Source organism: Salvia miltiorrhiza, chromosome 3 (assembly GCF_028751815.1).
Source record: "Salvia miltiorrhiza cultivar Shanhuang (shh) chromosome 3, IMPLAD_Smil_shh, whole genome shotgun sequence".
In the NCBI taxonomy this organism is placed as follows: Eukaryota; Viridiplantae; Streptophyta; class Magnoliopsida; order Lamiales; family Lamiaceae; genus Salvia; species Salvia miltiorrhiza.
In genome coordinates this window covers 28,131,924-28,204,012 of record NC_080389.1, presented here as the reverse complement: position 1 = coordinate 28,204,012, position 72,089 = coordinate 28,131,924, and the positions used below count along the sequence as shown (strand labels likewise).

The 72,089-nt window shown below is 41.6% G+C and overlaps 1 protein-coding gene across 4 annotated transcripts; it reads left to right on the top strand.

Moving 5' to 3' along the window:
* Positions 1-51,353: 51,353 nt before the first annotated feature.
* Positions 51,354-55,704, top strand: LOC131014007 (monooxygenase 2-like). 4 transcript variants are annotated; one of them, XM_057941945.1, is made up of 9 exons: positions 51,695-52,327; positions 52,810-52,886; positions 52,973-53,227; positions 53,349-53,417; positions 53,551-53,716; positions 53,808-54,036; positions 54,119-54,197; positions 54,914-54,984; positions 55,395-55,704. In XM_057941945.1, the coding sequence occupies exons 3-8, from the start codon at positions 53,007-53,009 to the stop codon at positions 54,927-54,929; spliced, it is 780 nt and encodes a 259-aa protein (XP_057797928.1). In that variant the 5' UTR covers positions 51,695-52,327; positions 52,810-52,886; positions 52,973-53,006; the 3' UTR covers positions 54,930-54,984; positions 55,395-55,704. The 4 variants fall into 4 exon arrangements, with proteins under 4 accessions (XP_057797927.1, XP_057797925.1, XP_057797928.1 ...); XM_057941942.1 differs by having other exon boundaries at positions 51,685-52,327; positions 54,119-54,984; XM_057941943.1 differs by lacking the exon at positions 51,695-52,327 and adding an exon at positions 52,365-52,584 and having other exon boundaries at positions 54,119-54,984.
* Positions 55,705-72,089: the final 16,385 nt, after the last annotated feature.

Genomic DNA, 72,089 nt, shown 5'->3' with positions numbered 1-72,089 from the left:
TTCGTGAGATACGTTGTTTTGACGTTGTAATTGTTTTTCACCACGAGAAAATCCGTGGTTAGATTAGGATTTCAAATTATATTTGTTTTTCCGTTGTAATCTGTAAAATTTGAAAATCGAGACGAAGATGATGACGAATCAACATCGAATGAACGGAGGTTGGAGAGCCGGGAAGGCGGCGGGCGCCGTGGGCACGAAGGGCTGCGCACTGCGCAAGCCCCTTGCGCCACGGCGCGCGCGCATGCCTCCGGGCTGTGTGGCTGCTGCCGGGACTGAGGCAGACGGGAGACAGCAAGCGAAGGGCTGAGCCGGGGGCCGTGGGCCACTGCCGAGCGTGAAGCAGTGCAGGGCCGAGTGGGGTGGACGGACGTCGGGCGCCACTGTGCGTGTGGCTGCGCCATCGCGTGAGTCACAGCGCAGCTGCGCGCGCGCCCGCGCCCAGGCTGGTGTTGCTGCGCAAGGCGGTTGCTGGACCGAGCCGGGGGCGAGGTCAGGCGGACGGGAGGCGAGGCGTTCCAACCTCGACCGTGGCCTGCCGGGGCACAACACATTCGGCGCGAGCGCGCAGGCGGTGAGACAGGGAGGCGGCTGGCGGGGCATGGTCTGCCGGGAGCGAGCGCCGGGGTCTGCTAGAGACAGACGGGCGGCTGCCGAAGATGCAGATGGGCAGGGCGCTATGCGCCGCGAGCCACCGCCACCGTTGGCTGCTGCTGCCGAGGTATGTGCGGCGGCGGCGCCTAGGGGGTCCCAAACCCTAGGCGGCGTGGTTCGCAAGTTTCGAGAAACCCTAGGGGGCTCAAACCCTAATTTCAAAGACAGGCCTGATAGAGCTGTTTCGGGCCGAGTTTTTACGTTTTTGAGTATTTCTTTTCTGTTTTAAATGTAATAGATTAGAATTGGGATTCCACGAATGGGTCACGAAGAACTTTATTTCTTTTATTCTGTTATTTGCATGTCGTGGTGTTAATCCTTTATGCTCTTTACCTGCTGTTTTTGTCTTAGCTTGTTAATATGTGTTTATTAACTGCGCTTAGACAAGCATGCTAGGTTTATCGTTTTCTTAAGCATGTTTTAGAATTCTGCGAGCATGTTTTACGTGTTGCGTTCTAGATGAACATGTTTAGGATTATGTGTTGAGCATGATCAAACCTTTTGAAAGAAAAAGACTAAGCTGTATTAATAATTTTATACACGATTAAAAATTATTTAGATTTCCACAAGCGGTCTCTAGACAAAGTGATTGGCGATGTGAGTAAACGTCCACACAGCGTGGCTTACTTCATATTTGTTCTTTCATAAGTTTGTCAGATGAGGTTTCTATAAAAATATTTAAATCCATTAAAGTAGTGGGAGTTATGCAGTAAACGTCCACACAGCGTGACTTACTTGTATAATTTTCACGATTACTTTAGAGGATAGAATTAAATAAGATAACTAATAAATTAAATTGAATGCGGCATGGTCCGAGTGAGTATGTCAAATTCGAGAATTTAATTTCAAAGTTAAATTGTGGTTATTACTTAATAATGTTTATTTTTAAAATTATGTAGACCTCCACAAGCGGTCTCTAGACAAAGTGATTGGCGAAATGAGTAAACATCCACACAGCGTGGCTTACTTCATGTTTGTTCTTTCATAAGTTTGTCAGATGAGGTTTCTATAAAAAATATTTAAATCCATTAAAGTAGTGGGAGTTATGCAGTAAACGTCTACACAGCGTGGCTTACTTGTATAATTTTCACGAGTACTTTGGAGAATGGAATTAAATAAGATAAGCAAGAAAATTAAGTTGAAAGCGGCATGGTCCGAGTGAGTATGTCAATTTCGAGAATTTAATTATCAACGTTAAATTGTGGTCATTGCTTAGATATCATACCATGTACAATGTACAACTCCCCGAGGAGTCCCTTCTTGATAATGTTATGGTCTAGTTAAGGTCCAACTATTAATTTCTTTTGTCAAAAGGTTAAGTTGACATGGATGGAAATTAAATGACTATGTGAATAGTCTGGTTGAGGAGTTCGTGTGTAAACGTCCACACAGCGTGGCTTGCATATGAGATTCCTTGAGCGGTTGGAGGTTTCAATTAATATTGTTTTATCAAAAGGTTACAATATTATTGTTACGAATTATGTGCTTTATGTTCGTTACTTTTAGATATGTCTATGTCTCTTATTGTTTATTATTCTTGCACTAAGTTCTTTTTACCGGTCCACATATATAAAATGGAAACGCAGTTTTGGATTTTTATCTTTATCACAAACTAACACAATTTTTGTGTTGCTTACTACTCCACGTTCTTATGGTCCGAACAATAGTCAACTGATGAGAAAAAGGAATTACATAAAAGGTGGCATAAGACGAATAATGTGGCTATATGCTATATTATGAGTATAATGTCACAAACCTTGTAGCTCCAACATCAGGGCATGGACGATGCTATTAGCATCATGCTGAATCTCAAGAAAGTGTTCGGAGAGTCGGACTGAGCTGCTCATTTAAATTTGATGAGAGTAATCTTGTTATTTTTATCAGTGAGCACAGCTTAGTGCACGAGCATGTCATGCAAATTTGGACGGACTTGACTTGCTCAGTGGGAGTATCGACGGTGAGGCAAAAGTCGATATTATCCTGAACTCTCTTCCCAAGTCTTTTAATTAAGAACTTCCGCCTCAACGCTGTTATAAGCAAGAAAGATAATACTCTTTTTGAGTTGTTGAATGCTCTAGTTACAGCTAAGGAAGTTGTGGGAAAAAGATGTGCAAACACTTGTTATTGCCAAATGATGACCATCTTCTTCGTCAAAAGACGGGAAGAAGAAGGGTCCAAGGGGCAAGAAAGACAAGGGAAATAATGGGAGCAGTGGTGTGATAAGATTGAGTATTAGAGAATTTTTCTTTCAATACTCAAGGCAAAAGGTTAAGGTACTTCACTTGTTATAGTAACTGAGACATGTTAGCTCTTTTTCTACTCAATCGTGAGTAGTGGATAACGAAGAAACTGATCATGATTGTTGCACCTTGGATGGCTTTTTAAGCTGGCAAGGAAGCTAAGAAGTGATGAGATGGTTGCCTTCATAGGCAACGCGACAAGAGTTGCAGTTGTTGCAATCGGAGACTTGTCTTTATGTTCTAAAGATATAGTTTAGTTTTTGAGAGTTCCTTATCATGTTCCAAAATTTTGAATAGATGGATATTTTGTCAGTTTTGATAGTGGTGTTTCTATCATAAGAAATGACAAAGTTGTCTATTCTGGTATTTTTGAACATCTCTCTTTATACTATAACTTGTCTACATAATACCTTTATATTGCATGTACATCATTGAACAAAAGAAAGAGAAAAGTTAAGGTTGATTTCTCAAGATGATCTTACACATATTGGTACCTTAGTTTAGGTCACATCTATCTTAACAGGATCCAAAGGTTCGTGTATAAATAGTACGTTGGATTCAATCCAGGTTGTACTATTTGGAACCTGCGAATCCTGTATAGAGGAAGAGATGGAGACCGGGCCGTTCATGGGAAAGGGGATATAGGGCCAATAATGTGTTGGAAATGATCTTTTCTGATTTATTTTCGGTTTATGGGATTCCAACCCTGTTTACTACACTGTGTAATTCCCATACAAGACGGTGTAGTGGAGAGAAGAAATAGGTCACTCTTCGAAAAAAAAAATTGTTCAATGATGAGTTATGCATCTTTGCAATTAGTCCTAAAGAATCAGAAGGTGGTTATTAGCAATGACACACGATTCTTAGAAGTGGACTATGGGAATAATCATTAATCCAAGTCAGATAGTGTGCTTCAAGAAATTGAAGACATTAGACAGGCGATTCCATCACCCAAGCCAAGTGTGCAAGAGTTTTGTACCACAAGACACTGCACGCACTGTTGACACACATGTGCCACCATAGATCCATTGTAGTGGGAGGGCTGTGGGACAACCCGATCGATTTATGTTCTTGGGAGAATCTTTGGATTCAGTCCCTGGTAGTGAATATAAGAGAATCGACCCAGATATCTACTTGGAATTAGTGGAAGACGAGAATGTAGATTCCAGGCACGCCTCAATGGAGCAATCCATTAAGAATATGGGTGTATACTAGAAAATCTTGCTACCAGGAGGCAGTAAAGCCTTAGGTTGTAAGTGAGTATACAAGATAATGACAGGCCCGAATGAGCAAGGTCGTAGCTTTCGAAGCTAGACTGGTGGCGAAAGGTTATGCCCAGTGTAAGGGTATAGGTTATGATGATATTTTCGCCAGTGCCATGCTCAGAACATTCGGATCATTTTACCCATAGCAGCTCAATTAAACCATTGAGGTCTGGTAAATGGATGTCATATATATTACCTTGGAAAAGGTAAGGACATCAATGTGCAACAACCTGAAGGTTACCTGAGGGAGGGAGAGAAGCATCTGAAGGAATATTAAATTGAATTAACGTTCCGTTTGCCCGATGATCGTTTCTTGGATTATTATTAATCTATCATACAACGATTAATCCTAACATGCTCCTATGAATTAACAGCTGCACACAGGTGTTAGAGTTTACTTACTTGTGAATTGGATGCACAGATGATTGATGATCGTATCGAACAACTCCAGTTCTGATCTTCTGGACTGTATCCCGCTCTAGTCTCACCGTTGGATGGACAACGAACTGTGAGAAAACCCAAGCCAGAGAGTCACCCACGATTTCCTGCGCCTCCCTCAGTTCTCAAACCCTAGATAATTATCAGTGTGTATTTCCTGAGAGCTGACAGCTGTATTTAATAATACAGAGAAAGGGAAGAGGCGCCAGTTTAGGGTAGGGGACGATTTTCTGGTTCTTCTGGGCTGGGAGACTTTGGGCCAGTCCAGGGACCAAATACAAGGAATAAAGATGGGCCTCAAATAAATTAATTTATCTATGGTCAGCCCAGACCATAATTAATTTATAAATATTAGTTCATTCCACTAGAGAACCAATATTGACTTACCCCTTTATTACCGGTGATGAGTCGGGGCTTGTATTTAGACTTATTAAATCCTCGTATTTAAAATATCCGACATCCATTAATTAATTAGAGCTCTGACAGCTTAAATTAATTAATCTCTTTGTAATCCTCAAGCAGTACCACTCAAACCTTATTATTGCGCCTGAACTTAATCAACCTGCAGGGTTTAGCGCAATAAACATTATTGAGCTCCTTAAGGGGATGTCATTATCCTATACGGATACGAGTACTAATACAGATAATCAGATATCATATATTAACCGCTATCACCCAAGATACAGAGTACTCAAGTTACTATATAACTCTCGCTCATAGTAAGTCAAAGTGATAGACAAATCAACATATATATCTGACATCTTATTAGTATTAAGATTTTATAAGTCACCGAGATCTCTAATTCTTCACTTAAGTCAGATAGAAGAATATATCTCACTGTGGTCCTATCAATACGTATTACGTACCAGTATAGATAAGTAGTCAAGACAAACTACTTCCATCTATACCGCAACCTAAACCAATAACTTGTCCTAGAGTTATTTCGGTTGTGATCATATTATATCTCTTAAGGTTAATCCAATTATATGGTCTTCTGTGATCTACAACACACCATATAATCTACTTATATAGAGATAAAGAACATACATATGCAATCATGAACCCAATCAGATAGGAGATTAAATAGTGAAAACAGGAATCATTGTATACAGGCATAAAACGTTCTTGCTTTCAGTATACAAATCCAACAATCTCCCACTTATACTAATGCAAAACTTTTAGTATACAATGTGTCTAAATACTAGCTATTACAACATCCACTTCACTCTTTACTTCTTCTCCCACTTATACTGAAAGTTTTTCTCTAAGTGGGTGCATCAACCGCAGCCCCATCCCTCGAGCATGCTTCTCGTAGGCCTTTTGCGGTAAGCTCTTCGTGAAAGGATCAGCTAAGTTCTCCAAAGTGTTAATCTTCTCAACTAGCACATCTCCTCTGCTTACGATTTCTCGTATGATGTGGTACTTTCTTTCTATGTGTTTGGTCGCCTTGTGGCTCCTGGGTTCCTTAGAATTTGCCACTGCACCCGAGTTATCACAATAAATTATGATACTCTTAGGTAAATTAGGTACCACTCCTAGATCCAAGAGGTAGTTCCGGAACCATACAGCCTCTTTAGCAGCTTCGGAAGCAGCTACATACTCGGCTTCCATGGTGGAGTCTGCAATGCACTTCTGCTTTGCACTCCGCCATGATACGGCTCCACCTCCCAAGGTAAACACATAACCAGAGGTAGATCTCTTCTCATCCCGGTCAGCCTGGAAATCCGAATCGGTGTAACCCAAAGGAGATAGACTGTCTGACTGGTAAACTAGCCTATAATCTCGAGTCCTTTTCAGGTACTTGAGAATATGCTTTACCGCAGTCCAGTGTCCTGGTCTAGGGTTCGACTGATATCTTGCAACCATGCCAACGACATAGCAAATATCAGGTCTCGTGCAAAGCATTGCATACATGAGGCTACCTACGGCGGAAGCATAGGGAATCTTCCTCATCTCCTCAACCTCACTAGGCGTCTTAGGACATATGTCCTTAGACAGAGGAATGCCATGTCTAAAAGGTAGCAAGCCTTTCTTGGCATTTTGCATGCTAAAACGAGCAATCACAGTATCAATGTAGGTGGCTTGAGATAAGCTCAACATCCTTTTCTGGCGATCAGGGACAACCTTGATCCCCAGGATGTACGCTGCATCTCCTAAGTCCTTCATTTGAAACTATTCGGATAACCATTTCTTTATGTCAGATAATAGCTCAACATTGTTGCCAATGAAGAGGATATCATCTACATAAAGTGCAAGAAAAACCACGTCACCATCGGCATCTAAACGGTACACGCAACTTTCGTTTTCACAGCGAGTAAATCCATAGGATTTAATCACTTCGTCAAAACGCTTGTTCCATGACCTCGAAGCTTGCTTAAGTCCATAAATGGACTTCTTCAGCTTTCATACAAGATGCTCTTCGCCCTTTTTCACAAACCCTTCGGGTTGCTGCATATAGATGTCTCTTCCTTCTTCAAGGAAACTGTTTAGAAAAGCGGTTTTGACATCCATTTGCCAAACCTCAAGGTTCATGTGGGCTGCTATGGCAAGGAGTATTCGGATGGACTTAAGCATGGCAACCGGCGAAAAGGTTTCATCGTAATCTACACCCTCTTCCTGGGTATAACCTTTCGCCACCAGTCTAGCTTTAAAAGCTGCGACTTCGCCATCCGAATCTCGCTTTCTCTTGTATACCCACCTACTACCTATAGCCTCAAAGCCATCAGGTAGTTCAGTTTTCTCGTATACACCCATAGCAGTCATGGATTCTATTTCAGAAACCATGGCGTCGTACCAAGAATCCGCATCCTGATCTTTCATCGCTTGTCTATAGTTATCAGGGTCGATATCCTTTTGTTCATCAACAGGAAGAAGATCCGAAGATTCTCCCAAGAACATAAATCGATCGGGTTGAACTACAACCATCCCACTACGACGAAGCGGTGGTGGTACAGCTGTGACAATGGTTTGTGCAGTGTCCTGTGGTGCATTCACTTGCACACTTGGCTGGGGTGATGGAATCGCCTGCCCATTGCCTTCGATTTCTTGAAGAACAATCTCGGACTTTGACTTGTGCTCATTTATATAATCTTGTTCCAAGAATCGTGAGTTGGTGCTAACAACCACTTTCTGATCCTTAGGATTATAAAAATAAGCACCTTTCGTTTCCTTAGGATATCCTATAAACATCATTAATTCGCATCTAGGCTCCAATTTCTTCGCTTCCTTGTCTAGCACGTATGCAGGACAACCCCATACCTTTATATGGTTCAAACTGGGCTGACGCCCTGACCATAACTCGATAGGAGTTTTAGGAACCGATTTGGACGGTACCCTATTTAGCAAATAAACCGCTGTTTCCAAAGCATATCCCCAAAACGAAATAGGCAATGATGCATAACTCATCATTGATCGTACCATTTCCATAAGAGTTCTGTTTCTTCTCTCTGTTACACCATTCTGTTGGGGAGTACCCGGTGCAGTCAATTGGGATGTAATCCCACATTCTGACAAGTATTGCAAGAACTCGTTTCCGAGGTATTCGCCACCGCGATCAGACCGCAATGACTTGATAGATTTACCCCTTCTCTTCTCCACTTCTGCCTTGAATTCTATGAATTTCTCAAAGCATTCAGACTTGCGTTGAAGTAGGTAAATATATCCATATCTTGAGTAATCGTCAATGAAAGTGACGAAATACTCATACCCTCCACGAACCTTTGTGGACATCGGTCCACACAAGTCAGAGTGAATCAATTCTAACACATGCGAGGCCCTATTCCCCTTGGCCATAAAAGGCCTTGCCGTCATCTTTCCTTCTATACAGGATTCGCAGGTTCTAAATGGAACAGCTTGAAAATCTTTCAAGACTCCATTTGACACGAGCCTTTGGATCCTGTTTAGATTGATGTGGCCTAACCTTAGGTGCCACGCATGCGTATATTGTTCATGAGAATAATACTTCCTCTTATTCGGATTAGGACAGATTTGTGATGTAGATGCAACATGGACTGAATTTTTAATTGGACATGTAATAGTATAGTGAGAGTTGTTCAAAATTCCGGAGCAAATAGTCATGTTATTTTTCATGATAGACACACCACTATCAAAAGTAATAGAATATCCATCCAAAAATAACTTTGAAACAGAAATTATGTTCCGCCGAAAATCCGGCACATATAAAATATCTCTCAAAACTAAAATGTCATCACCAAAACATAAAGATAAATCTCCAATAGCAACAGCTGCGACCTTCGACGCATTGCCCATGGAGATGGTGATCTCATCACTTTCCAGCTCCCTTGTCGGCTTGAAGCCCTGCAAGGTGTAACAAACATGATCAGTTGGCCCCGTATCCACTACCCATGAATGAGTAGAAAATGAAGCTAAACATGTTTCAGTTACTAAAACTTGTGACGTACCTTGTACCTTTGCCTTGAGCATCGGACAATCTTTCTTCCAATGCCCAGTCTTGCCGCACTTGAAGCACTTTCCCTTTCCCGTCGGCTTCTTCACGCCGCCGCTAGGGCCATCCTTTTTGGCTTTGCCACTCCCACTAGCTTCGTTGTCATTCTTGCCCTTTGGACCTTGCCACTTCTTTTTCCCGCCTTTCGACGAAGAAGTAGATCCCTTGGCAGCGACAAGAACCTCTTTCCCTTTTCGCGAGCCCATGACTCCCTCCGCCGTAACTAGAGCATTCAACAACTCATTGAGAGTATAGTTGGCCTTGCTCATAACGACGTTGAGACGAAAATTCTCATAGGATTTGGGGAGAGTGTTGAGGATGATATCGACTTTGGCTTCGCCTTCGATACCCCCGCCTAGCAGATCAAGCCTGTCAAACAAATTTATCATATGCATGACATGATCGTGCACAGAACTGCCCTCGCTCATAACACATGCTAAGATTTCTCTCATGATGTTAAAGCGGGCAGATCTTTCGGACTCCCCATAAACCTCAGAGAGATTTAACATGATCGTAGTCGCATCGTCCATGCCCTGATGCTGGAGTTGCAAAGTTTGTGACATAGTCATCATAATATAGCACTTGGCCATATTATTTAACTTGTGCCACCTCCTATCCGCCTCACGTTCCGCATCAGTTGACTGATCAGTTAAGCCCGCGGGACGTGGAGGGGTAAGCACAAAACTGTGCTCATCAGCGTCAAGAATATACATTATGTGGCGTTTCCATTCGGTATAGTTAGGACCGGTGAAAGGATTGTTTGCTAGAATGTTAATTATCGGAGACATAGACATATCTGAAAGTAAACAATTTAAACATGTAAGAACATGAACGCATATAATTCGTAACAATAATATTGTAACCTTTTGATAAAACAATATTAGTGAAACCTCCAACGGCTCAAAGAATTCCATATGTAAGCCACGTGGGGTGGACAGTTACATACGAACTCCTCAACCAGACTATTCACCTAGTCATTTAATTCCCATGTCAACTTAACCTTTTGACAAAAGAAATTAATAGTTGGCACCTTGACTAGACCATATCATCATCAAGAAGGGACTCCGTGGGGGAGTTGTACATTGTACTTGATATGATATCTAAGCAATGACCACATTTTAACCTTGAAAATTAAATTCTCGAAATTAACATACTCACTCGGACCATGTCGCGTTCAATTTAATTTTCTTAATTATCTTATTTAATACCATTCTCCAAAGTACTTGTGAAAATTATACAAGTAAGCCACGTGGGGTGGACCGTTACTGCATAACTCCCACTACTTTAATGGTTTAAATATTTTTATAGAAACCTCTTCTGACAAACTTATGAGAAACAAATATGAAGTAAGCCACGTGGGGTGGACCGTTACTCATATTGCTAAACACTTTGTCTAGAGACCGCATGTGGAGGTCTAAAATAATTTTAATTGCTTAAAATTATTAAAAAACTGCTTAGTCTTTTTAACTTCAAAAGGTTTGTACATGCTCAAGCACATAATCCTAATCATGCTTTTCTAGAACGCAACATGTAAAACATGCTCACAGAATTCTAAAACATGCTTAAGAAAACGATAAACCTACTTATCATGCTTGTCTAAGCGCAGTTAATAAAGCATATTAACAAGCAGAGACGAATAAAAGCAAGTTAAGAGCATAAAGGATTAACACCACGGGTTGCAAAGAATCAATAATAAAAGAATTAAAAATTCTTCGTGACCCAATCGTGGAATCCCAAAACTATTCTATTTTTAAAGAAAAAATAAAATAAAAAACTAGCCCAAAACAGAATAAAACTCGGCCCGAACACATAGGCCCGTCATAGGAAAAACTAGGGTTTGGGCCCCCTAGGGTTTGAAACGCAGCTAGGGTTTGGAAACCCTAGCCGCCGCCGCCCTTGGCAGCCTCCACCGCCGCACAGCAGCCTCCAGCGCGGCCTCCAGCGCGGGCGCAGCAGACTCCCGGCGTGGACTGGACGGCAGCGGCATCAGCGGCAGTGCGCCGCCCGCTGGGCGCGCAGCGCGCAAAGCGCGCAGGCGCTGCCCCGGGCGTGCACAGCCCCGTCGCCCGCTTCCTTCCTGCCCGTCTGATCTGCACGAGCAGCAGCAGCAATCGGCCTCGGCGCATAGACAGCAGCTCGGCAGCAGCAGCCGCGCAACGCCCTCCGGGCGCGCAGCGCGCGAAACGCACACGCGCAGCCCTAGGCGCGCACCGCCCCCGCTCGCCCCAGCCCAGCCTCGCCTCGCCTCGCCTTGCCCAGCACGCAACAGCCCGTGCAGCAGCAGCGTGCACAACACCCTCGGCAGCAACGGCACCCGGCGCTGCTCGGCAGCCTGACCAGGCGCACGCGGCGCACGGCGCGCAAGCGCACGTGCGCGCGCTGCCCTCGGCCCCCGGCAGCCCGTGCCGTGTTGCCCTTACCTTACACCATTCGTTCGTTGTTGATTCGTCGTCGTCCCGTCTCGTTCCTCAGATTTTACAGATTACAACGAAAAAAAAAACAAAACAAAATTGAAATCCTAATCTAACCACGGATTTTCTTGTGGTGAAAAACGATTACAACGTCAAACGACGTATTCCACGAATCAACAGACCACGAAGAACAACAGCAGTTAAAACAACGCACATTATTAATCGTACATAAATTAATAATAGAGCCAAGAAATTAATCCTGGGCTCTGATACCAATTGAAGGAATATTAAATTGAATTAACGTTCCGTTTGCCCGATGATCGTTTCTTGGATTATTATTAATCTATCATACAACGATTAATCCTAACATGCTCCTATGAATTAACAGCTGCACACAGGTGTTAGAGTGTACTTACTTGTGAATTGGATGCACAGATGATTGATGATCGTATCGAACAACTCCAGTTCTGATCTTCTGGATCCCGCTCTAGTCTCACCGTTGGATGGACAACGAACTGTGAGAAAACCCAAGCCAGAGAGTCACCCACGATTTCCTGCGCCTCCCTCAGTTCTCAAACCCTAGATAATTATCAGTGTGTATTTCCTGAGAGCTGACAGCTGTATTTAATAATACAGAGAAAGGGAGGAGGCGCCAGTTTAGGGTAGGGGACGATTTTCTGGCTCTTCTGGGCTGGGAGACTTTGGGCCAGTCCAGGGACCAAATACAAGGAATAAAGATGGGCCTCAAATAAATTAATTTATCTATGGTCAGCCCAGACCATAATTAATTTATAAATATTAGTTCATTCCACTAGAGAACCAATATTGACTTACCCCTTTATTGCCGGTGATGAGTCGGGGCTTGTATTTAGACTTATTAAATCCTCGTATTTAAAATATCCGACATCCATTAATTAATTAGAGCTCTGACAGCTTAAATTAATTAATCTCTTTGTAATCCTTAAGCAGTACCACTCAAACCTTATTATTGCGCCTGAACTTAATCAACCTGCAGGGTTTAGCGCAATAAATATTATTGAGCTCCTTAAGGGGATGTCATTATCCTATACGGATACAAGTACTAATACAGATAATCAGATATCATATATTAATCGCTATCACCCAAGATACAGAGTACTCAAGTTACTATATAACTCTCGCTCATAGTAAGTCAAAGTGATAGACAAATCAACATATATATCTGACATCTTATTAGTATTAAGATTTTATAAGTCACCGAGATCTCTAATTCTTCACTTAAGTCAGATAGAAGAATATATCTCACTGTGGTCCTATCAATACGTATTACGTACCAGTATAGATAAGTAGTCAAGATAAACTACTTCCATCTATACCGCAACCTAAACCAATAACTTGTCCTAGAGTTATTTCGGTTGTGATCATATTATATCTCTTACGGTTAATCCAATTATATGGTTTTCTGTGATCTACAACACACCATATAATCTACTTATATAGAGATAAAGAACATACATATGCAATCATGAACCCAATCAGATAGGAGATTAAATAGTGAAAACAGGAATCATTGTATACAAGCATAAAACGTTCTTGCTTTCAGTATACAAATCCAACAGCATCTCGTGTCAATCGCTCTCGTGTCATCGGTGATGTGCTTTATCTTGCATTTTATGTCGATAATATCCTCCTAATTGGCGACAATATGGAGCTATTGTCAAGATATAAAGTAATGATTATCCGAACAGTCTCAGATGAAAGACTAAGGAGGTACAGTATACATCTTTGTGATCAAGGTTATAAGGGATCACTAGAAAAGGATGTTGGGCTTATCTCGAGTGTCTTACATTGATACTGTGAATGCTCGTTTTAGTATGAATACCGCCAAGAAAGGATTGCTACCTTTTAGATATGGCGTTTCTTTATCTAAAGACTATGACTTAAGATGCCTGTTGAGGTTGAAGAAATGAAGGTAATATCCTACGTTTCCGCAATGGATGGCCTCATGTATGGATTGCTATGTACGAGACCTGATATTTTCTATACAGTTAGTTAGCGTGAGAGCATCACCTTCGTGATAACTCAAGTGCAGTTGCAAACTTTAAGGAATCCAAGAACCACAAGGCCGGGTCAAACACATGGAGAGTAAGTACCAAGTAATACGATTATTCGTAAATCGAGGTTATGTGCTCATAGAATGAATTAACATGTATTGGAGAAACTAACTAATCCTTTCACAAAGGGCTTATCGCAAATGGTCATTGAAAGATGGGAATGCGATTAATGCCACCCACTTAGGAAACTTTAAGTATAAGTGGGAGAAGTGTTAGGTGATTGTTAAATAGACGCATTGTATACTAAAAGTTTGCTTTAGTATAAGTGGGAGATTGTTGGATTTGTATACTGAAAGCAAGAACGTTTTATGCTTGTATACAATATTTCCTAAGTTCACTATTTTAATCTCCTATCTGATTGTGTTCATGATTGCATATGTATGTCCTTTATCTCTATATAAGAAGATTATATGGTGTGTTGTAGATCACAGAAGACCATATAATTGGAATAACCTTTAAGAGATATAAAATGATCACAGCCGAAATGACTTTAGGACGAGTCATTGGTTTAGGCTGCGGTATAGATGGAAGTAGTTTGTCTTGACTACTTGTCTATACTGGTACGTCATAACGTATTGATAGGACCACAGTGAGATGTATTCTTCTGTCTGACTTAAGTGAAGAATCAAAGATCTCGGTGACTTAATAGAATCTTAATACTAATAAGACTTCAAATATGTATGTTGATTCGTATATCACTTTGACTTACTATGGGTGAAAGTTATATAGTAACTTGAGTACTCTGTATCTTGGGTGATAGCGGTCAATATATGATATTTGGTTATCTGTATTAGTACCCGTATCCGGTATAGGATAATGACATCCCCTTAAGGAGCTCAATAAGGTTTATTGCGTTAAACCCTGCAGGTTGATTAAGTTCAGGCGCAATAATAAGGTTTGAGTGGTATTGCTTAAGGATTACAAAGAGATTAATTAATTTAAGCTGTCAAGCTATAATTAATTAATGGATGTCGGATATTTTAAATACGGAGATTTAATAAGTCTAAATACAAGCTCCGACTCATCACCGACAATAAAGGGGTAAGTCAATATTAGTTCTCCAGTGGAATGAACTAATATTTATAAATTAATTATGGTCTGGGCTGACCATGGAGAATTAATTTATTTGAGGCCCATCTTTATTCCTTGTATCTGGTCCCTGGACTGGCCCAAAGTCTCCTTGCCCTAGCAGGAGAGAAATCGCCTATCACAGTAACTGGCGCCCTACAACTGTATTTTATATATTTATTTAAATACAGCTGTCTGCTCTCAGGAAATACACACTACAAAATATTAGGGTTTTGAGAGCATAGAGCGGCATTAGCGTGAAAGGCAGAATTTTCTCTTGGGACTTTTACAGCTCGTTGTCCATCCAACGGTGAAAGCTGAGCGGGATACAGTTCAGAAGATCTGAGCTGGAGTCAGATTTTCGCAGGAAATCAAGTTCAGGCAGTTTCGGGAGAATGGCCATAACTTTCTCCACAGAACTCCGATTCAGGCGAAACAGACGGTCACGGAAAGCTCTCTCGAAGACGAAGAAGTCGTATTTCTGGAAATAATACGATTTCAGAACGTTTGAGGCTTCAAACGAAGGCTTGAATCTGACTAGTCTGTTCAGCTGTGAATTTGATGAATTCTTCTGAATTCTTCAGGTATTTCTGAACTCCAACGTGCATCACTTAAATTCATAGGGGCATGTGACTCAACCTAGAACACCTCTAGTTTGACTTGCAATAGAACAAGGACATCCTAGTGATGGTAAGTTGACCCAGTGTCATCTCTCAAGGAAGATCTTTAAGGGCTTTTAATTATGTCACAACGAAAACAGTAAAGGTTGGATTATTGAACTAAAACATGGAAAGTAAATTAACGTGAATTAAACTTAACTAGGCGAAAAGGAATTATTAACTAATGCTTGTAAATTAAACTTAACTAAAAACTTAATCTTAAAATTATCTAGGCGAATTAAACTATTAAACCCTAGGCAAGAATTGAATGAACTTAAAGTAAAGGAATTAACTAGGCAAATTGAATTTAAATAACTTTAATTAAAATCTTCTATTCTAATCTATCTAGGCAGAAACTAAATTGCATAATTTAAAGTGCATGATTTAAATTGCAGAATTTAAAGGAAACGCAGGTAAAAGCAAATAAATAAACTTGATTAAAGAAATACCGTCAATCGTCTCGAGAAGTAATCTGTCACGTAATTACAACTCTAAACGGAAACTAATCTAAAACATGAATTAAAAGAATTATACTAAACTAACTCAGAACAATAATCGAAACTAACACTAGAAAAGCAATAAACCTAAGCTTTAGCTAACTTGGCGGAAACTAAAGATTAGGGCAAAAAGAATTATCTAACTACACGCCTGGAGGCCGAAGGATTCCTTACAATGAATAACTAAGCCCTATTTATAGACCTCAAATTTCTCTAGATCACCATGGAAGTTGCCATGTAAAGTTGGACTCTAAAAGGATAAAAATCGTGTAAGACTTAGGTGAGTCCAGCTGGCGTTCTCAGCAAGTAATCTCCACTCTGGCAGAAATCGCGGCTCTGGCATCTTTCTCCTCCGCTCTGACTTTCGGTTTCTCTGCTCTGGAATTCGGTTCCTCTGGCGATTCACTTCGCTGCTTCGGCTTTCTCTCCTCTGCTCTGACTTTTGACTTCGCTGCTCTGGGTCTATTGATTTCTCTGCTCTGGCCATTGATTTCTCTGGCCTGGCTTTTGATTTCTCTGACTTTTCACATCGCTGCTCTGACTATTGAGCACTTGGCTTCGCTTCTCTGGAGCGTTTCTCTGCTCTGGAGAGCTGGGCTTCGCTTCTCTGACGTGCCAGAGTATGCACAAAAACGTAATTCTTAGCTCAAACTCTCCAAAATTTGCACTCTTCAACTCGAAAACCTAAATCTCCTGCAAAGCATAAAATACACCATAAAACGCACCAATTTCCAGAAGATTATCTTAAAACAAAGCTCATGCAAACCCTTAAAAATAGAACAATTAAGCATAAATCAGCATGTTAGGGATTAATCGTTGTATGATAAATTAATAAACCCTTTGAATTCTGTTTCGCTTCCTTGAGACGTTGTAGAAGTTCTTGTTTCTGAGACTGAAAAAGTTTCAGTCTGTTGATAAGTCTGTGCTCCTGTACATCTCTTTTATCTGCTTCATCTTTATCTGTGATAAAGTGGCGCATGACGATCCTTCGAGCATCTTGCACAAGATCAGTCTCTTTGATGATCTGTTTGTGCTCCCTAAGGAGATTTTCAAATCTCATTCTTAGGTGTTGATACTCTAGTCGTGTTTGATCATATCTGCTCGTTGCTTCTGATTGTGAGTGGGTTGGACTCTAGTTTTCTTCTGGAAAGATGAACCTTTCTTCTTCATCAGAATCCAATGATCCCATCTCAAGTCCACTGATTCCTCGAAAATATGTATGAACATAATCGCTGGAGGAATCTTTCTTGTTCCTGTACATTGTTAGAGAAAGCAGGGAGAAGCACACAGGAAACAGGAAACGAACACAGAGCAAGCAATCTCAAGAGTAAACTTGAGAAAAGATTTTTGATCAAAAACGATGATACCCTCAAAAGGATCTAGTTCAAATAGAACCTAGTCAGATGCAGATAGTTCTTGCGAACAACCTGCTCTGATACCAATTGTTAGGTCCTGAGGATCTCGAATAGGTGTATGGGGAGGGGAGGAATACACCTATGGGCTATTTTTGACTTAATCTACGGACCTCAATCAGAGATATCTCAGTCAGAGATCAAAACGAAACTTTGCACGCAAACAAGGACTCCTGTTTTACTGAAATCAGTTTTTGACCAACAGGGTTGACGACTGATACTGAAAGCTCTTCAGTAATGAGTTATCAGTTAAGTTGCTGGAACTTAACTGATCCAAGTAAGGGCTTCAGTTGTGTTTGCAAAGATAGAGATGATATCACTCTTCCTTACTATCAGAGGATAGTTCAGTCAGATTGATATCATACGCAGCGGAAATTAAATTTAGTTTCGTAATAGCCTCGGTGGAGCAGGTTGTTGGATTAAGGTTTCTCTTTGCTATTAGTCAGTGTTCAGTTTTATCAATTGAAATAGCACAAGTAAGAATGTAAAACTGAAAGCTGTAAATAACGCAGAGACTTTTACGTGGTTCGGAAAAACCCTTTCCTACATCCACGGCTGGTTGATCAGACCAGCAATCCACTCCGTAAGTTCTTCACTGGTGCACTGCAAACCGTACCCGTGTGCTTGCCTGGTGCACACAACCGTACCCGTGTGCTTGCCTGGTGCACACAACCGTAAACTGAAGAAAACCCTTCTTCAGCACCCACACACCTCGCGTAGGATTTCCCTGCTAAGCACACCTCGTGCTCAGACTTTTCACTCAGAGTTCAGAGTACCTTCCTGAACTCCAAACCACTCAAACACTCTTATGGGGAGGAGGTTTGAACGAGTGCCAACTATACTTACAAAGAACAAGTTCTTTGAAGCAAGTTTGACCTTTGGCTTCTGGGTAAACAGATATATGCCTAGGGTCTAAGAGAATGTATGTAATCAACAGTGACTGATTTTGGCTTTGGAATTCTCTTCTTCGATTCAAGCTTTGGGGCGGTTAAGCTTTAGGCTGAGTAGCAATTTCGGCAGAGCTTCAGCTTATGTCGTTGAATCGGTGAAGGTTGAAGTGATCCTCGAGCGCTATTTGTAGGAGAACTCTTGAATAGATCCATTGGCGTAAATCGTCCTCAAGATTTCTTCCGTTGGAGAGCAATTCGAATTTAGGCTGAAGCTTCAATCTTCGAGGTTCCTTGTCTGTGTGGAAACAGCTCTCTTTGATGGACAAGAGATGTGACATCTCTGAAAAGTAACCACCAGATAGGAATGACCTCTGCAGAGATAAGATATTCTGAGATCTCTGCATTTAATGTGGCTGTACTTGTGCGTACGTGGCTTCCTCTGAACGTTGGAAGATCAGTCCTAGGAGGAATGTTCAACTGATACTTGACTTTAGTATCAGTCCTTTGCGCGCATTAAATAATCAGTCTTCAACTGATTCTTCAACTGATACTTCAGTTGGTATCTGCAGTCTTCAGTCTTCAGTCTTCGTTCTTCAGTCTTTGACACCGCAACTAAACTAGAAACAAACTCTAACACTTGAGTTCAAAACGATTCTAGTATATTACATATAAGTCTTATGAATTTTGGTATCATCAAAACAAGGGTTAGGATATTCCACAAGGTTCCCAACAATTTCCCCCTTTTTGATGATGCCAAAACCACACAGCAGTTCTAGACAGCAAAAAGACTGAGCTCACAGTACAAGTTCTAAACATGGGGTGAAAACAGTTCCCCCTTAACAATAGAACCTAAAAACTTGTACTTAGAGCAAGAACGAAAACAGTTCTAAAACAGAACCAAAAGAAGACAGAAAAACCATAATCAGAGCCTGGACAAAGTGTCATTGTCTTCAGGTTGAGATCAATAAGAAGTTGTTCTTTTCATTACGGAAAGACTAACAAAATATCAGTCTAAATTACAACTTGAGAATAGAGAAGAACATTACAGAGGACATTCAACTGACTCAAGGTTTCTGATTGTAGAGTTTGAAGACTGCTTCCCATATCTTTCTGCCTTCCCTGGAGTCTGGATGAATGCTCCAAATTCTGCAAACTGTTCTGACTTCTTTCTTGATCCTTTCTCTGTCGACTCCATTCCTGATCCTTGGTGGAGTTACTACTTTCTTCTGAGGGTCAGGAATGCCTTGTCCATATTCCTTCTGAGCTTCCAGCATTCGACGAACAAGATCTCGTTATTCCAATTGCATGAGGAAGTACTTCCAGGCTTCATACCTGCGCTCCTTGTCACCTTGGATTTTTGCAAACACCATCCATTTGGTGTAGCGTTCCTTGATTTTCTCCCACCAGTCATTCAACTCTGACGGTATCCATTTATCTGGTCGCTCAAACTTTTCCAGATGAGATACAATCAATCCATTCTTGAGGTAATGTTCAAGCTTCTGACCTTCCTCTAGAGTTGAGATGAAGTCGACAGTTTTCTTCTTCTTCAGTTCTGATTCATTTGAGGAGCTTTCTCTGCTTCTCTTTCTGCTGGCTTCTACTGAGGCGAAAGTGGGAGCAACCCTTGCAGTGATTTCCTCAGCTCTGTTTTCAACTCTTTTGAAAACAGAGGGGAGCAGTTCCGCTTCTCTTCGCATGCGCTCCATTATATCCTCTTCCCCATTTTTGGCATCAGCAGGAGGAAGTCGGCTTTGTAACTCTTGAAGATCATTGAACATCTTCTGAAGGAGAGCGGAGTCAGGAGATTCCTTGGTTCGTTGGAGTTGCCTTTCCACCTGTGACAGTCGTTCTAGGATAAGATGTACTGTCTTTGCAACTAGTTCCTTGACTTCGGTTCTCGGCATGAACGTCTGTAGGAACTCAAGTTCCATTTCCCGGATCTTGTCAGTTAGTCCAATGTATTGTGTCTTCCTTTCAATCTCTGATTCGAGGAAGAGTGTGTACAATTCCGCGTGATCCTTCCGAATTTTGGGGAGACCATTCTCTGGATCAAGCATTTCAACTTTGTATCTGAGTAGAGCTTTCTTTTCTGCTTCTATCCGCTGTTGGAGCTCATTGATCAAGCCGGCATGATAGACCATGTCTTCGGTTGCCTGTTTCTCAACTTCTTGGAGCTTCTTCACGAACTTTTCTCCGTAAATATTCTGTCGTTTGAGCTCGTGTTGGAGTAAGTCGATTTCAAGCCGTTGATCAGCAAGCTGCTCAAGCAGAACATCCATCGGTTTTTCAGCATCATCAGAGATCCGTAGTAGATTCCTGTGTGGCCGATTGTGCTTCCAGACAGTAAGAAGCTTGTCAGTTTCGAAATCTGAATCAAATAGAACTAGTCCTTCTACGCGAGGAAGCTCTACGTGTTCCATTTGGATGTCTGAGTCGGCAGGAGAATTCTGCACTTGCTGACGATCTTCATAGGCTTTGGATATGGATGCCTCGGCTTGGCTGGTTGAAGCAGGACATTCTGTTCTTCCTTCAGCAAAAGGCTGATGAATAGATTGCTCTTGACTGATGTTCTGGTCTTCAGGTGAAGTAGGCATATCAGTGTTCAAGAGTGGTGTCGTTGAAGGCGGAGGAGACTTGGGGATTTCTTCGACTCGTTCTTCAGACATTGGGCGATCAGCATTGTTAGCTGATCTCTGTTCTTCTTCTGGTAAAGTAGCAACAGCTTCAGGGATGCAAGTCCGGTCTGCTTCAGCAGGATTTGTTGGAGGCGTAGATGGCAAATCCGATTGACTGATCGAATCAGTCATTGGTTGTTCAGCAGCAGCAGGATCAGCAATTGATTCTGCTGGTTGATCAGTGTCACCAACTGGAGAGCTGAGAACAACAGTTACTTGTTCTATCGTGAGAGGCTCTTCAGACGTCTTTGGCGTTTCAGTATCATCGTTAAGTGACATGTACAAGTAATTCATGGCAAATTTGTCAAAGTCATGAATTACATCCCAAACACTTTCAATATGAAAGAGGCTAATTAAGGAAGCCTCTTCCATCTCTAACGAATCTTCGGCTTCAGGGCTGTGAAGACTGCTGATTCTTGGGCATGGTGCCGTCTTCAGGAAGGTATACGTAAGAAGTCTATGAAGGTTCCGGTAGACTTTTGATGACGTATCAACATCACCAATTATACGTCGGAGGTGATTTGTAGCACTTTGTTGAGCTTCGGTCTGAAGTTCAACTGCTTCCTGAGTCCCTTTTGAAAGAAAGGTAGGGGTTGGTGCTGGGACAGTTTCCAAAACTGCTTTGCCTTTGGATTTTGGAGAAAGTTTCCAAGGCATCTCAGTAGGTCTTTTGGAGGGTCTTTTAGGGAGATTGGTACGAACTCGGCGTGACACATTTGTGTGACCAGGAGAATATGATGGCGGTGAATCAGGTGTATCATCAGAGTCAGATGATGGTGGAGATGAGATATCAATTACCTTCGTCTTCGGAGAAGGTTTGGGATCCCTTCTTGCCAGTTTGAAAAGACGAAGGCTATCTGTGAATGCGATCATCTTTGGCCATTGCACAAATTTATGCTTTTCTGTTCCCTTGATAATGATTTGGGAGACCCTATTCCCTTGTCGAACCATCGTCGCCGGCCTTCTGTTGTGAGCCTCGTTGTAAAGAAGCTTCAGGTAAGCTTATTCCCAGTTGAAGCATTCCTTTTCCATAAGAGCTGCCATGACATTCTTCTGAGGTTGAGAAGCTTTGTCGGGCGTCCCTGTAGCACCTATCCAGCACTTCTGGATAATTTTGCCCAGCATGGCAAACTCCGGATGAAGATGGAAAAGAGTAACTTGACTCTCCGTCGATTCGGATTCGTCCTTCATTGCAGACTTGAGAGTTTGATTTGCGTCCTTATCAGTCAGTCTGGAGAGGGAAGATCCACTGTTCGGGAGATTGAACAGTTTTCTGACAATTTTGGAGACGTTGAGAGTCTCTTCAATGCATTTTGCCCCGTCGATGATGCTGACCTTTGAGATTAGTTCTTCGGAGTTGTTGAATCTGAGATTCTCGTAGAATTCTCTGACAGCGTCGTCGAGTAGATACTTCGGTTCACTGGTGATAAACTTCATCCATCCGTTCCGGTGAAGAATTTCTGAGACCTTTGCAAATTCTGGTTTCTTTTCAAAAGATTCCATGTGTACCGTCTGCTCGTATCTAACATCTTTCTCTCTCGGAGTATCCTTTTTGTTATCAGTCCTCTTCATGTTTGTCTTGGCCATCTCGAATAAGAAATCTGAAAGAAAGTTGCAGGGTGTGTTCTCACAGTAGAGTGCTGTGGATTTTGAAAGTTAGAGAGAGAGAGAGTGCAAGATTGATGGAGAATTGAGGAATGGCAGTAATGGAGAAAGTGTGATCGTGGGAGATGAACAGTTTCCTAGGGCAATCGAAAAGACGTGGGCGGTTTGAAATCTGCGCGCCAAATCAGTTTTAATGAATTTTGACGTCCGTAATAAATGCCCGTCAGAAAAGTGTCTAGAAAAATGAGATATGAACTTATATAGAATATTTGTCATAATCTCTTGCTGAAAATAGGCGGCGTATAGTGCATGCAATGATGCGAAAAGATATGCTCAAAAAGAGATTTTGGAAATTGAAAGACTAATGTAGAACGCAATCTCGTCAGTTAATCATTATCACACCTAGGCCCTATTTTCATTACAAGTCCAAGTAAGAGAGAATACGAACAAGTTCCCAACAATCAGTGAAGACAACAGACAAGTACTGAAAAAGCTTAAACAGAGTTCCCCCTAAATAAGATAAACCATAATCATCAAGAGTAAATTAGGCAAGGGGAACAAAGACTGAATAATCATGAATCAGCTTAATACTCAATAAAGGACAAAGTTTCAAACTAAAGTGCTGAAGAACATAACAAAGAAAAACGAACTAAGACAATCTAAGAACATCATATTCAAAATAATGAGTTTCTGTTTAGATGACATTCCCTGATCTTCTTTAGTCCTTAGTTGATGTGGAGTTGTTTGCTTGGCTTCCTTGGAGGATTTCCTGTTGGTTCTTCAGTCAGCTTCCCTTTTCCTTTTCTGTCCTCTTCTCGTTTGTCATCAGACTCAGGGACCTCGCTGAATTTATTCTGGATTTCCAGTTGCTGTTGAAGATGAGTGACTGTTGATTCAAGAATTGCAATTTTGACTCTCAGCTCATATGAAGCTTCTTCTTGAATGAGCAGCCTCTCGTCCAGCATCTGAACTCTTTCTTCAGTGGTAGTTTCAGCAGGTTCTTGCTCTTTAGCTGGCGTTCGTTCTTCTGTTGCTTTGGCTGGAGCAGTCTGATGCAGTGGAGATTCATGGTGGACTTTGATGTCCTCAGCATTTTCTTCTTTGAGAAGACCTCTGGAAGTGAGGTACAGTCTGAAGTTGGGTGCCCAGTCGTGGATGCCATCCCAAACATTTGTGACTCTGAATTTCTCAAAGATGCTGTTCTCCAAAGCTTCCATCTCTCTTTTAGTGAGAACTTCATCAATCTCCTTGTATTGGGATTTGGGTAGGGTTTTGATGAAGATGAAAAAGAAATAGCTGACAAGAGCTTGGAACTCTTCAGGATTCAGTGAGGCTAAGACTGTGGGAAAGGGGGTTGTGACACAGTGTTCTGACAATTGTGTCACGAAGTCTTTGAGAAGGGTAGTTTGATTGACCAAGGTTGAGGATGAGGATGCAGCATTGACGTCAGTAACTTCATCAAACTTTACCTTCTTGTTGAACCCTTCAAGACAGTAGTGAAAGAAACCTCTGAGGGGAAGTTCTTCAGAATCGGTTTCTCTGTCATTGGTTGCTTGTGTCTCCTCTGTCGGTTGATTTCCTTCATCTAGTGGTGGAACTGTAGGAGCCTGTTGTTGAGGAGTTTCCGTGCTTGGCATTAGGACTTCTTCAGAAGATTTTGGTGCATCTTCTTTATGTTCCTCATTGTGAGATTTCGAAGGAGTGTCAAGTGAGATCTTGACTGGAGACGACAAGCTGTCGAACTTTCTTTTGGTTGAGCCTCGAGTCTTGTATCGTGGCTCAGAAATGAGGAGAGGAATTTCAGTCGAGATACTGATATTCCTTCTGAGTGAACTTTTCTATTTTCAAACAGATGGATGGTGGAAGACACTTGAGTAGTGTTATTCCAGAAACAAGGTGTCTCCTTATAGTACTATGAAGAATGAGTGCTGAAACTCTGGTTCCTTGACGCAGATGCCTGGTGGAGTGGGATTCCTTCTTCTCTTCAGCGAGAATCTGAATGTAGGCCTTCTCCCAGTTGAATGGGCCTTTCTGCATCAGGGCGATCAACACTAATTTGTGTGGTCTAGAGAGATGACCTGGGGATCCAAGAGTGCCAAACCAGCATTTCTTGATTATTTTGGCAATGGGTTTGAGATGAGGATGAATTCTTGAAATACTCAGAACATTGGTGATGGCGCGGTCGGCAGATGTATTGTTCATCAGCGCCTCTCTCATATGCTCTGTGGCTTCATCATCGGTGAAGAATGGGGCTGGTCCATCAGTCGGGAGGTTTAACATTTCCCTAGCCTCTTGAGATATGTTGATGGACATCTTTGATGATTATGAGAAGCCTTCATTTGTGAAAACAGAAATCTTTGTTTTGAGTTCACCAGTCAATTCATCTGTTTTGATGTTGTCGTAGAATTCTCGGATGATCGACTCGTCGAGAAGAAACTCAGGCGAACATTGAACGAACTTCATCCATCCATGTCGTTCAAATATCTCGTTGATCTTGTTGAAATTAGCAAACTGTTGGAGTGACTCCAATGTGACAACAGATTCGTAACAAACAACTTGTTGTGATGCTGATTTTCCCATTTTGATCTTTAAGAGGTTTTCTGCAAAAGTCTGAAGATTGATTCTCACAGAGGTAAAACTGTGGATTCTTACTGTTAGTCTTGCAGAAAAAGGTATTCTCAAGGAATTTTGCACACAAAGATTTCTCTGAGATTGAGTAAATCTTTTAGTCGAAGATGAAACGTTTTTGAAGAAAGTGTGAGAGATCGTGCAAAAGTCGGTTTCAATGAACGTTTGAAATCCGTGCAAATAGAATCGTGACACGTGGATCACTCCGCTTGTTAGTAAAAAGAGCGGGATCGTGTGATCGTGTGACAACCGTTTTAAAAAAAAGTGTGCACGTGTCTAATACATAAAATAACGAGAGTAATTCAAGAGACACGTCAAACTAAGCACAATACAGCCGAAAAATGATAAAGAGAAGTAGTCATAGATACATGTGAAATTGTTGAGATAAGCTTACATAGTGATCATCACTAGATACATCGATGTTTGAAGTGTAAGTTCCCCCTGAGTCTTATGACTGATTCTCCTTTGATTTCAAGTCCGTTGGCTGTTGCTGCATGCTCCTTTCATGTTCCATCTTTCTTCTGTGCTGAAGTGATTCTTCATGAATTACTCCTTCAAAAACTTCTGACGCCATTTTGAATTCTGTCTCTGCTTCCTTGAGACGTTGTAGAAGTTCTTGTTTCTGAGACTGAAGAAGTTTCAGTCTGTTGATCAGTCTGCGCTCCTGTACATCTCTTTTATCTGCTTCATCTTTATCTGTGATGAAGTGGCGCATGACGGTCCTTCGAGCATCTTGCACAAGATCAGTCTCTTTGATGATCTGTTTGTGCTCCCTAAGGAGATTTTCAAATCTCATTCTTAGGTGTTGATACTTTGATCATATCTGCTCGTTGCTTCTGATTGTGAGTGGGTTGGACTCTAGTTTTCTTCTGGAAAGATGAACCTTTCTTCTTCATCAGAATCCAATGATCCCATCTCAAGTCCACTGATTCCTCGAAAATATGTATGAACATAATCGCTGGAGGAATCTTTCTTGTTCCTGTACATTGTTAGAGAAAGCAGGGAGAAGCACACAGGAAACAGGAAACGAACACAGAGCAAGCAATCTCAAGAGTAAACTTGAGAAAAGATTTTTGATAAAAAACGACGATACCCTCAAAAGGATCTAGTTCAAATAGAACCTAGTCAGATGCAGATAGTTCTTGCGAACAACCTGCTCTGATACCAATTGTTAGGTCCTGAGGGTCTCGAATAGGTGTATGGGGGGGGGAATACACCTATGGGCTATTTTTGACTTAATCTACTGACCTCAATCAGAGGGATCTCAGTCAGAGATCAAAACGAAACTTTGCACGCAAACAAGGACTCATGTTTTGACCAACAGGGTTGACGACTGATACTGAAAGCTCTTCAGTAATGAGTTATCAGTTAAGTTGCTGGAACTTAACTGATCCAAGTAAGGGCTTCAGTCGTGTTTGCAAAGATAGAGATGATATCACTCTTCCTTACTATCAGAGGATAGTTCAGTCAGATTGATATCATACGCAGCGGAAATTAAACTTAGTTTCGTAATAGCCTCGGTGGAGCAGGTTGTTGGATTAAGGTTTCTCTTTGCTATTAGTCAGTGTTCAGTTTTATCAATTGAAATAGCACAAGTAAGAATGTAAAGCTGAAAGCTGTAAATAACACAGAGACTTTTACGTGGTTCGGAAAAACCCTTTCCTACATCCATGGCTGGTTGATCAGACCAGCAATCCACTCCGCAAGTGCTTCACTGGTGCACTGCAAACCGTACCCGTGTGCTTGCCTGGTGCACACAACCGTAAACTGAAGAAAACCCTTCTTCAGCACCCACACACCTCGCGTAGGATTTCCCTGCTAAGCACACCTCGTGCTCAGACTTTTCACTCAGAGTTCAGAGTACCTTCCTGAACTCCGAACCACTCAAACACTCTTATGGGGTGGAGGTTTGAACGAGTGCCAACTATACTTACAAAGAACAAGTTCTTTGAAGCAAGTTTGACCTTTGGCTTCTGGGTAAACAGATATATGCCTAGGGTCTAAGAGAATGTATGTAATCAGCAGTGACTGATTTTGGCTTTGGAATTCTCTTCTTCGATTCAAGCTTTGGGGCGGTTAAGCTTTAGGCTGAGTAGCAATTTCGGCAGAGCTTCAGCTTATGTCGTTGAATCGGTGAAGGTTGAAGTGATCCTCGAGCGCTATTTGTAGGAGAACTCTTTAATAGATCCGTTGGCGTAAATCGTCCTCAAGATTTCTTCCGTTGGAGAGCAATTCGAATTTGGGCTGAGGCTTCAATCTTCGAGGTTCCTTGTCTGTGTGGAAACGGCTCTCTTTGATGGACAGGAGATGTGACATCTCTGAAAAGTAACCACCAGATAGGAATGACCTCTGCAGAGATAAGATATTCTGAGATCTCTGCATTTAATGCGGCTGTACTTGTGCGTACGTGGCTTCCTCTGAACGTTGGAAGATCAGTCCTAGGAGGAATGTTCAACTGATACTTGACTTTAGTATCAGTCCTTTGCGCGCATTAAATAATCAGTCTTCAACTGATTCTTCAACTGATACTTCAGTTGGTATCTGCAGTCTTCAGTCTTCAGTCTTCGTTCTTCAGTCTTCAGTCTTCAGTCTTCGACACCGCAACTAAACTAGAAACGAACTCTAACACTTGAGTTCAAAACGATTCTAGTCTATTACATATAAGTCCTATGAATTTTGGTATCATCAAAACAAGGGTTAGGATATTCCACAAGGTTCCCAACACAGCGTGTGGAGGATCGATACTCAACAAGTTTCCTAGTGAAGCTTTCAAGCTTTTTGCAGAGATGGCGGAGGAATTCCGAGAAGATGGAGCGGTTGTGCCCAGAAACACAACTGTGCCCCAGAACCAGAATAACTCAAAGGTGGATGAGTTATGTGATGCAGTGAAACAAATGGTGGAAATGATGAAGCCCACAATCAAGAAGCCCGTCAAGGCTTGTCAGTTATGCACTGACCCCAACCACATGACGGACCAGTGCCCTACCATATTTGAAGAAGAGCAAGTTAATGCCTTTGGGCATAACAACAACAACAATGGAGGGAAATATGGGCAGAAGTGACGCTATGACCAAAATGGTAAAGGATACCACCAGCCATGGAGAAACCACGAGAACCTTAGGTATGGGGGTAATCACTACATTGCGATGTGATACTCGCCGATCTTTGTGAGAACTTCGCCGGACTGAACCAGAACACACGCACGGAAGACCGAACACCCAAACGGAAACAAGATAAAATGGAAGTTTGTCCCAAAACCCCTGACCTAATCTACGAAGTTTCCTAGAGAGCGGATCTCTAGACCCCAACGATGTGATTGGTACAGCAACTCGGAGACGTTGAATGACACACGACGAGGGATGATGAACTCGTCGATTCGCCGATAGGTTGAATTCTTATTTGGAAAAATCAAGAAGAATTCGAAACTTGAGGAGAATAACTCATGATATTATTATCAAAAATTAACTAACTCTTGTCCATCACATAGTATTCATATTTATAGGTAACAAGAAACCCTAACGTAAAGAAGAAAACAAACGAAAACAAAGGAAATACGAAACTTGCTCTGCAAGCTGAAACCCTAGCGAGAAACTCGGCTCTGCAAGCTGCATGTCTGGTAGGCATTAGCTCTACAGGAAACGCACACTTTGAAAACTTGACTCGGTCGAGAAAATCAGCTCTGAAGCTTGCAGCTCTCATCTTCAGCTCTGAACTCCAGCTCTGAACTTCAGCTCTGACTCCAGCTCTGACGTTCAGCTCTGAACTCCAGCTCTGACTCTCAGCTCTGCTCTGCTCTGCAGACTGTTTTGCTCTGCAGGTTAGCTCTGCTCTGCAGGTTGGCTCTGCTCTGCAGGTTTGCTCTGCTCTGCTCTGTAAGTAATAAGGTTTACTACTTTTGAGCTCTGAACTGTCGGCCCTTCTCCAATCGGTCTTTTCAGCTCTTGCCTCCAGATTTCTTCCACCAACGTCATTAAATTAGCCTTGAACGTCTTGGCTCTAGCTCTCGTCACCGGACCAACGGGCACATGTACCGGATCTTCGCTCTATCCTGCCTCTGATGCTCGGCTCTGCTCTGAATCCGGAGCTCTGCTCTGAACTGCATCACATCCCCCTCTCTTGAAAAGGATTTGTCCTCAAATCCACAGCATCGCCTACATCAAAGGGACTTAAATCAGTGACATTGAAGGTAGCACTCACATTATACTCACTGGGTAAATCGAGTGTGTAGGCATTATCATTGATCCGTTCCAACACTTGAAATGGACCATCTCCCCGAGGAAGCAACTTTGAACGCCGCTGCTCTGGAAAACGTTCCTTGCGCATGTGAAGCCAAACCCAATCTCCGGGCTCGAACACTACCTTGCGGCGACCTTGATTAGCTTGCTCTGCATACTGCCGTGTGCGATGCTCAATGTTAGCTCTGGCCTTCTCATGTATGTGCCGCACGAAGTCTGCTCTGCACTGACTATCCATGTTGACGTGCTCGGTCTCGGGTAAAGGTGCCAAGTGTTAGATTCTATGGTGTGTTGTAGATCACAGAAGATCATATAATTGGAATAACCTTAAGAGATATAAAATGATCACAACCGAGATGACTTTAGGACGAGTAATTGGTTTAGGCTGCGGTATAGATGGAAGTAGTTTGTCTTGACTACTTGTCTATACTGGTACGTCATAACGTATTGATAGGACCGCAGTGAGATGTATTCTTCTGTCTGACTTAAGTGAAGAATCAAAGATCTCGGTGACTTAATAGAATCTTAATACTAATAAGATTTCAAATATATATGTTGATTCGTATATCACTTTGACTTACTATAGGTGAGAGTTATATAGTAACTTGAGTGCTCTGTATCTTGGGTGATAGCGGTCAGTATATGATATTTGATTATCTGTATTAGTACCCGTATCCGGTATAGGATAATGACATCCCCTTAAGGAGCTCAATAAGGTTTATTGCGCTAAACCCGGTGGGTTGATTAAGTTCAGGCGCAATAATAAGGTTTGAGTGGTGCTGCTTAAGGATTACAAAGAGATTAATTAATTTAAGCTGTCAGAGCTATAATTAATTAATGGATGTCGGATATTTTAAATACGGAGATTTAATAAGTCTAAATACAAGCTTCGACTCATCACCGGCAATAAAGGGGTAAGTCAGTATTAGTTCTCTAGTGGAATGAACTAATATTTATAAATTAATTATGGTTTCCTTGTATCTAGTCCCTGGACTGGCCCAAAGTCTCCTTGCCCTAGAAGAGAGAGAATTCGCCCACCACACAGATACTGGCGCCCCACGCTATTTTATTTATTTAAATACAGCTGTCTGCTCTCAGGAAAAACACAAAAAAAAATATTAGGGTTTTGAGAGCAGTAGAGCGGCGCTAGCGTGAAAGGCAGAATTCTCTCTTGGGACTTTCACAGCTCGTTGTCCATCCAACGGTGAAAGCTGAGCGGGATACAGTTCAGAAGATCTGAGCTAGAGTCAGATTTTCGCAGGAAATCTAGTTCTGGCAGTTTCGGGAGAACGGTCATAACTTCCTCCACAGAGCTCCGATTCAGGCTAAACAGGCGGTCACGGAAAGCTCTCTCGAAGACGAAGAAGTCATATTTCTGGGTAAAATACGATTTGAGGACGTTCGAGGCTTGAAACAAAGGCTTGAAGCTGACTGGTCTGTTCAGCTGCGAATTTGACGAATTCTTCTAAATTCTTCAGGTATTTCTGAACTCCAATGTGCAGAACTTGAATTCATAGGGGCATGTTAGGGATTAATCGTTGTATGACAAATCGAGTATTAATTCAGTTTAATATTCCTATAATTGGTATCAGAGCCTAGGATTAATTTCTTGGCTCTATTATTAATTTATGTACGATTAATAATATGCGTTGTTTTTATCTGTTGTTGTTCTTCGTGGCTTGTTGATTCGTGGGATACGTTGTCTTGACGTTGTAATCATTTTTCACCACGAGAAAATCCGTGGTTAGTTTAGGATTTCAAATTGTATTTGTTTTCCCGTTGTAATCTGTAAAAATTGAAAATCGAGACGAAGACGACGACGAATCAACATCGAATGAACGGAGGTTGGAGAGCTGGGAAGGCGGCGGGCGCCATGGGCACGAAGGGCTGCGCACTGCGCGAGCCCCGTGCGCCACGGCGCGCGCGCATGCCTCCGGATTATGTGGCTGCTGCCGGGACCGAGGCAGATGGGAGGAGGCAAGCAAAGGGCTCAGCCGGGGGCCGTGCGCCGCTGCCGGGCGTGAAGTAGTGCAGGGCCGAGTGAGCTAACGGACGTTGAGCACCGCTGTGCGTGTGGCTGCGCTATCGCGCAAGTCACAGCGCAGCTGCGCGCTCGCCCGCGCCCAGGCTGGTGCTGCTGTACGAGGCGGTTCCTGGACCGAGCCGGGGGCGAGATCAGGCGGACGCAGGGCTATCGTAGCGCTGGGTCCTGCCGAGGAGACGGGCAGACTGGTGTCGGGCTAAGGGATCAAGGGCTGTGCGCGCTGGGGCAGCGCGCGCGCGTGAGTCTACGCGCTGTGTGCTGCGCGCCCAGGGCTGCGCTGCACGGCCGTCCACCCGCTGTGCTGACTGCTGCGCGCCCGATGTTGCTGGTGCTGAGAGCTGCTTGCTGCTGCGTTGGTGCTGTTGCTGTCGAGAGGAGGTGGCGGCGCTGCCTAGGGCACGGATCCCGGGGTTTGCGAGTTTCGAGAAACCCTAAGGGGCTCAAACCCTAATTTCAAAGACGGGCCTGATGGAGCTAGTTCGGGCCGAGTTTTACATTTTTAAATGTAATAGATTAGAATTGGGATTCCACGAATGGGTCACGAAGAACTTTATTTCTTTTATTCTGTTCTTTGTATGTTGTGGTGTTAATCCTTTATGCTCTTTGCATGCTGTTTTTGTCTTTGCTTGTTAATATGTGTTTATTAACTGCGCTTAGACAAGCATGCTAGGTTTATCGTTTTCTTAAGCATGTTTTAGAATTCTGCGAGCATGTGTTGCGTTCTAGAAGAGCATGTTTAGGATTATGTGTTTGAGCATGATCAAAACCTTTTGAAAGAAAAAAGACTAAGCTGTATTAATAATTTTATAGATGATTAAAAATTATTTAGATTTCCGCAAATGGTCTCAAGACAAAGTGTTTTAGAATATGAGTAAACGTCTTCACGAACGTGGCTTACTTCATATTTGATTTCACAAGTTTGTTAAGTTGAGATTTCTATTAAAAATATTTAAATCCATTTAAGTAGTGGGAGTTATGAGGTAAACATCCACAAGAACGTGGCTTACTCGTATGATTTTCATAAGTACTTTAGAGGATGGATTTTAAATAAGATAAATGAGAAATTAAATTGAATGCGACATGGTCCTAGTGAGTATGTCGAATTCGAGAATTTAATTTCAAAGTTAGATTGTGGTTATTAATTAATAATTTTTATTCTTAAAATTATGTAGACCTCCACATGCGGTCTCATGACAAAATGATTGAGAATATGAGTAAATGTCCACACGAACGTGGCTTACTTCATATTTGATTTCACAAGTTTGTTAAGTTGAGATTTCTATAAAAATATTTAAATCTATTTAAGTAGTGGGAGTTATGCGGTAAGCGTCCACACGAACGTGGCTTACTCGTATGATTTTCATAAGTACTTTAGAGAATGGATTTTAAATAAGATAACCAAGAGATTAAATTGAAAGCGGTATGGTCCTAGTGAATATGCTAATTTCGAGAATTTAATTATCAAGGTTAAATTGTGGTCGTTGCTTAGATATCATTTCAAGTACAATGTACAACTCTCCAACGGAGTCCCTTCTTGAATATGATATGGTCTAGTTAAGGTCCAACTATTAATTTCCTTTGTCAAAAGGTTAAGTTGACATGGATGGAAATTAAACGACTAGGTGAATAGTCTGGTTGAGGGGTTCATGTGTAAACGTCCACACGAACGTGGCTTACTCGTGAGATTCCTTGGGCAGTTGGAGGTTTCATTAATATTGTTTTATCAAAAGGTTACAATATTATTGTTACGAATTATGTGCTTCATGTTCTTACATGTTTATTTGTTTACTTTCAGATATGTCTATGTCTCTTATTGTTTATTATTCTTGCACTAAGTTCTTTTTACCGGTCCACATATATAAAATGAAAACACAGTTTTGGATTTCTATCTTTATCACAAACTAACACAATTTTTGTGTTGCTTACTACTCCACGTTCTTATGGTCCGAACAATGAGTCAACTGATGAGAAAAAGGAATTACATAAAAGGTGGCATGAGACAAATAATGTGGCTATATGCTATATTATGAGTATAATGTCACAAACCTTGTAGCTCCAACATCAGGGCATGGACGATGCTATTAGCATCATGCTGAATCTCAAGAAAGTGTTCGGAGAGTCAGATTGAGCTGCTCATTTAAATTTGATGAGAGTAATCTTGTTATTTTTATGAGTGAGCACAGCTCAGCGCACGAGCATGTCATGCAAATTTTGACGGACTTGACTTGCTCAATGTAAGTATCGACGGTGAGGCAAAAGTCGATTTATCCTGAACTCTCTTCCTAAGTCTTTTAATTAAGAACTCCCGCCTCAACGCTGTTATGAGCAAGAAAGATAATACTCTTTTTGAGTTGTTGAATGCTCTAGTTACAGCTAAGGAAGTTGTGGGAAAAAGATGTGCAAACACTTGTTATTGCCAAAGGATGGCCATCTTCTTCGTCAAAAGACGGGAAGAAGAAGGGTCCAAGGGGCAAGAAAGACAAGGAAAATAGTGGGAGTAGTGGTGTGATAAGATTGAGTATTAGAGTATTAGACAAGGCAAAAGGTTAAGGTACTTCACTTGCTGTAGTAACTGAGACATGTTAGCTCTTTTTCTACTCAGTCGTGAGTAGTGGATAACGAAGAAACTGATCATGATTGTTGCACCTTGCATGGCTTTTTAAGCTGGCAAGGAAGCTAAGAAGTGATGAGATGGTTGTCTTCATAAGCAACGCGACAAGAGTTGCAGTTGTTGCAATTGGAAACTTGTCTTTATGTTCTAAAGACATAGTTTAGTTTTTTAGAGTTCCTTATCATGTTCCAAAATTTTGAATAGATGGATATTTTGTCATTTTTGATAGTGGTGTTTCTATCATAAGAAATGACAAAGTTGTCTATTCTGGTATTTTTGAACATCTCTCTTTATACTATAACTTGTCAACATAATACATTTATATTGCATGTACATCATTGAACAAAAGAAAGAGAAAAGTTAAGGTTGATTTCTCAAAGATGATCTTACACATATTAGTACCTTAGTTTAGGTCACATCTATCTTAACAGGATCCAAAGGTTCGTGTATAAATAGTACGTTGGATTCAATCCAAGTTGTACTATTTGAAACCTGCGAATCCTGTATAGAGGAAGAGATGGAGATCGGACCGTTCATGGCAAACGGGATATAGGGCCAATAATGTGTTAGGAATGATCTTTTCTGATTAATTTTCAGTTTATGGGATTCCAACCCAGTTTACTACACTGTGTAATTCCCATACAAGACGGTGTAGTGGAGAGAAGAAATAGGTCACTCTTCGAAAAAATTTGTTCAATGATGAGTTATGCATCTTTGCAATTAGTCCTAAAGAATCAGAAGGTGATTATTAGCAATGACACACTTAGAAGTGGACTATGGGAGTAATCACTAATCCAAGTCAGATAGTGTGCTTCAAGAAATATAAGACATTAGACAGGTGATTCCATCACCCAAGCCAAGTGTGCAAGAGTTTTGTACCACAAGACACTGCACGCACTGTTGACACACATGTGCCACCACAGATCCATTGTAGTGGGAGGGTTGTGGGACAACCCGATCGATTTATGTTCTTGGGAGAATCTTTGGATTTAGTCCCTGGTAGTGAATATAAGAGAATCGACCCAAATATCTACTTGGAATTAGTGGGAGACGAGAATGTAGATTCCTGGCACGCCTCAATGGAGCAATCCATTAAGAATATGGGTGTATACTAGAAAATCTTGCTACCAGGAGGCAGTAAAGCCTTAGGTTGTAAGTGTGTATATAAGATAATGACAGCCCGAATGAGCAAGGTTGTAGCTTTCGAAGTTAGACTAGTGGCAAAAGGTTATGCCCAGTCTAAGGGTATAGGTTATGATGATATTTTCGCCAGTGCCATGCTCAGAACATTCGGATCATTTTACCCATAGCAGCTCACTTAAACCATCGAGATCTGGCAAATGGATGTTATATATATATATATTACCTTGGAAAAGGTAAGGACATCCATGTGCAACAACCTGAAGGTTACGTGAGGGAGGGAGAGAAGCATCTCATGTGATCAAGGTTATAAGGGATCACTATAAAAGAATGTTGGGCTTATCTCGAGTGTCTTACATTGATACTGTGAATGCTCGTTTTAGTATGAATACCGCCAAGAAAGGATTGCTACCTTTTAGATATGGCGTTTCTTGATCTAAATACTATGTCTTAAGATGCCTGTTGAGGTTGAGGAAATGAAGGCATATCCTACGTTTCCGCAATGGATGGCCTCATGTATGGATTGCTATGTACGAGACCTGATATTTGCTATACAGTTAGTATGGTTGTAAGATATCAGTATAGTCCTAGTTAAGGATACTGGATTATGCGGAGTCGGATTTCCATGCTAACCGGAACAAAGAAATATTACCTCGAGCCATGTGTTTTCCTTGGGAGGTAACTGTTATGGTTTGACCACTACCTCCAGGATCTAAGAGCGATTCCTAGTTAGCGTGAGAGCATCACCTTCGTGATAACTCAAGTGCAGTTGCAAACTTTAAGGAATCTAAAAACCACAAGGGGTCAAACATATGGAGAGTAAGTACCAAGTAATGCGATTATTCGTAAATCGAGGTTATGTGCTCATAGAATGAATTAACATGTATTGGAGAAACTAACTAATCCTTTCACAAAAGGCTTATCGCAAATGGTCATTGAAAGATGGGAATGCGATTAATGCCACACACTTAGGAAACTTTAAGTATAAGTGGGAGAAGTGTTAGGTGATTGGTAAATAGACGCATTATATACTAAAAGTTTGCTTTAGTATAAGTGGGAGATTGTTGGATTTGTATACTGTAGAGCAAGAACGTTTTATGCTTGTATACAATGTTTCCTGTTACCACTATCTAATCTCCTATCTGATTGTATTCATGATTGCACATGTATGTTCCGTATCTCTTTATAAGTAGATTATATGGTGTGTTGTAGATCACAGAAGATCATATAATTGGAATAACCTTAAGAGATATAAAATGATCACAGCCGAAATGACTTTAGGACGAGTCATTGGTTTAGGCTGCGGTATAGATAGAAGTAGTTTGTCTTGACAACTTGTCTATACTGGTACATCATAACGTATTGATAGGACCACAATGAGATGTATTCTTCTGTCTGACTTAAGTGAAGAATCAAAGATCTCGGTGACTTAATAGAATCTTAATACTAATAAGATTTCAAATATATATGTTGATTCATATATCACTTTGACTTACTATGGGTGAGAGTTATATAGTAACTTGAGTACTCTGTATCTTGAGTGATAGAGGTCAGTATATGATATTTGATTATTTGTATTAGTACCCGTATCCGGTATAGGATAATGACATCCCCTTAAGGAGCTCAATAAGGTTTATTGCGCTAAACCCTGCAGGTTGATTAAGTTCAGGTGCAATAATAAGGTTTGAGTGGTACTGCTTAAGGATTACAAGGAGATTAATTAATTTAAGCTGTCAGAGCTATAATTAATTAATGGATGTCAAATATTTTAAATACGAAGATTTAATAAGTTTAAATACGAGCCCCGACTCATCACCGGCAATAAAGGGGTAAGTCAGTATTAGTTCTCTAGTGGCATGAACTAATATTTATAAATTAATTATGGTCTGGGCTGACCATGGAGAATTAATTTATTTGCGGCCCATCTTTATTCCTTGTATCTGGTCCCTGGACTGGCCCAAAGTCTCCTTGCCCTAGAAGAGAGAGAATTCGCCCACCAAACAGATACTGGCACCCCACGCTATTTTATTTATTTAAATACAGCTGTCTGCTCTCAGGAAAAACACACAAAAAAAAAATATTAGGGTTTTGAGAGCAGTAGAGCGACGCTAGTGTGAAAGGTAGAATTCTCTCTTGGGACTTTCACAGCTCGTTGTCCATCCAACGGTGAAAGCTGAGCGGGATACAGTTCAGATGATCTGAGCTGGAGTCAGACTTTCGCAGGAAATCAAGTTCTGGCAGTTTCGGGAGAACGACGATAACTTCCTCCACAAAATTCTGATTCAGGCGAAACAGGTGGCCACAAAAAGCTCTCTCGAAGACAAAGAAGTCGTATTTCTGGGCAAAATACGATTTGAGGACGTTTGAGGCTTGAAACGAAGGCTTGAAGCTGACTGGTCTGTTCAGCTGCGAATTTGACGAATTCTTCTGAATTCTTCAGGTATTTCTGAACTCCAACATGCAGCACGTAAATTCATAGGGGCATGTTAGGGAATAATCGTTGTATGATAAATTAATAATAATCTAAGAAACGGTCTTCGGGCAAATCGAGTATTAATTCAGTTTAATATTCCTACACCAAGTCCAGAGGTGTCAAGGGATTGAAGCCATACACAATTTCAATTGAAGAATATTTAGTGGCAGAGTGAACAGCACGGTTATAAGCAAACTCAACATGAGGGAGACACTCTTCCCAAAACTTTATATTCTTTTGAATGATGGCTCTAAGCAACGTAGACAAGGTCTTATTTACGACCTCGGTTTGACCATCAATTTGTGGGTGACAAGTAGTAGAAAATAAAAGTTTCGTGCCTAACTTACACCACAAGGTCTTCCAAAAATAGCTCAAGAACTTTGCATCCCTATCAGAAACAATGGTCCTAGGCATGCCATGCAACCTAACAACTTCTCGAAAGAACAAATTAGCTACATGTGATGCATCATCAGTTTTATGACATGGGATGAAGTGTGCCATCTTAGAAAAACGATCGACGACAACAAAAATCGAATCCCGCCCAAGCTTGGTTCTTGGCAAGCCTAACACGAAGTCCATGGAAAGATCTATTCAAGGTGTGTGAGGGATAGGAAGTGGTGTGTACAAACCATGGGAATTGACTCAAGACTTGGCTTGCTTACACGTAATGCATCGACCACAAATGCGTTCGATATCACGTTTCATGTGAGGCCAAAAGAAGTGCTCGTGTAACACCGCCAAAGTCTTAGCAATACCAAAATGCCCCATTAATCCCCCACCATGTGACTCAAGTAACAAAAGATTGCGTAGAGAACACTTAGGGACATATAACTTATTCTTTCAAAAAAGATAATTATCATGTCGAAAGTATTCACCACTAGCAGACTGTGCACAAGCTCTATAAATCTCACCGAAATCCTCATCATGCTCATAAACACTCTTGATGTACTCAAACCCAAGTAGCTTAGCATCGATAGTAGAGATCAGAGCGTACCTGCGAGAAAGGGCATCGGCGACCACATTCTCCTTACCTTGCTTGTACTTGATGACGTATGGAAACGTCTCAATGAACTCCATCCACCGTGCATGTCGCTTGTTCAGTTTATGTTGCCCCTTCAAGTGCTTCAACGACTCATGATCGGTGTGAATGACAAACTCGTTGGGCCACAAATAATGCTGCCACGTCTGTAAGACCCTCACAAGCGCGTAAAGCTCCTTGTCGTATGTAGGGTAGTTCAACGTTGCTCCATTCACCTTCTCGCTGAAATAGGCGATGGGACACCTCTCTTGCATCAACACTGCACCAATGCCAAGACCAGAAGCATCACATTCTATTTCAAAGGTTTTCGAAAAGTTAGGGAGAGATAATACCGGGGCGTGAGTGAGCTTGTGCTTCAACAGCGCGAAGGCCTCCTCTTGCGCTTTGCCCCACTTGACCTCCATGTTCTTCTTGATCACTTCGGTGAGTGGCGCTGCCACACTGCTAAAGTGAGGTACGAACCGCCTATAGAAGCTAGCAAGTCCGTGGAAACTTCATACCTCGCCAATGCTCATTGGTGCCGGCCACTCCTGAATGGCGCGGATCTTCTCTTCATCCACCTGGACACCCTGCGCACTAACAACAAACCCAAGAAACACGACTCGATCCGTACAGAACGTGCACTTCTTAAGATTAGCAAAGAGCTTCTCTTTGTGAAGTACGTGCATAATAGACCTCAAGTGCTCGACATGGTCGTCAGGATGCTTGCTATAAACGAGGATATCATCAAAATAGACTACGACAAATCAACCAATGAAAGCACGTAAAACATGATTCATGAGACGCATAAACGTGCTCAGAGCATTAGTCAAGCCAAAAGGCATAACTAGCCACTCGTACAAACCAAGTTTTGTTTTGAACGCAGTCTTCCATTCATCACCTTCCTTAATTCGTATTTGATGATACCCACTACGTAAATCAATTTTGGAAAACACACAAGCCCCATGTAATTCATCAAGCATGTCATCTAGGCGAGGGATGGGATGGCGATACTTTACCGTGATATTATTAATGGCTCGGCAATCGCAGCACATCCTCATGGTTGAGTCCTTCTTTGGTACGAGAAGAACAGGTACCGCACAAGGGCTCAAGCTCTCCCTCACGTGCCCCTTAGCTAGAAGCTCGCCGATTTGCCTTTCCAACTCCTTTGTCTCCTCCGGGTTGGTGCGGTAGGCTGGTCGGTTCAGGAGCGTAGCTCCGGGCATGAAGTCAATCTGATGTTCAATCCCCCTGAGTGGTGGTAAGCCATGCGGTGTCTCATCGGGAAAGATATCTGCGTATTTCTGCAAAACCGAGTGAATAGAAGGGGTTAGGAAAGAGATATCGTTAGCAGTAAACAAGGTTTCTCGGAACCGCAACAACACCATCGGTCGTTCCACCTTCACACACATCTTGATATCACACGGTCTCGCGAGGAAAGATTTGTGTGTCACACCCATCAGCTTGGCCTCCACTTGATGTGCTTTGTTTTGGATCGTGGCTGCCTCCTTGAGTAATTGCACTTGGTCCTCGTACACTTGTTGGGGACTGAGATGAACAAGGGACATTCTCTTGTGCTGAAACTTGAAGGAATACTTGTTTGTGAAGCCGTCTTGGGTCACACGCCGATCAAACTGCCAAGGGCGACCTAACAAGATGTGGCACACCTGGTACAGAAGACTCAACCACCTCAACTTCAAAACGATCAACAAACTTGCCAAGCATCAACTGGTAGAAGGATTACCTTCTATTGTGTTCCAGAAGAGGTAAGAATATGAAGCATGCGAATGAGGAAAGCAAACAAGAGCCTCATTCAAATAAAAAATAGGACATTCCTCTGAAAGGATTCTCCAACTGCTTCACATGGATCTATTTGGTCCAGTGTCTCCCAGAAGCTATAACGGTAGAAAGTACACCTTAGTAGTTTTAGATAATAATTCACGATATACTTGGGTTGTTTTTATATACAAAAAAAGTGACACTGAAGGAACTACTAAAACTGATGAAGAGATTAAGTGTTATAAAAAACAAATGGACATCTTCACTATCAGATCAGACAGAGGAACTGAATTTCTCAATTCAGTAATTAGAGACTACTGCGAACAATGACGGATCAGTTACCAGACCTCTGCAGCAAGAACTCCTCAGCAAAATGGAGTAGCTGAAAGGAGAAACAGATCTTTGAAGGAAGCAGCAAGGACGATGCTCGCTGAATCAAAACTTCCACTGAAGTTTTGGGCCGAAGCCGTCAACAACACATGCTACATACAGAATCGCTCTTTCCTCACTCAAAGACTGGAAAAAACTCCATACGAGATATGGAATAACAGGAAGCCAACCATTTCTTATTTTCATGCTTTCGGTTCTAGGTGTTTCATTCATAACAACGATAAAAGAAAGTTAAAACACTTTTTATAAGCAAAAAAGCCTGATCCAGGAATTTTCCTCGGATATTCTGGTACTGAAGAATCCAAAAAAGCCTATCGAGTGCTTAACTCTCAAACATTAGTTGTGGGAGAAACACCCCATGTTAATCTATAAGCAACCAAAAGTAAATAATCAAGAATCACATGAAGCAAATAACTAAATTAAGAATTCTTACAATAGTTCAATGTGGATGATAATCCGAAGCTATCTAACGAAATCCAAATATTTTTAAATGAGTTTCTATTTACCAAAACAAGGAAAAATAGTAAAAATGCCAATGGAGGCTGGCTGGGTCGAGAATGGAGAAGAAAACCCTAAAAAATGAGTTTTAAACCCAAAATTCCGTAACTACCGAAAGACGTGGGCGGCGGCGCGCCACCGCCGCCGCCTATGCCCTTCGCAGAATGGGAATGGCGAGCACCGGCTCCCGGTGGGCGCCGACCACTACAATGTGCAACGTTTTTGTTTTAGTCCGTTCTCCCTCGTTTCAAGTCAGATTTTAGATCTGTTTTTGTCTACGAACTCTTATCGAGACAAACTTTGATTATTCTTCAGACAATTCAACTAAATTATAACTTTATTTTTGTCCACATATCAATCAATTTGAGCATAAAATCCTGAGACAATAAAATTAGCACAAAAGCTTAAATCAATCAACTCTTGAGTGAGAGACCAAAATAAAAGCCAATATAACACGTAAAAACTCAGAAATTCATCACAAAATAGGGCTAAACAACCCCCTCCCCCCACACTTGATCCTTTGCTTGTCCTCAAGCAAAGTCACAACACCAAATGATAGATCACAAGAAAACTTCCTCACTATTCACATCTTCAACCAATCTAAGTCTCTTAGCCATTTACATTCATCACAAGATGTTCATTGTTAAGATTTTAAGAAGAAACAACAATATGATACAATTCAATCCGATCAGACCCGATTCTCCGCTAGAGGTGAATTTCCTAATGTGATTGTCTTTATAATCAAATCTCATTTTCCTTGAATATGCATAGCATGAGAGACAAAGATAACAACCAATCCAACACAGTTCATGAAATTTACTTGTGAACAAATCATCAAAGTGTGCAGTATTACTTGAACCCAAGCAGCAATCAAGATAAATGGGACCATTTGCCCTACAAAAGAAAGCCCAAAATCACAACAAAAAGGCACCCACAGGATCCACAAATATCAACAAACATCCCCCCCACTTAAAATCTAGCACTGTCATCAGTGCTCACAAAAAGAAGGGTGAAAGAGGAAAACTTCCCTGAATACCGATCCAAGTGGTGAGCCCATAGCATCCCACGATGCCTGCCTATCTCTCTCATCCATACACATTGTCAATCCCCAACACACCAACCTACACAAGACACTAGAAACACCAACAAAACGAACTCAACAAAGCAAGAGATAAAAGTGAGAGATCAAACAAAGATAAAGCAAGAAAATATGGGTTACCTCCCATGCAGTGCTAGTTTTAGAGTCGCTAGCCCGACTAAGAGGATCCCTTAACCAAAATCCGATTGAAGCTCCAGCTGCCTTAGCGTCCTTGTAAACACATCTTGAGTTGCAGCTGCGGGTCCTCTAAATGAGCGCTCCATGCTCATATCATAAGATGGTCTCCTATCCGCACATCCAAAGAGATTGATTGACACAACCTCATCAAGCTTCTCTTCCAGTAGCAAGGCACACAGAAAGCTCTGCTCTATACCATCCTCCTCTTGCAGCTTATCCAGAAATTCCTGCTCAATGTCAACCTCATCCTGCAAGTTAGCAAGTAATTCTTGCTCAATCTCACTTTCATCTTGCAAGTGACCAAGGAATTCTTGTTCAATCTCACTTTCATCTTGCAAGTTAGTAAAGAATTCCTGCACGATCTCGTCCTCCTCCTGCAACTTATAAAGGAAATCCTGCACAATACAGTCCTCATCCAAAACATCAAATGTCTCAACATACGAGCAGTTTTGCAATAAGGGAGTGCGAGTAAGAGATTTCTTATCAAAAACAGAGAAAGTTACCGACCTCCCTGCCCCCGCCATACTCAGAGTTCCAATACTCACGTCAATACGAGTATGGGTGGTGACCATAAAAGGTCGGCCAAGCAAAATAAGACGCTCATTCTCTCCTCTAATCCCTTTTTTCCCACATGAAGAACGATAAAATCTACTAACACTCTAATCCCCCTCACTACAACTTCCACATCCTCAACTAGTCCCCGTGGGCTACTAATAGAACTATCAGCTAACTCAATTTTCATATCAGTGCTTTTCAATTCCTTACTGCCCAACTTTTCAAAGAGATCAAATGGCATCAAATTGACTGCCGCGTCCAAATCAAGCATTCCTGAAACCTCTTCAACCCCGCCTAAACTAATATTGAAAATAAAGCTATCTAGATCTCCTTACTTAGGTGGTGGTTGGTCTAGGGTAACAGCGACTGGTGGCAGTGGCTCACTGGGGCGCTGGATAGCCTTGATTGCTTCCACATTTTTGCTTCTCCACTATCCCATGGTGATTGGAGCATTTTCCTTGACTATCGATACAACATGAGCTTGATGCAGCCGCTGGTCCTGATTTAGGAACTTCCCAGGTGGCGGTTGTTGCTATAGCTGATTCACAGACCCCGTTAGTTGCCCAACTGTAGTCTCAAGGTACTTAATAATGGCGGACGGAGACTCCATGTTTTGCTTGGTCATTTCCATATTTTGCTTAGTCATCTCCATGAAAGATTGCATCGTATCCTCAAGAGACGGCTTCTGAGGTGGATAAAATTATGGCTGGTTCTGATAACCCATAGGCTGCTGGAATTGATAGAATTGAGAAATCTGCCCGTGTCCTTGCATATGACCCTGGAGTTGCCCACTCGAATTGAGAAATCTGCCCGTGTCTTTTCCTGGGAACTCTCAGCTAATGTCTTGAAAATTTCATTGAGCACGTCTGCAGTCTTCCTTGCAATATTACCTCCCGCAGTGCTATCCACCATGAATTGGGCCGTCTGCACCAACCCGTCATAGAAAAATTGAATCAACATCACTGAGGTTAACTGATACTGCGGGCACTGGCAGAGGAGCTCCTGGAAACTCTCAAGCCTCATGAAGTGGCTCGTCGGCTCCTTGAATAAAGTTCATGATTTGAGTTCTAATCTCTTATGTCTTGTGATTTGGGTAGAACTTCAACATAAACTTCTCGTAGGCCTCTTCCCAAGTAGTGATAGAACTAGGTGGCAAGGAGATAAGCCATGTCCTTGTCCGATCCTTAAGTGCATACTGGAAGCATTTAAGCTTCAGCTAATCTTCTATGATCTCCAGCAATGGAAAAGTTTGCACTTGGGTGCAGAAGTCCCGGATGAACTTCAAAGCATCTTCACTCGGCAGCCCATAGAAAAGGAGAAGCAGACTTGAGTCATTAGACTTCAAGTTGTAGTTTCTGACAGCGGTGGGAAGCACTATAGCTGAGGTGTTTGTGTCCCTTATGATAGGCCGGGTTAAATCTCCCATGTATTGCACATTTCTTTCTGCCATATCTTCTTGATCGGGATTGGAGGGTACGTCTTCTTTCTCTTATTCACGATCTTGCTCTTGAATCATTGTTTCCACAATGTCTCTTGAACTGAACTCGGACTCCTCCTCCAAGCTAGAAAAATCTCACGAGATCGGTGGATGTTGTCATAATAAGGTGCTAGCTTTCTCTTCAAGCTTCTGCGACCTTGCATACACAACACTAGCAAACAAATCAAACACACCGGAGGGAGAAAATAACCGAGTTAAAAGAAAGAAATAAAATAAACACGAAAAAAAATGTAACACAATCAAATGCCTAAAGCCTCCCCGGCAACGGCGCCAAAATTTGACTCAACCCAAAACACCTAAGGGATTGACTCGCAATTGTACAAGGTCGTCCTAGTGTAGTAAGCTAACCCAAGTCATCTCTCAAGGAAGGCTAAACAGGGCTCTGATCATGCTATGCACAGAAAACAGGAAATAAACCTAACACTCTAATCAGAAGCTTGGGTCTGACACTCTCTCTTCGATTATCTAATGCGTAATTACAATAAAGCATATAAATTTATCTAGGCGAAAGTTAGGAAGCAGGCAAAGAAAGCATATAGAACTAGGATTCTAATCTAACAATCTAGAAAGCAATAATTAAATCCAACATCATAAACCAACAATAATCTAGGCAAGATAAAAGAATGAGCATCCAAATTCCAAGGCAACACTAATTACCATTACTCCTAAAGAATGCGTTAATGAAATCTACGAAACAACCAACGGATAATTCAAAGAATATCAAATCACGATCTAACTACATTAACTAGGCGAAGAGATAAACAAAAGTAAATAATCAAGAATCATACGAAGTAAATAACTAAATTAAGAATTCTCACAATAGTTCAATGTGGATGACAATCCGAAGCAATCTAACGGAATCCAAATGTTTCTAAGCACGTTTCTATCTACCAAAACAAGGAAAAAATTAGTAAAAGTGCCTATGGAGCTGGCTGGGTCGAGAATGGAGAAAAAAACCCTAAAAAATGGGTTTTAAACCCAAAATTTCGTAACTGCCGAAAGATGCGGGCGGCGGCAAAATGGGCACAGCGAGCGCCGCCTTTCAGCGGGCGCCGGCCACTACAATGCGCAGCGTTTTTGTTTTGGTCCGTTCTTCTTCGTTTTAAGTCGGATTTTAGATCTGTTTTCACCTACGAACTCGTATCGAGACGAACTTTGATTATTCTTCAGACCATTCAACTAAATTCTGACTTTACTTTTTTTCACATATCAATCAATTTGAGCATAAAATCGTGAGACAACAAAATTAGCACAAAAGCTCAAATCAATCAACTCTTGAGTGAAAGAGACCAAAATAAAAGCCAATATAACATGTAAACACCCAGAAATTAATCACTAAATAGGGCTAAACAATAACCCACATAAGGACACTTTTCTAACTAACTCATAGTATGTACGAGATGTAGAAAGACCTTTTTACCCTTCTTGTAAACCTCTATAAATATGAGTCTTGTTTCTCAGTATAACAAAGAGCAATATGGGATTGATTTATGCTTAATTGTGCTAAATTTTGGGGTTTATATAAGCTTTATTTTAAGAGAATCTTCTGAAAATTGGTGCGTTTTATGGCTTGTTTGATGCTTCGCAGGAGAATTAGGTTTTTAGATGGAAGAATATAATTTTGGAGATTTCGGGGCTAAAGAGGGTGTTTTTAGCATAACTCTGTAGCCAGACCAGAGAAGTCAGCCGAAGACCCGCGTCAGAGAAACCAATCTCCAGAGCAGCGAAATCACAAGCCAGCGCCAGAGGAATCGAAAGCGCCAGAGGAATCGAAAGCGCCAGAGGAATCGAAAGTGCCAGAGGAATCATAAGCCCCAGAGGAATCACCAGTCAGAGGAGTCGCTAGTCAGAGAATTGGTGACTTCTCTGGCCAGAGCAGAGGAGCCGATAGCAGAGAATTCATCCATTCCTCTGGCGAGAGCTGCGAAGTTGGCGAGAGTAGGAGTATTTTCCAGAAGCGCGCATCCAGCTGGAAGTTGCCTTATTTTGCACGATTCTATTACCTTTAGAATTCTTCTTTGCATGGCAACTTCCATGGTGATCCATAGGGATTCGAAGTCTATAAATAGGGCCTAGTTTTTCTTTCAGATACACAATCTTTTGCTCTAATTTTCGTTTTTGCTGGAGATCATCTTTCCCTTGGCAGCCGCAACTTTAGTTTTTGATTTATTAGTTTACTTCGATTACATTCATACTTTTGTTTCAGTTTTTAGTGCAGACGCTTTTCATTCCAGATTGGTTATTTTATTTTCTTTGCGTTTTAATTTATTCTTTTGGTCTATGTTTACTTTTATTTCTTTGCTTGTTCTTAATTTAAGCATGAGTAGCTAAACTTTTAATTCGGCGAGAATAATGAAACTCTGATTTAATGATCTGTGAGACCTAATTGGTTTAAAATTGATTCCTATTGATTCCGATTAATTCCTAGGTTCAATGATAATTCTGATCTTATTTAAGTCTGATCAACTTAGGTTCAATTGGATTATAGTCAATTAGCACCTCCAATCCGTAATTGTTGGAATAGGGCTGATTAGTGACAAAACTACCATGTTTGTAGTAGGAATAAATTGGTGGATTAATTATTACTAGCGTATCTAGGATAATTGGTCTAAATTGGGTTCCTTCCTCTTAATGCTGTTAGAATATTAAATCTAAGACTGGCGTATCCAGCTAGGTTATATTTTAATAAGGGAAATAGACAAGACTAGCGTATCTAGCTGTTTATCGACATAGTAAGTAGGAATTGGGGTATGTCAGTGCGTATCACGGTATCCTATAACTGGTTGGTTGATAGGGATTGATTAATTATTGCGTCGAGGATCAGAGTTGAATTAGAGTGAATTTATTTGAGCCGAATTACCTTTTTATTGATTTACTTCAAACATATTTTTTGTGATTTAATTTTGCATTCTTAGTTTAATTAATTCCACTTAAAATTAAGGCGTGGTGGCATCACCGTTTTTTTTATAGATTTAGGGAATTGATGATTAATCTGCTCTCTGTGGGATCGACCCTGCTTATCAGTGTACTAATTTACTCTTGATAATTCTGCAGGAATTATTTTGGTGGTATACGACGTCCACCGACGTCCACCAAATTGGCGCCGTTGCCGGGGAGCGGTGTTAATTAATTCTTTTCCCTTTGTCTATTTTTCTTTTTTTTATTTTCTTTTGTTTATGAGCAGATCATCCAAACCAAACCTCCTCTTCGATAGTGAAATCGAGAAGACCGAAAAGAAACTAAGAAAGGAGGCTAAGGCAAGGAAATTGCTGGAATTGCTGGATTCACAACTTGACCTGTCAACCAACACGGAACAGTTCATTGAGGCGGAACCCAGTGCTGCCGCTGCTGACGAGACTCTGTTTGCCCAAACAGACTGTGAATCAGAGGCAGAAACTGATTGTGAGGAGGAAGTTAAGTCAATTTCCGACGAGAGCACCGGAGACGACATGGCTGACGATCCTAAACTGTGTGATCTCTCTAGCCACGAAGCTGATGACCCCCCAACCCCAATTCGTATGCCGGCAGCTGCCACCGGTATTGAGATTAAGCTTGGACTGCTTAATGTTCTCCCGAAGTACTATGGCAAGAAGGGAGAAGATCCGTACAATTTCTTGAGCGAATTCATCAAGATCTGCAAAGTGCAGAAGCGCCCTACTGGAGTTACGGAGGAACACTTCAGATTAGCTGCTTTTCCCTTCACCCTGACAGCAGAGGCGAACTCTTGGTTCGCGAGTCTCCCACCTTATTCTATCGCTACGTGGGCGGAGATGAAGAGGCTATTCCTGGAGCACTTTTTCCCTCCTACCAAAACAAATGCGCTAAAGAAGGAAAACAGTGGTGCAAAGCAGGAGTATGATGAGTCCTTAAGCACTTATTGGACCAGGTTCAGGAGATTGGTGGACAGCTGTCCAAACCACAAATTCTCTGAAGGAGATTTGCTGCAGTACTTCTATCAGGGGATGACCGTGGATACTAAAAACCTTGTGAATTCATCGAGTGGAGGAGGATTTTCCCAGAATACTGTGAGTGAAGCCAAACGATTAATTCAACACTTGGTAGATGCAACGAGGGAGTATGATGAACCAGGCATTCAAATGCTCAAGAAAGCAGCTCACACTACTTCATCAGATTTTGAGGACAAATTCGAAGCAAGGATGGGGAAATTGGAGAGAATGTTGAGCACTGTGGTGGAGAAGGTCGCAACTACTGGACAACCGACAGAGAAGCCATGTGGCGCATGTGGTAATCCAAGCCACACCATCCTGCAATGCACAGGAGATGAGGAAGAATATCAAGCCCAAGCGAATTCTTCCCATAATTTTTACAGCTGCGACGCGCCACTACCACCTTTGCCCAAACGGGACCCGTACACGAACAATCACAATGCACCATGGAGAAACCATCCAAATTTTCGTTGGAGGGATCCGGAGCAGAGGCAACAACAGCAGCCACCAGCAATGCAACCACCGCAGCAGCAAAACTACCGACCTCCACATCAAAGGACGGGATATCAAGCTCCACAAGCTCAGCAACATCCTTCCGAGAAGCAAAGCAAGTCACTTGAGGAGATGATGGCGGATTTGATTGGTAACCAACAGTTTCTGCAAGGTAATGTGCAGCAGCTGCAACAATCTCAAGCTGAGCAGAAGGTGCAAATCGAAGGACTATCCCGTCAGATATCTCAGCTCGCCACATCCATGAATCAACTTAAGGGACATAATGGAGCTTTACCATCTCAAGTTCATGTGAATCCCAAGGAGAATGTCAACAAAATCACATTGAGGAGTGGTACTGAGTTGGACGGACCAACACCCAAGAATTCTCAAAATAATCCGCAGGAAGATTCTGGAGTCAAGTTTCGTGTGGAGGAATTCGAGCGTTCTGTTGGTACGACGGATCCATTCATTCAATCAACAGAACAGTCTGGTTTGGCTGGCCAGAGCAGAGGAGCCGATAGCCAGAGAATTGGTGACTTCTCTGGCCAGAGCAGAGGTTCGACAAATATGCAGAAACAGAATGAAGTAGCAGTTGACTCTACCAAGAAGGAACAGACCAAGATCTCTACCCCTTCGAGCCTACCTGATCCTAAGATTGCAATATCAGTCCCCTTTCCAGGAAGATTGGCGAAAAAGAAGCCGGAGGAGGAGCTCATTGATTTTGTGAAGATCTTCGGTAAACTTGAAGTGAATCTCCCCTTTCTTCAAGCATTGAAAATTCCCCCATTTGGGAAATTTGTGAAGGACTTCATAGCTGGAAAGTCCAAGGCAACTGGAAAGATTGTGATGGGAGAGAATGTTTCAGCAGCAATCAAAAAGGAATTACCGGCTAAGTGCAAGGATCCAGGTATGTTTTCTCTTCCTATTTACATTGGTGATACTAGGATCGAGCATGCTATGTGTGACTTAGGAGCGTCTATCAATGTTATGCCTCTTGCTGTTTATAATAGTTTATCGGGTGTAGAGTTGGTGGATACTAGAGTAGTCATTCAGTTAGCCGATAGGTCTTGTGTTTATCCCGAAGGTTTGCTTGAGAATGTTCTAGTGAGTGTCAATAACTTTGTTTATCCTGCTGATTTCTATGTGGTGAGGAGGAGTGGAGTGCAAGCTAAGGGTTCAACGGGAGTCCTCTTAGGACGTCCGTTCCTAAGAACTGCAAAGTCAATCATAGATGTTAGTAATGGCACAATTTGTCTGGATTATCATGGGGAGAAATACACTTTTAGTATGGATGACGCCATGAAAACTCCTAATGATGCTGAAAATGCTTATTCTATCGATGTGATTGACCCTCTTGTCCAAGAATTTCTTGAGACCGAATTCATGCAGGATAAGTTGGAGCTCACTATGATTAAGAGTTGGACAGATTTTGATGCTCAAGGGATGAACGATGCAGAGGTCAAGGAGGCCATCATGTCTCTTTATGCACAACCGGAGGTGGTCAGTTCGGGAAGCCAGTCCTGTTTGCCCAAACAGACGCCATACGACAGACCGCTGAGATCCGATGAAAAGCCGCCTGAACTGGAGCTCAAACCTCTTCCTCTGAATCTGAAGTATGTCTATTTAGGGGATGCCGATACTCTTCCAGTCATCATTAGCAGCGATCTGACCGCAACCCAGGAGCAGCAGTTGATCACCGTGCTTAAGAGGCACAAGAAGGCTATTGGGTGGACATTGGCGGACATCACCGGTATAAGTCCTGACGTGTGCCAACACTACATCTTGATGGAGACGGATGTTAAGCCTGTTAGAGATCCGCAGAGGAAGTTGAATCCGAACATGAGGGAGATAGTGCTTAAGGAGGTTCTAAAGCTTCTAGCTTTAGGAATTATTTATCCTATCTCTGACAGCAAGTGGGTGAGTCCAATTCACATGGTTCCGAAGAAGTCTGGATTGCAAGTGGTTGAGAATGAGAAGAATGAGTTGGTGCCGATGCGTCTTGTTACTGGATGGCGCATGTGTATCGATTACCGGAAGCTGAACGCTGCTACTCGCAAGGATCATTTCCCGCTTCCATTTATTGATCAGATGTTGGAGCGCTTAGCTGGACAAGCATTTTTCTGCTTCTTGGATGGTTATAGTGGGTATTTTCAGATTTATGTCAACCAAGAGGATCAAGAGAAGACTACTTTCACGTGCCCGTTTGGAACCTTCGCATGTAAAAGAATGTCGTTTGGATTGTGCAATGCACCCGGCACTTTTCAACGATGCATGATGAGCATCTTCTCTGACTTGATCGAAAAGTGCATAGAGATCTTCATGGATGATTTCACAGTCTATGGGACATCATTTGAGGGCTGCCTCCACAATTTGGATAAGGTTTTGACTCGATGTCACTACTACAAAAGTTTACATACATAACAGTGCATAGATAACGGTTTTTTTCAAAAACCGTTATGTATGAGCGCACTTTTAGGAATAGATAACAGTTTTGCAAAAATCCGTTATCTATGTAGTGTTGTCTATATGCATAGATAACGGTTTCAATTAATTCGTTATGTTTTTGCGTTATCTATTAGTTACATACATAACGGTATTACAAACCGTTAAGCCGACCGTTATCTATGTGCGTATTTTTGAACTCTTAGATAACGATTATTGAAACCGTTAACTAAAAGTGTTATGTATGTTATTATTTCATTTAATTTTTTATTTTCATAATTAATTTATTAATTAAATAATTTAAAAATATTGTATAATTCTATCTCTCATCTCTTCCCCAAATCTGGAGAAAGAAGGAGTTGACTGCTGCCGCGTCGCTCCGACAGTGGTTGCCCGACGCCACCGCCGCTGAAGCAGCGCAGCCTGGAGACCTCCAGCTACCGCCTCGCTCGGAGCCGCCTCCGACCTCGCCGACCCTCAGCTGCGCGACTGCACCGCGTGACCGGTCTCCAAAAGATCCTACTGAATTCCTTCACACGATGAGGGCTCTGGTGCTTCGTTTTTAAGGCCGGAACCAGATCCATCTGAAGTATTTCCCGTTTTCTCCACATTCCCATCAGAGGAACTGCCAGTTCGAGCGGGGGAAACTGTATTACCAGATCTCGGCCGCGTGCTCATCTTTTTTTCACGAGTTTTTTTCTCGATCCGGTCGGCGGCGCTGATAGCACGCCGCGCCTGCCGATCCAGACTCCCCACCGCGAGGGCTCTTCTCCGGCCGACCGCGACTCCAGACTCTCCACCGGCGCTCAAGGCTCAGCTGCTCAGAAAGTGGCGATCTGCACAGAGAGGAAAGGGGATCCGGTCGAGCTCTCAATCGCAGACCCTAGGAGCCGCCGCTGTCGCCGCCGCCTTCTACAATAGCCACCACCAAGGTAGAATCCCTAATTATACATCCCTTACGCAAATCTCATTCCAAATCCCTAATTTTTGAACTTTGTTGGTAACAATATGATTTAGATTAGGGCTTTTGCTCGAACTTTGTTGCAATCCTTGTTTAATATACCCACTCCTAAGTCAGCCGAACAAGAACCTAACAAAATGAACTGGAGAAACATAGTTAAGAAAATGGTTTCCCTTCGTCAAGGATTTACAGATGATGAAATTGAACAGAAACAGCAGCATATCCATGGTACTTACAAAAAGTCTGATAAATATGTTTGCTGATTGGCTATATTCTCTCTTAATTTTTTATTTGTTTGGTTATTGCTGATGCATATTGATTTTTGTTCTCTGCTGCTGCATCAGTTCCCCTTTTCTGTGTGTTCTCTTGTCACTCACTCCTAATTTATAAGCTCTGCCAAAATTATGTGTTATGTCTGGCTCAAACTTAATTTAACTTCTCTTAAACTTGTAGCTAAAGGAGACGATTATCATGTGCTCAGGGAAGCCGCACACGAGCACTGGGATTCAATGAAATCGTACTATCAAAAGGTCGTGACTGCTGTATCCTTACACGACTCTATAATTTATTTTCTGTTGTGGATCTGTTAAATCTAAGAAGGTTTATTTTGCTGCAGGCTGTTACAGCATTTTCAAGTGGGGAGAGAGCATATGCTGCTGAAACTGATTCGCTTTGATGATTATGAGCTAAACTTTTTAAGACTGTTGCTGTTTGATAATAGTAGATTGGGAATTCGAAGCGTAGTTGTGGAGTCAGCAGATAGCTTGAGAACTTCGGGATTTGCTTTAGGAATTTTAGCAAATGGTTGGAGGGCACTGGATGCTATTGGCGTAGGCGACATACTTCGCGCAAAACACCACAAACTTAGCAGGTAACGTCGATTTGTTCCTTTTTTTATTTAAATTTAGATCAGCTGTATGATTTTCACTGTGATTCATTGATATTTCTGAAGTGTTTATCTTCAAAGTAGTTAATTAGGCCTTGTTTTGCAGAATTGTGACTACATCGGTTAACTCTGGGATTCAGACTGCTGAGCTACCATTTAGGGCTTCGCATTCACAGTAAGTGCGACACTGCAATTTCGTGTTATTTTCCGAGTAGAGGTAACTTCATATAAAAATTAGTGTGTATAGTAAAAGATTGAATTTCTTCACTGTCTAATACATGATTGTGACTACGTCTGACTGCATTTAGGGATGATCTGGAGTCTCGGTGTGTGAGTCGGAGAGTGCTGCTGGAAACACTAGAAAATGAACTTCCAAGAGGTACAATCAGGTACTCCTCCAAGGTGGTTCATATACAAATTGAGGATCGTGTCGAATCTATTCATCTATCCGATGGAACTGTCCTGAAAACTAAGGTAGTTAATGCAGATAACAAGAATGCTTACTCGAGTTGTTAATTAGTTTGTGTTTACTGTTAATTGTCATAGAATTCTTGGCTTTGAATAGGTCTTGATTGGATGTGATGGAGTGAACTCTGTGGTGTCCAAGTTCCTAGGCTTTAGTAAGCCGGTTTATGCTGGTCGAGCAGCTGTTAGGGGCTTCGTGTATTTTAAGGATGGACATGCTTTCGAGCCAAAGTTGATGCAGTTATTTGGGAAGGGTGTTAGATTTGGTGTTATCCCCTGTGATGATTATACTGTTTACTGGTTTTTCACCTTTAGTCCTTCATCTCAAGGTGCTCATATCTTTCTTTCCTAGTCTCTAACTGTACCATTTCACATTGTGTGTGCTAATGTTCATTGCGAAAAATGGTGCAGAGAAAGAGATGGTGGAGGATCCGGCCAAGTTGAAGCTATTCATGCTCAGCAAGCTGGGCAAGGTATCTGATGAGATCAGGCGAGTATTCGAGGAAACACAACTTAGTTGATAAGACGATTCTCTTTCAAGTAATAGATCGAGAGTTCGTCACTTAATCTACGTGAGCAGTAATTCTAAAAAAAATAAAAATTAATTGTCCCTTCATGGGCATGGAATCGATGAGGCTCAGTCAACTCTAAAGTATTGAATTAGTTAAGCTTGAATACGAACATAGTTAAGCTATCAAAGCAACTCTAACTGTTTGCTTGCTAAACTTTTCTATTTCTTGTTAACTATAAATGATCAGATTAAAGCATATTTGTGACCAAGAAAAGGGATTAGATTCTAGCTTGTTGCTGGTTGAAGATGAAAGTGGAGTGAAGATATGAGAACAATAAATTAAATACAAAGCAGCTGATTAGGTTAAGTGGTTTTGGGTATTTTTTGTTTTTTAATTTGCTAATGTAGTTGCGAGACCTAGAATTTCTTCACTTTGTTTCTGCTCTCTCTCTCTATCTTGTTTTTCAATGTTTGTTATAACATATTTCTAAGAGGCATGGTGGTTCAATTAAATAATGGGGGTTAGGGAAGACTGTGATAGACGATAAGTCAATGAGGTTTGTCTTATATGAGGTCTGAACAGTTTCTACGTTTATATTTTTCTTGATTTTGGGTAGATGTGATGGATTAAGATAGAAATTTCTGTTGCTGAATGATTGTTAGGAGATTAATTTCATAACTTTATGATATTGCAGGAGGCTGATGTTATGAGAAGCAAATTGGAGACGGCGAAAGAGAGGAAGCTGATGCTCGCTGCTGAAGTTCGGTATGCAATTTGATTAGATAATGTATGCCTTTAATCTAACCGCCTTCAAGATTTTCTCATGGTGTATGTCGTATGGTTTCTTTGCTTTATATATTGATGGCACACAATTTGGAAATCAATGGTTTGGTCCACATCTTGTCTGCAATATATGTTTCCTTCTTTGTTGGAGTAGTGTTTTGTAGCGATTTTTATGTTGGATTGCTATGATCTTGAGCAATGAAATGCATGATATTCAATCAGGTATGAAGCCAAATACATACGTTTATCTTTGTATATGTGGCTTCTCCGCAAATATATGTTTTCGCGCATTGTCAAATATTGACGAGTAAAAATGCCTAGTTCATCGCTGTCTTATTTTGGTATCCCCCATGTTCGTGTTGCACTGATCAAAATAACAATGGAATAATCAGGTTTCTACGGAAAAGGCATATATACCTTGTGAAGACGAAGGATGCGAATTCACCTGTGCAAGAACAAAATCTTGTACAAGCGCCAAACTCACTAAAGCGTGCTAAAATCACAAAGCAGCAGCTTCTGAATGGAAAAGAAGCGAGCCGGCATAGATTGCCTTCAGCTCCAGTACCCATCTCCAAGAAGAAACGAGTTGCTCTGCCGATGCTTCATGTAGTAAAACATGTATTAACAGGCAACTTGTGTAGCTCGAATTGTTGGATGCTATGTTATATATGCTAATATTATCTTGTCAATGTTATTTTATTATTTGAATTTTTTTTATTGATTTTTAGATATACATAAAAGGAAAAATTAAGAATAAATAAAAAATATGCGAAAAACTGTCATTTAATATATACAAAACCGTTATCTATGTCTTACAAAGATAACGGTTTAAATCGTTATAAAAAGTATAAAAAACTGTTATCTATAATATGAGAAAAAAGAAATATTATATAATACATAACGGATTAATTCTAATACATAACAGTCGAAAATCGTTATCTTTTTCTTACAAAGATAACGGTTTAAACCGTTATCTTTTTCTTACAAAGATAACGGTTTAAACCGTTATAAAAAGTATAAAAAACTGTTAACTATAATATGAAAAAATATATATTATGGAATAGATAACGGATAAATTATAATACATAACAGTCTAAAACCGTTATGTATAATCAATATAGATAACGATTTTATAACCGTTATGTATGTGTGGTTGTACTGTTATCTATTCCCTTCATAGATAACGGTTTTATAACCGTTATGTATGTGTGGTTGTACTGTTATCTTTTCCCTTCATAGATAACGGTTTTTAAACCGTTGTGTATGACACTTATAATAGATAACACCACTATACACAACGCTTTTTTTGCTCATAGATAACGGATAAAATCCGTTATCTATGAGCGTTTTTCTAGTAGTGTGTGTGGAGAAAAATCTGATCTTGAACTTTGAAAAGTGTCACTTTATGGTGAACGAGGGTATTGTTCTAGGCCATGTTGTCTCAGAAAAAGGGATTCAAGTCGACAAGGCCAAGGTGGAGTTGATAGCCAAGCTGCCATACCCGAGGGATGTTACGGAGATCAGAGGTTTTCTTGGACATGCTGGATTTTACAGGAGATTCATCAAAGATTTTGCAAAGATCGCGCAACCATTGACCCGTCTGCTGCAGCACGATGTTTCGTTCGCCCTAACAGATAAGTGCAAGCAGGCATTTGACTTGTTGAAAACCAAGTTGACAACGGCCCCGATCATGCAACCGCCTGACTGGAAGCTCCCCTTTGAGCTTATTTGTGATGCCAGTGACCATGCCGTAGGCGCGGTTCTGGGACAGAAACTAGGGAAGGAGAGCCACGTGATATATTATGCCTCAAAGACGTTGAATCCAGCCCAATGCAATTATGCAACAACCGAGAAGGAGATGTTAGCAATTATTTTTGCGTTTGAAAAATTCTGCTCATATCTTTTGGGGGCAAAAATAATTGTTTACACGGACCATGCAGCATTAAAGTTTCTGCTATCGAAGAAGGAGTCAAAACCGCGCTTGATAAGGTGGATTCTTTTGTTGCAAGAGTTCGATTGGGAGATTCGAGACAAGAAGGGAGCTGAAAATCATGTTGCTGATCATTTGAGTCGGTTGGTCCATAAAGATGAGGGTGTTACTCCTATCAATGAAGCATTCCCAGAAGAACATCTTTATGATATCCAGACATGTTCAGCCGTTAGTTTGCCCAGACAGGATTTTTCCTCCGAGTCAGAGCAGCGGAAATAAGTCACACCAGAGAAATGGACTCCCGCCAGAGAAATGGCGATTTCTCTGTCACGCCAGAGAAATGACCTTCCGCTCTGGCGCATTTGTTCCGCTCCGGAGATATCAGCGGCATATTCAGTCGAGGACAAAGGTGGATCCGAGCCATGGTTCGCCGACATCGTCAATTATTTGACTTCTGGAATATTCCCACCTTTGTTAAAAAAGGCACAGCGGATGAAGCTTCGAAGTGAGTGCAAGTATTATTTTTGGGATGAACCTTATTTGTGGAAGGTCGGAGTTGATCAGATTATCCGACGTTGCGTTCCCGAAGCAGAGCAACGAGCCATTCTTGTACACTGCCATTCTCTAGCTTGTGGCAGTCATTTTGGTCCGAAACGTACAGCGAGGAAGGTACTTGATTCTGGTTTCTTTTGGACCACATTGCATAGAGATGCTTATCTCTTTTGTAAAAGTTGTGATCGTTGTCAACTAACCAGAAATATCTCCAAGCGAGATGAGATGCCCCAAGTCCCGATGATTTTTTGTGAGATCTTTGATGTGTGGGGGATGGATTTCATGGGACCATTCCCAAGCTCATACGGCAATCTCTACATCTTGCTCGCCGTTGACTACGTGTCGAAATGGATAGAAGCAAAGGCCACGAAAACGAATGATGCCAAGGTGGTTGCCGCGTTTTTGAAGTCCCACATCTTTACTAGGTATGGAGTACCTCGGGCAGTGATTAGCGATCAGGGGACACACTTCTGCAACCGCACCATCGAAGCATTGATGAAGAAATATGGTGTGCATCATCGATTGGCTACTCCTTACCATCCTCAAACCAACGGCCAAGCCGAAGTTTCCAACCGAGAAGTGAAGCAAATTCTAGAGAAAACGGTGAACCCGTCTCGCAAGGATTGGAGCTTGAGGCTAGATGACGCACTCTGGGCGTACAGAACTGCCTACAAAACCCCAATAGGTATGTCACCTTATCGTCTAATCTTTGGGAAGATGTGCCCCCTGCCGGTTGAGTTGGAGCATCGCGCATATTGGGCCGTGAAAGAAGTGAATAAGCAGTTGCCTAAGTGTGCCAAGGAAAGGAAGTTTCAACTTCAAGAATTGGAGGAGATTCGTCTTGAAGCATATGATGCAGCCATGTGGTATAAAGAGCGCACTAAGATGTGGCATGACAAGAATCTACGAGGGAAATCCTTGAAGGTCGGGCAAAAGGTACTCTTGTTCCAATCGAAGCTGCGTTTAATGCCCGGAAAGCTGAAGACAAAATGGGTCGGTCCGTTCGTGATTCAGTCTGTCTGCCCAAATGGGGCGTTTGAGATACGCAGCCTGGATACGGCGAAGACATTCACCGTGAATGGACAACGTTTGAAGCCGTTCTATGATGCCTCCTCGTTAGTTCCAGCGGAGTCTATTTCGCTGTTGATTCCGGGCACTTTTTGAGCACATGAGCAGTCGGGCTGGAGACTTTAACTCTAGCGCTTGGTGGGAGGCAACCCACCGATGGTTTGTTTTTAGTATTTGTTTTTGTTGTTCTTGTTTTGTTTTTAGTTGGTGTTTTGTCTTAAGTGCGGTTGCCAGCGGAACCACTCTCTCCTCTGCCCTGCCAGCGCAGCCACTCACTTCGCTGCCCTACCTCTGCCATCAGTGCAGCCTTGCCAGCGCTGCACTTTTCCGCGCTCGCTGCAACTCTCCACTCTGCCACAGACGCGAATTCCCCTCTTCACCACCTCTCACGATGCTTCAGTTTTCCCATGCTAATAATCAGGGACGTTTTCTTCTCTATTCTTATTTCTTTTCTGCCCTGAGGACATGGCATGATTTAAGTGTGGGGGGGGGGTGTGTTTTATTGCGCTTATGCTTTCAATTGGGCGAGATTAGTCTTTCTATACTTAAGTTTTTGGTCTCGAATCTTGCTAATTTTTATGAATTTGTGGAAGAGTAGATGGTTTTCGATGCGAATTTCGGGTTTGTGAATGAATGGTGGTTATTCTTGTTTTACTCTTGATATATGTTTCTTGATTGTGCAAAGAATTAAGAGTTTTGTTACAACACGATTGTAAGTTAGTAAAACGTAATTTGTCCGGTAGATGCTAGAAGGAGTGTTGTCATTGTGATTGCCTACGATCGTATCTTATTTGTGAAAATGTTGGACGAATTGCCAACTTTGGAAATTGCCAGCTCTGAAACATCTGGCCTGCTCTGAAAATGTGACAGCTCTGAGTCTCTGCTCCTCTAGTTCAACTATGAGCATGGGAAACCACGTGAAAAGACTTTGGATTACATCCAAATGGTTTTATTTCATGAATTATGGCTCAACTGTCGAAAAATCTTAAGCACAAAAAGTGTAAAAAATGGTGATATTGATTATAAAGGCGATCACATTAGGGAATTCACTTCTAGCGGAGAATTGGGTCTGATCGAATTACTTGCATTACTCTTTTGTTGCTTCTTAACTTTAAATTACTTGCATGGTCGAGAAAATGTGTGTTGATTGTAAAATCTGGAATTGACTTGTGAATGTTTGGATTGGAAATTAGCATTGTTGAAATCAATCTCTTCCTATGATTCATATGGATTTTGCTTGAGGACAAGCAAAAGGCTAAGTGTGGGGGGTTGATTTATGCTTAATTGTGCTAAATTTTGGGGTTTATATAAGCTTTATTTTAAGAGAATCTTCTGGAAATTGGTGCGTTTTATGGCTTGTTTGATGCTTCGCAGGAGAATTAGGTTTTTAGATGGAAGAATATAATTTTGGAGATTTCGGGGCTAAAGAGGGTGTTTTTAGCATAACTCTGTAGCCAGACCAGAGAAGTCAGCCGAAGACCCGCGTCAGAGAAACCAATCTCCAGAGCAGCGAAATCACAAGCCAGCGCCAGAGGAATCGAAAGCGCCAGAGGAATCGAAAGCGCCAGAGGAATCATAAGCCCCAGAGGAATCACCAGTCAGAGGAGTCGCTAGTCAGAGAATTGGTGACTTCTCTGGCCAGAGCAGAGGAGCCGATAGCAGAGAATTCATCCATTCCTCTGGCGAGAGCTGCGAAGTTGGCGAGAGTAGGAGTATTTTCCAGAAGCGCGCATCCAGCTGGAAGTTGCCTTATTTTGCACGATTCTATTACCTTTAGAATTCTTCTTTGCATGGCAACTTCCATGGTGATCCATAGGGATTCGAAGTCTATAAATAGGGCCTAGTTTTTCTTTCAGATACACAATCTTTTGCTCTAATTTTCGTTTTTGCTGGAGATCATCTTTCCCTTGGCAGCCGCAACTTTAGTTTTTGATTTATTAGTTTACTTCGATTACATTCATACTTTTGTTTCAGTTTTTAGTGCAGACGCTTTTCATTCCAGATTGGTTATTTTATTTTCTTTGCGTTTTAATTTATTCTTTTGGTCTATGTTTACTTTTATTTCTTTGCTTGTTCTTAATTTAAGCATGAGTAGCTAAACTTTTAATTCGGCGAGAATAATGAAACTCTGATTTAATGATCTGTGAGACCTAATTGGTTTAAAATTGATTCCTATTGATTCCGATTAATTCCTAGGTTCAATGATAATTCTGATCTTATTTAAGTCTGATCAACTTAGGTTCAATTGGATTATAGTCAATTAGCACCTCCAATCCGTAATTGTTGGAATAGGGCTGATTAGTGACAAAACTACCATGTTTGTAGTAGGAATAAATTGGTGGATTAATTATTACTAGCGTATCTAGGATAATTGATCTAAATTGGGTTCCTTCCTCTTAATGCTGTTAGAATATTAAATCTAAGACTGGCGTATCCAGCTAGGTTATATTTTAATAAGGGAAATAGACAAGACTAGCGTATCTAGCTGTTTATCGACATAGTAAGTAGGAATTGGGGTATGTCAGTGCGTATCACGGTATCCTATAACTGGTTGGTTGATAGGGATTGATTAATTATTGCGTCGAGGATCAGAGTTGAATTAGAGTGAATTTATTTGAGCCGAATTACCTTTTTATTGATTTACTTCAAACGTATTTTTTGTGATTTAATTTTGCATTCTTAGTTTAATTAATTCCACTTAAAATTAAGGCGTGGTGGCATCACCGTTTTTTTTTATAGATTTAGGGAATTGATGATTAATCTGCTCTCTGTGGGATCGACCCTGCTTATCAGTGTACTAATTTACTCTTGATAATTCTGCAGGAATTATTTTGGTGGTATACGACGTCCACCGACGTCCACCAAATTGGCGCCGTTGCCGGGGAGCGGTGTTAATTAATTCTTTTCCCTTTGTCTATTTTTCTTTTTTTTATTTTCTTTTGTTTATGAGCAGATCATCCAAACCAAACCTCCTCTTCGATAGTGAAATCGAGAAGACTGAAAAGAAACTAAGAAAGGAGGCTAAGGCAAGGAAATTGCTGGAATTGCTGGATTCGCAACTTGACCTGTCAACCAACACGGAACAGTTCATTGAGGCGGAACCCAGTGCTGCCGCTGCTGACGAGACTCTGTTTGCCCAAACAGACTGTGAATCAGAGGCAGAAACTGATTGTGAGGAGGAAGTTAAGTCAATTTCCGACGAGAGCACCGGAGACGACATGGCTGACGATCCTAAACTGTGTGATCTCTCTAGCCACGAAGCTGATGACCCCCCAACCCCAATTCGTATGCCGGCAGCTGCCACCGGTATTGAGATTAAGCTTGGACTGCTTAATGTTCTCCCGAAGTACTATGGCAAGAAGGGAGAAGATCCGTACAATTTCTTGAGCGAATTCATCAAGATCTGCAAAGTGCAGAAGCGCCCTACTGGAGTTACGGAGGAACACTTCAGATTAGCTGCTTTTCCCTTCACCCTGACAGCAGAGGCGAACTCTTGGTTCGCGAGTCTCCCACCTTATTCTATCGCTACGTGGGCGGAGATGAAGAGGCTATTCCTGGAGCACTTTTTCCCTCCTACCAAAACAAATGCGCTAAAGAAGGAAATCAGTGGTGCAAAGCAAGAGTATGATGAGTCCTTAAGCACTTATTGGACCAGGTTCAGGAGATTGGTGGACAGCTGTCCAAACCACAAATTCTCTGAAGGAGATTTGCTGCAGTACTTCTATCAGGGGATGACCGTGGATACTAAAAACCTTGTGAATTCATCGAGTGGAGGAGGATTTTCCCAGAATACTGTGAGTGAAGCCAAACGATTAATTCAACACTTGGTAGATGCAACGAGGGAGTATGATGAACCACGCATTCAAATGCTCAAGAAAGCAGCTCACACTAGTTCATCAGATTTTGAGGACAAATTCGAAGCAAGGATGGGGAAATTGGAGAGAATGTTGAGCACGGTGGTGGAGAAGGTCGCAACTACTGGACAACCGACAGAGAAGCCATGTGGCGCATGTGGTAATCCAAGCCACACCATCCTGCAATGCACAGGAGATGAGGAAGAATATCAAGCCCAAGCGAATTCTTCCCATAATTTTTACACCTGCGACGCGCCACTACCACCTTTGCCCAAACGGGACCCGTACACGAACAATCACAATGCACCATGGAGAAACCATCCAAATTTTCGTTGGAGGGATCCGGAGCAGAGGCAACAACAGCAGCCACCAGCAATGCAACCACCGCAGCAGCAAAACTACCGACCTCCACATCAAAGGACGGGATATCAAGCTCCACAAGCTCAGCAACATCCTTCCGAGAAGTAAAGCAAGTCACTTGAGGAGATGATGGCGGATTTGATTGGTAACCAACAGTTTCTGCAAGGTAATGTGCAGCAGCTGCAACAATCTCAAGCCGAGCAGAAGGTGCAAATCGAAGGACTATCCCGTCAGATGTCTCAGCTCGCCACATCCATGAATCAACTTAAGGGACATAATGGAGCTTTACCATCTCAAGTTCATGTGAATCCCAAGGAGAATGTCAACAAAATCACATTGAGGAGTGGTACTGAGTTGGACGGACCAACACCCAAGAATTCTCAAAATAATCCGCAGGAAGATTCTGGAGTCGAGTTTCGTGTGGAGGAATTCGAGCGTTCTGTTGGTACGACGGATCCATTCATTCAATCAACAGAACAGTCTGGTTTGGCTGGCCAGAGCAGAGGAGCCGATAGCCAGAGAATTGGTGACTTCTCTGGCCAGAGCAGAGGTTCGACAAATATGCAGAAACAGAAGGAAGTAGCAGTTGACTCTACCAAGAAGGAACAGACCAAGATCTCTACCCCTTCGAGCCTACCTGATCCTAAGATTGCAATATCAGTCCCCTTTCCAGGAAGATTGGCGAAAAAGAAGCCGGAGGAGGAGCTCATTGATTTTGTGAAGATCTTCGGTAAACTTGAAGTGAATCTCCCCTTTCTTCAAGCATTGAAAATTCCCCCATTTGGGAAATTTGTGAAGGACTTCATAGCTGGAAAGTCCAAGGCAACTGGAAAGATTGTGATGGGAGAGAATGTTTCAGCAGCAATCAAGAAGGAATTACCGGCTAAGTGCAAGGATCCAGGTATGTTTTCTCTTCCTATTTACATTGGTGATACTAGGATCGAGCATGCTATGTGTGACTTAGGAGCGTCTATCAATGTTATGCCTCTTGCTGTTTATAATAGTTTGTCGGGTGTAGAGTTGGTGGATACTAGAGTAGTCATTCAGTTAGCCGATAGGTCTTGTGTTTATCCCGAAGGTTTGCTTGAGAATGTTTTAGTGAGTGTCAATAACTTTGTTTATCCTGCTGATTTCTATGTGGTGAGGAGGAGTGGAGTGCAAGCTAAGGGTTCAACGGGAGTCCTCTTAGGACGTCCGTTCCTAAGAACTGCAAAGTCAATCATAGATGTTAGTAATGGCACAATTTGTCTGGATTATCATGGGGAGAAATACACTTTTAGTATGGATGACGCCATGAAAACTCCTAATGATGCTGAAAATGCTTATTCTATCGATGTGATTGACCCTCTTGTCCAAGAATTTCTTGAGACCGAATTCATGCAGGATAAGTTGGAGCTCACTATGATTAAGAGTTGGACAGATTTTGATGCTCAAGGGATGAACGATGCAGAGGTCAAGGAGGCCATCATGTCTCTTTATGCACAACCGGAGGTGGTCAGTTCGGGAAGCCAGTCCTGTTTGCCCAAACAGACGCCATATGACAGACCGCTGAGATCCGATGGAAAGCCGCCTGAACTGGAGCTCAAACCTCTTCCTCCGAATCTGAAGTATGTCTATTTAGGGGATGCCGATACTCTTCCAGTCATCATTAGCAGCGATTTGACCGCAACCCAGGAGCAGCAGTTGATCACCGTGCTTAAGAGGCACAAGAAGGCTATTGGGTGGACATTGGCGGACATCACCGGTATAAGTCCTGACGTGTGCCAACACTACATCTTGATGGAGACGGATGTTAAGCCTGTTAGAGATCCGCAGAGGAAGTTGAATCCGAACATGAGGGAGATAGTGCTTAAGGAGGTTCTAAAGCTTCTAGCTTTAGGAATTATTTATCCTATCTCTGACAGCAAGTGGGTGAGTCCAATTCACATGGTTCCGAAGAAGTCTGGATTGCAAGTGGTTGAGAATGAGAAGAATGAGTTGGTGCCGATGCGTCTTGTTACTGGATGGCGCATGTGTATCGATTACCGGAAGCTGAACGCTGCTACTCGCAAGGATAATTGGTCTAAATTGGGTTCCTTCCTCTTGATGCTGTTAGAATATTAAATCTAAGACTGGCGTATCCAGCTAGGTTATATTTTAATAAGGGAAATAGACAAGACTAGCGTATCTAGCTGTTTATCGACATAGTAAGTTGGAATTGGGGTATGTCAGTGCGTATCACGGTATCCTATAACTGGTTGGTTGATAGGGATTGATTAATTATTGCGTCGAGGATCAGAGTTGAATTAGAGTGAATTTATTTGAGCCGAATTACCTTTTTATTGATTTACTTCAAACGTATTTTTTGTGATTTAATTTTGCATTCTTAGTTTAATTAATTCCACTTAAAATTAAGGCGTGGTGGCATCACCGTTTTTTTTTATAGATTTAGGGAATTGATGATTAATCACAATAGCTTTTCTTTCTAATTTCACTACTTTACTTGAGTGTTCATCCGATCCACACACCGCAGGTGAAATATATGATTCTACTTCACTATATATAATGAACTTATCAAGGACGTGAAAGCATCTTAGCTGAGAACTTCTTAATCTTTTAGCTAGTTTGGTCATCATAAGAGTTTTGGTATCATTGGGATTTGGTATCAATAAAAACATGGAATTTTTCCAACAACTTTCCCCTTTTTGATGATGGCAAACCTAAACCTAATATGAACTTTTTCTAGCTCAAATCTAACTTGAGTTTCCAGTTGTTCGAATTTAAAAGCAAATGGTTAGTGCAATAGGTTACTATGAATAACAGAGTGTGGACAATGAGTTATAAACATCAGGATGTGTTGAGCAAGAGAGGAATTTCATTTATCACTCAGAATATATCAGTTGAAGAGATAAAACAAAAAATTATAATAATTTCACTTATACTTTTAATCTACCGAGTATCTTTGTTTTGTCTTCCAATCAATTACTTCAACACTCCTTGCTACTTCCTTCAACTATTGTTAGCTTACTCCTTATCATAAGTGGTTTCTCTCTTCAGCAGTTAGTCTGTGTGTTCTTGGGAGGCACTTGCTTTGGCTGAATGAGAAGCTCTTTGGTGGCAGTGTTTAGTCCTATTATGTGATGATTAGATGGGTGTTTAGGTGTGCTATGAGTTTATATTTTTGGTCTCGTTCACTCAATAATTGATTGATTTGAGCTTATGTGCTTATTTTATTATCTCACGATTGGATGCTCTAATTGATTAATTATTGAAAAAATATGGAGTTCGAATTTGGCTGGATGGTCTTTACAAGAATCGTAGCTCGTCTCGAGAGGCGTTCGTAGGCGAAAACAGATCCAAAATTGGACTAGTAACGAGGGAGAACGAACTGAAACAAAAATATCGCGCAGTGCAGTCTGCGCGTGAGCGACCCAACAGGCGCTAGGTTTTTCCCGCGACCGAGCTGCACGATTTTCAGCGCCCGAGCGGCCCTCTCCCTCGCCCGCTGACTTCTCCCCGCGAGCAAGCTGCATTTCTCAGCGCCCGAGGGCCTTCAACTCAGCGCCCGAGGAGCTCTCGCCCAACGCTCCCATCGCTCGCGCACTTCTCCCAGCGGCCAAGTTTCTCAACCCAGCGCCCGAGGCCTTCAATCCTTCGGCCGAGCCATCCTCGCCTGAGCCTCAAATCCCATCGCCCAAGGCCTTCAATCCTTCGGCCGAGCCTCAAATCCCAACGGCCGAGGCCCTTTCTCCAAACGCTCGAGTTCTTTTGCTCCAATCAGAATATGCCATGTGTCTAATTCAGTAATTAAAAGATAAAGGCTTATTTCACTTTCCGGAGTATAAAAGAGCAGACTTCGCATTTTTTAGAGCACACTTACACTTTCTCAAACTCTGTTCTAGCCATCGTTCCAAACACCAGTTTTCGTAGTTAGGGTTTATTCGCTTTCATTCTTCATTCTTACGCCTAGAATAATTTGTGGTTAGAGATTTATTTCCAGGTATCATCAATTACTGTAAGTTTCTATTTATTGCCTAGATAAACTCTGGATTTATGATTTCAATACAGTAGTTGTTATTTCTTTCCGAATGCTCTTTAGATTTATTCTGATTAATAATTCCGTTCGCTGTCTAGATAATTATTATTTTTGTTGCACGCTTATTTTAATGAATTACTATTTTCCTCAAGAACCCTAGCGTAGATTTACATGTTATTTCTTTCCTGCTTATTTATTTTAAATCCTTGCCTAGATAATTTTACATGCTTTATTTCAATTACGCGCTAGATAAGAGAGAGAGAGAGAGAGAGTCAGGCCCAAAATCTTGATTAGAGTGTTTAGATTTATTTTATGTTATCTGTGTGCAACACAAGAGAATACCCTGTTTAGCCTTCCTTGAAAGACGACTTGGGTTAGCTTATTCCACTGCAATTGACCTCGTACGATTGTGAGTCACTTCATAGGTGTTTTGAGTTGAGTCAAATTTTGGCGCCGTTGCCAGGGAAGGCTTTAGGCGTTTAATTGTGTTGCTTTGTTTTCTATGTTTATTTTATTTCTTTCATTTGATTCAGTTGTTTTCTCCCTCCGATGTGTTTGATCCGTTTGTTACTGTTGTGCATGCAAGGATTGATTTCCAAACCGCAGGGAGGAGTCTGAATCCAGTTCAAACAGTTCCGTGGAAAAAGATCACGAATGTGCAGAAGATTTTTATTCAGATACCAATCTGGAAGATACTGCAGAATCTTACTCTGACCATTCTGAAGAGTCTGTAACAGAAGAAGAAGAAGAAGAAGAAGAAGAGGAGATGGTTGCAGGAAATCTGCAGTACATGGGAGATTTTGCCCGACCTGTCATTGAGGCCACAAGTTCAGCTATAATTCTTCTTACTCCTGTCAGGAATTATAGTCTGAAACCCACTGATTCAAACTCACTTCCACTCTTTTATGGGCTACCTAATGAAGATGCCCATAAGTTTGTTCGAGATTTCTGCCACTGCTCGAAATCACAGAAGATCAGTTGAATCCTAAATGCTTCCAGTATGCTTTGAAGGATAGGGCAAGGACCTGGCTGTTATCCCTGCCACCAAATTCCATCAAAACTTGGGGAGAGGCATGCGAAAAATTCATGCTGAAATTTTATCCCAATCACAAGATGCAGGAAATTCGTATCCAGATTATAAATTTCATCCAAGGAGCAGATGAGCCTTTTCATGAGGCGTGGGAAAGATTTCAAGAGCTGCTCCGGCAATGCCCACAGCATCAACTGCTCATGTGATGTTGAGCCAATTTTTCTATGATGGATTGGTTCAGACTGCTCAATTTATGGTGGACAGTACTGCAGGAGAAAACATAACCAGGAAGACGGTTGAAGAGCTCAATCAGATTTTCCAAACTCTAGCTGAGAGTTCCTAACAGAAGTTGATCCGTGGAAAATGGGTTGAGGCAAGCGCAGTAGCACCGACTGGCGAGCTGCAAAAACAGATGGCTACTATTATGAGAGAATTGCAGCAGCTCAAGATAAGCAAGATGAAAACTCCTTCTGTGAGAGAGCAGAATACAGCAGGCTGTGGAATCTGTGGAGATTTTAGCCATGGAATTAATGAGTGTCACAGAATGGGAAATTACACACCAGAAGGACAAGCTAAAGTTTATTCTGCTCAAGGATTTTCAAACAGGCCCCAATTTAATCAAAGGCAGCAAAATTTAAATTCTGGATGGAGAAATCAAGCTCCTGGAGGGTCAGGATCAAATCAAGGAAATCAGTTCCGCAGACCACAACAGATGGGATATCAGAATCAGAAGCAATATTTCTTACCCCAGCAAAATCAGGATCAGAAGGAAAATCTGTATCGTCAACCAAATACAGAGAAATCATTGGGTCATTGCTGTATTTGACTGCTAGCAGACCAGATATCGCGTATGCAGTCGGGGTTTGTGCAAGATATCAATCAGATCCAAAGAAAGCTCATTTGGATGCAGCAAAATGAATTTTGCGATATCTCAAAGGCACACCCAACTTAGGATTATGGTACCCAACTGACGACGACTTCAAGCTCACCGGATATTCAGACTCAGATTTTGCAGGATGCAAAATTGATTGCAAATCAACTTCGGGAACTTGTCAATTCCTAGGCAACAAACTTATCTCATGGTTTTCAAAGAAGCAGACTTCAGTGACCACTTCCACAACTGAAGCTGAATATGTTGCTGCGGGAAGCTGCTGTTCACAACTCCTATGGCTAGTCCAACAACTGAAGGACTATGGGATCGAAGAGAATGAAGTCCCAATCTATTGCGACAGCTCCAGTGCTATTGCAATCTCATATAATCCAGTTCATCACACCAGAGTCAAGCATATTGCAATCCGACATCACTTCATTCGTGATCACGTCGAAAAGAAGAATATCTCTGTTGAATGGATTCCAACCGCAATTCAGAGAGCAGACTTGCTAACCAAAGCTCTTCCTAAAGAAAGGTTCAACGATCTGTGTGGAAGGATCAGCCTCATCAACCCAGAATAGTGATGCTGTGTTTGAAGATGTCTTTACCAGTAGTGATGACTGTTGCTCAGCCAACTGGTGCTCTTCAACTACTGACGTGGAATTCGATGAAGAAAAGTCTTCATCTAAAGGGAACTTATTCTGATAAGTCATCCAGAATCAGTGGCATCGACTGACTACAACTATCAGTCGACCAGTAAGTATCTTCAACTTACACTTTGAAAATCAATTATTTCAGTTATGAGTCTTTTGTTTGTTTTCAAAAGCTTTCTCTAACTGATCAGTTTGTTTCAAAATCTTTAACTGATTGTTGGAAAATGAAATATTCGTGAAGGACAAGTACTTTTAAGAGGATTTATAATTTGATTTAACTTGTCCTGATCTTTTCTCAAAATCTTTCCAACCTTTTGCCTCTGAAATGAAAATCTTGAGAATCTCATTGATTTGACAAAATGCAATGTTCTTTCTCACCTTTTGAAGCTTACGCCCTCTGCAATGACGACGGATGTGAAATTTTTCTTCAAAAATATTTTAGGCTCAGTTTTCGAAAAACTTTTTCATCTTCTTTCTTGGTAAAATGGTCTATTTATACCTTGATGTCTTCATTTGTTTTCTGCATCAACTAACATCTCTCCATAGCCTTCACTGTGAGAAAAATTTCAATCTTTCAAAAAGTTGCAGACAAAATTGTTCCGACAAAGGAGAAATCAATGACTGCGAAGTCATGGAGTGGGAGAATGACGCTCACATACTTGGCCTTCACCGGACCCTTCCACTGGATCTCAACGTCTCTCCGACGTCAAGCTTGTTGCTACCCTCACTTATATCCAGAGACGCGAGTGTCTTCCATCCTCATGCCCGGCACCAAGAAGCCTCTTAGGCTCTCATGGATACGGTTTGAAGTACCTCTCTCCAAAGAGGACTTCACCCGGCCTTCAAGATTCTCTCACATTGACTCAACCCAAAACACCTAAGGGATTGACTCGCAATCGTACGAGGTCGTCCTAGTGTAATAAGCTAACCCAAGTCGTCTCTCAAGGAAGGCTAACCAGGGCTTTGATCATGCTACGCACAGAAAACAGAAAATAACCTAAACACTCTAACCAGAAGGTTGGGTCTGACACTCTCTCTCCGGTAAACTAATTCGTAATTAAAATAAAGCTTATAAATTTATCTAGGCGAAAGATAGGAAGCATGTAAAGAAAGCAATAAGACAACATAAAGAACTAGGGTTCTAATCTAACAATCTAAAAACTAATAATTAAATCCAAAATCATAAAGCAACAATTATCTAGGCAAGGAAAATAAACAAGCATTCAAATCCCGAGACAACAAAATTAGCACAAATTCAACTGAGTATTATGATTTTGCAGACCATTCAACTAAATTCTGACTTTATTTTTGTCCACATATCGATCAATTTGAGCATAAAATCCTGAGACAACAAAATTAGCACAAAAGCTCAAATCAGTTAACTCTTGAGTGAAAGAGACCAAAATAAAAGTCAATATAACACGTAAACACCCAGAAATTCATCACAAAATAGGGCTAAACACACATCTTTTGTGAAGCTTCCGTGGTGTGCAACAACAATGAGCAAGAACTCGTTGTCAACCGGCGCAATATCGACAATGTTAGTCCTCACGACTATCACTGATTCGATTTTTCCCTCTCACATCCCTTCCCCATATGTATGACGAGCCCTCTTTTGCACTACTTCTTTCACCAAAGGCTTGCCATGCATTTCCTTCATTTCTCTCCTCACTTCTATCACTCCTCTTCCTTACCACCTCTTCTCTCTCCCCTTCTCCCTTTAAGGTCCGTGTGCATAGCCGCATCTCATGAATATCTCCAAAATGCTATGCATACTTTCCTTTCATTCACGCTGCTCTTTCTCCATCCCCGTCCCCTCTTTTCTTTTCTTAAGCCTCTCTTTCTCCTTCCAAGGCTGCCTTCTCCCTCTTCTAAGGCAGCTTCCTTCATCTTTCCGTCTCCCTCATCCTCTCTCTCTCCTTCACTTCTCCGTCTCCCTCCTCACCTCTCCCTTCCCACTGGCGTCTTCCTCTTCTGCATCTCTGGACTCATCCTCTTCTCAAGTCCTCTCACGAGTTCTTGAGAATCGGAGTTGAGTATCGTCTGATCATAGCTTTCATTATCAGCTCTCTTTTTGATGTTGCCAAAAAGGGGGAAAGTAGAAGTCAGAGAAAAACCTTCTCAAAGGTAGTTCCCTGCATCTTCTCGAAAGACTGAAGATGGTAAAACAAAAGGATCACCAGAAGTTTTAAGGATGACGTTTCAGTAAAGACCTCAAGTCAATGGAAAATAAGTGTGAGTGGAACAAGTTTAGGAACATGAAGGCTGAAGATGAAGATCAAGAAGTTCAAGGTACAGACAAGCAGACTGCTGGAGTCCATGAGTTTCCCATGTGTTTTCTTTGTTGTTTTTGCTCCCTTGTATGTTTTGCTCTGTACCTCAACTGATTTCTCATCAGTTATTTTAAATGAAAATAACTTTTTTTTTATCTCAACCTGATGACAATGACTTTTTGTCCAGGCTCTGATTATTGTTTTTCAGTTTTATCTTCGTTCAGTTTTGTTGAACTGTTGTGTTCTTTCTTCGAAGTACAAGTTTTAGGTTCTATTGTTAAGGGGGAATAGTATTCACCCTGTTTAATAACTTGTGCTTTATGTTCAGTCTTTTTCTTGCTTAGAACTATTGTGTGGTTTTGGCATCATCAAAAAGGGAGAAATTGTTGGGAACTTAATGGAATATCTTAATCCTTGTTTTGATGATACCAAAATCTATATGTTTCTTTTGTAATAGACTAGAACTGCTCGAACTCAAGTG

Bases quoted from the DNA above. Each gene is read 5' to 3' on its own strand.
- LOC131014007 (XM_057941944.1), top strand. From the start codon at position 53,007: ATGCTGCTGAAACTGATTCGCTTTGATGATTATGAGCTAAACTTTTTA. The intron at 53,418-53,550 runs GTAAGTGCGACA...GACTGCATTTAG, and splicing joins TTTAGGGCTTCGCATTCACA to GGATGATCTGGAGTCTCGGT. The intron at 53,717-53,807 runs GTAGTTAATGCA...GGCTTTGAATAG, and splicing joins GAACTGTCCTGAAAACTAAG to GTCTTGATTGGATGTGATGG.